This window comes from Columba livia, chromosome 1, assembly GCF_036013475.1.
Source record: "Columba livia isolate bColLiv1 breed racing homer chromosome 1, bColLiv1.pat.W.v2, whole genome shotgun sequence".
NCBI lineage: Eukaryota > Metazoa > Chordata > Aves > Columbiformes > Columbidae > Columba > Columba livia.
This window is the reverse complement of record NC_088602.1, coordinates 19,364,533-19,425,776: the sequence shown is the minus strand read 5'-3', so window position 1 is coordinate 19,425,776 and position 61,244 is coordinate 19,364,533. Positions and strand designations below refer to the sequence as shown.

Here is a 61,244-nt window from a genome sequence, read left to right as displayed (position 1 = left end):
CCCAGTGATCTGCACGGGGAGCTGTGCGGATCCACCAGAGGACTGGGATCTGACACCGGGCTGTCGCAGCCTTGCAGCACGTGTCCACAACCAACAGCCGACCCCTGCCTGACCGGGGGCTGCCCCGGTGCTCTGCGGGGCTCCTCCTGAGCAGGGCTGCTGCCTCGGTGCCTCTCCTGGCTGGCGCTGGGTTACTCCAGGGCACCGCGGCTCCAGCAAGGCCCTGGGGCTCAGCCCTTGGAGGATGAAGTTTTGGTTTCAGACCCCCAAAGGAATATCAAATCCAGAGCTGTGGGATTTCAGGGGCTGCTTTTGCACATCCAGGCCAGTGCAGGGGCCTTGGCACTGGCGGGCTCAGCACTCGAGTGATTCTTTTAAAATTGTTCCTGTAGTCTCTCCCTGCATGACCCATGTTGGGGTTAGAGATGCTCCTGGTGCTCAGGGGAACCAAGGCGTGGTGGCATCCATGAATTTTATCCCTAACCAGATTTTAAAGTTTCTGCAATAACTGCAACTTGAAGCAGCCTTCTCTGAGACAGTGCTTACGTCAAGTTTCCAACAGTAGAAGGTAACAAGACCCTTTCGTACAAATACATCTTCAGTACAATTGCAAAATGTTCCTAAGGATGTTATCTGCTGTTGTGCTGCCCTTGCTGATGTCACCTACCATGCTTTCTGGTTTCTGTTGCCAGTGTTGAGTTCTCTGGTGGGTGTCCTGCAGAGGGGCAATTGGGCAAGATGAGGTGTAATGTACCTTAGCAGCCACATTTAAAAATAGAAACCTGAACAGCAGTGATTTTTGGTGTAATGGAAGCTTTGGGCTCTTTCTCACTGCTGGTTGTCGCTTTGTTCAAGACGTAGCCGCTCTGACCGCTGTAACAGGTTGGATCAGCCCCACGCAGGTGGGACGTGAGGGTTCACACCTGCTGTTGGTGGGCAGCAGGAGCTGGTCTGGGAAGCGGTGGCAGGTCCTGCCGGTGGCTCCTGGGCACCCAGTCTGGGGATGTCACCTCCCGTGCTGCAGCAGCCGGTCTGTGCAAGCTTTGGTGGCTGGAAGTGGTCACTGTCCTCCACGCGGGTGGCCGGCGTGCCTGTGGGCAACCACAGGAGGGCTCTCGGTCACCCTGACGGATCAGGATTTCACCCCGGTGAAGGGGCTGTTGTTGAAATAGCAGATTGGTATTTACTTGTAGCTAAAGGTCTGTCTGATGTATTGTTGTAGCAGAGTTGTGTGAGGAAAGGTGCTGTGCTGCAGGGAAGGAAATGTGAACTCAGCCATGCCTGTGGATGCCAGCGTGAGAGAGCGGCGCCTGCTCTGCAGGGCAGGAAGCAGCTTGATCAACACTCACGGTGTTTTTCTTCCTTCCCCCCCTCACCTTGGTGCTATTTCCACACGTGGTGGCAGACCAGTGGCTTCTGTGCTTCTTGCAGAAGTTCATCGTGGTCTTTCCTCTGATTTCACCAGTGGGTGTCGCATTCGTGGCCACAGCAGGGTCTGGGTTTGAAGGCAGCCGGGCAGGGGCTGGCTGGGGTGCAGACACCCGGCTCTCAGGGCTCGGCTGCCCCGGCTGCGGAGGGCAGTATCGTAAACATACATACAGCTGGGGTTTTCCCAGTTCCTATGACGGCATGACTGGAGTTCTGCTGCCACTTTGCTCCCTCTGTGCGCCGAGGAGTGAGCGGAAGGCTGCCCGCCTGCCCAGCCCCTCTGGCAGTGCTGGCCCTCAACGGGGGTTGCTATCCCACCAAATTAGTTTTAAATGTCAAAAGAAAAGGGTGAAGTGAACAAATTATATTTCATTAAAAGCCTGATCCAGGTTTAGCATAGGGCAGCAGCCCATTTCCCGGCAGCACGTGGCACATGAACACTTTCCATTTTTATCATGCTGACATTTTCCTTTCTCTGAAATAATTCTATAGATGTAGCCCATGCCAACCGCGAGCAGCTCTGCTGTGTCCCGTGTGCAGAGTTTCAGCGTTAATTAAATCACTTTGTTGCAGAAGGAGCCAAGGGAAACTAATTTCTTCTTGTATGAAATAAATCGGTGAACAACCACAACGTCATCGCTCCCTGCAGCTCCTGGGCCACCTGCCTCTCCTCGGCCCTGGGGACTGTGATGAGACCCCAGACCCCGAGCGCGGGGGGTGGGTGGGGATGGGGGTCGCTGCGCTCTGTGCCCCCCAAGCCTGTTTCACTGGGGCTGAGCCCCAGCGGGTCAGTGGTTTGGGTCAAGTCTGCTCACCCCAGAGCCACCGCACCGGCAAGGACGGCAAGCAGGGCTATGAGCCCCACCACCTGAAATGAGTTTTGCTACTGCACTCAGTCTGTTATTTTGCCCCGAGGGAAAAAGAGACTTTCTACTTCCAAAATTGGCCAGACAGAAATTAATTCCAGGTTTGTGCATGCCCAAAAGCTTTGTACAGGTGGATGGAAACCAAATTCCTTCTCCCTGCCTCCCAAGCAGCGCTGGCAGGACCCCTGTGCAGATTTTGCAGTTTTCCCCTTCCCAAGGGGTGGAGGGTCGGGTCACCCAAACCTCCGCTGCAGATCCGGTTCCAGGTGCCATCGGGGATCTCTATAAGCCAACCTGGCCCGTGGAAGGAACCTGCCTGGCAACTGCCCATCGCCCACTCCTCATCCCCTGTGCTCCTGCTGCTTACGCTTCATCCCCCTCATGTAAATTAATAGTGGTGTTTCACTTCTATCATACCTACCTGCTGCTTCTGGCAAGTTCTGCTGAGGGGAAGGGGTTGGGAAAGGCCAATATAAGAAAAAAAGGTCCTTCCCGTGGTGGTGATTAAATAGTGGGACGCTGTGAACATCTGCACACCTGCCATGGGGTGCTCACACACATGTCCCAGCACCAGCTGTTGGCCATGGGGAGAGTGGGGCAGCCTGGCTCCAGACCCCAGCCCCGTCCTGCCCGGCGGGACACTGGAGAGGACAGGTCTCCTGGGTCTCCTACAAGCTGGTTCTAGGCAGGTCCTCTTCAGCCTGGAGCTTTTCCCAAGCTCTTCTTGGAGAGCCATGTGGGGTCGGACAGCAGGGCAGCAGCTCCTACCTTGGTAGCCGCAGGACCCCAAGAGGCTGCTGCCTGGTTGGGAAGGTGCAGGGAAACAGGGTCTGTGAGAAACCTGATCCATGCAGGATATTTCAGTAATTTTCAACACGTTGCTGCTTCTGCCATGCTGAGTGTCTCAGGAGTGGGTCCTGACACTGAGGAGCAGGGCGATGCTGGCGTTTACTGCGTGCACTCGTAAACATTTGTACACTGCGTGCACACTAAACATTTGTAGCCAAAGGGATAGTGCACACACTGAAGCAGAAAGTCTCTCATCCACTTCTTCAGCACAGATTGATCTCAAAGATCCTACAGGGCTGGAGGACAGTGCTTGGAGCAGCCAAAGAAACGCTTTCTCCTGCTTGGAAATGGTCTTGCAAGAAGGGTCCCTGTGTGGTTGTACAACAGCCCCTTGGTCACAACAACCCCCTGCAGCGCTACAGGCTGGGCGCAGAGTGGCTGGAGAGCAGTCAGACAGAAAGGGACCTGGGGGTGCTAATTGACAGGAAGCTCAACATGAGCCAACAGTGTGCCCAGGTGGCCAAGAAGGCCAACGGTATCCTGTCCTGTATCAAAAACAGCGTGGTCAGCAGGACAAGGGAAGTGATCCTTCCCCTGTACTCTGCATTGGTGAGGCCACACCTGGAGTATTGTGTTCAGTTCTGGGCCCCTCAGTTCAGGAAAGACATTGAAGTGCTGGAGCGGGTCCAGAGAAGAGCAACACGACTGGTGAAGGGACTTGAACATAAGACCTATGGGGAGAGGCTGAGAGAGCTGGGGTTGTTTAGTCTAGAGAAGAGGAGGCTTAGGGGTGACCTCATCACTCTCTATAACTACCTGAAGGGAAGTTATAGCCAGGTGGGGATTGGTCTCTTCTCCCAGGCAGTTAGCAATAGGACAAGGGGGCATGGGCTTAAACTCTGCCAGGGGAAATTTAGGCTGGATATTAGAAAGAAATTCTTTACAGAGAGAGTGGTCAGGCATTGGAATGGCCTGCTCAGGGAGGTAGTGGACTCACCGTCCCTGGCGGTTTTTAAACTGAGATTGGACATGGCACTTAGTGCCATAATCTAGTAAACGGACTAGAGTTGGACCAAGGGTTGGACTCGATGATCTCTGAGGTCTTTTCCAACCCAGTCGATTCTGTGATTCTGTGATTCTGTAACAGTCTCTCTGGTCACACAGTCTGCACATTAACTCTTGTGTCTTATGGCCCAAGCCTGGTGACAGCTCAGGACACGCTCTAGGGCCTGTTACCTCTCACTTCTTGCAGGGACAAACTGATGGTTGTGGTTGGGCTGCAGGTACCTGCCCAACCTGCCCTCTGCTCCTCAGCTCTTGGCATTCACAGCTCTCAGCCTTGGAGCAGCTCAGCTTCAACCCATCTCCTGCCCGCAGTTCGCTTCTGCATCTGAGGTGGGTGAACGTGGTGTTGGTTTTTGTCTTCGCTTGCCCTCAGCCGTGCCCTTGAGGGAAATGTGACTTGCAAGAAAAAACACCTGTCTTCTCCTTAACTCCTCTGGGTGGGGGGCTGCAGGTGAAGCAGAGCAGGATGGGGCCCTTGGAGGTGTGTGCAGATTCTTCAGACAGCTCTGCTCAGCATGATAAATGTAGCAGAAGCAATTTGCCCCTCTGAGACTATACTGTGAGTCCTTCCTTTACCTGCACTTTGGGGATGGAGCCTCAGCCCATTTTCTTACCTGGTGAATAACATGATGCTATGTTTTAGAAGTGTGAGGGAAAGCGTGCAGAGGATGCTTTTTCATTTCCTCCTCTACTGCAAATAGATTTCTGGATCTATCACGCAGAGATGCAATGCAAATGCTTTAGAGCTGGGATGTCAAACTCATTCTCACCGGGCGCCACATCAGCCTCATGGTTGCCTTCAAAAGGCTGAATGTAATTTTAGGAGTAGTTACATTTATGAAGTGAGGCTGATGTGGCCCCTGTGAGAATGTTTGACACCCCTGCTGTAGAGAGAGCCTTTGAGCAGCAGCCCAAAGAAACCAACAGCACTGCTGTGCGGATCTGCAACCACGGAAACCTCGCCTCAGGTCATCGGCTCGTCTCTTCTCGCTGGAGATGTGCTCATCCGCCCTGAGCCCTCCTGCTGTTTACATACACGCTCTTTGCTCAAGCTCCAAGCAGTGATTTAATGAAAAGTAGCTGTGACAATTCAAACAGTGCTTCCGGAAAAATAATGTTGTATTTCCATGCGGGGCGTGTGAAGGCTCAGCTGAGCTGAAGGCGACGGGGGCAGCTGGGCCAGCACCACCCTGCCATAGCCCAGCTGGGCTTCTGGCAATAAGGCGGCAGCCGTGCTCCGAGTCCAGCAGCAGATCAGAAAAATGCAATGTGACCACAAACCTCTACGCTCAGGGCCAAGCAGCCTCGGCAGAGCTTGCAGAGGAACCAAAACACAAAGCCCAGCAGCTCTTAGCGGTGGTGCCTGGTCTGGAGCACCCTGGGAAGCGCCTCCCACCCCTCACATTGCACACAGGCAGCTCCCACGGCTCCCGCTCCGCTGCCGGTGCGACCCGCCATGGTTCAGAGCACCCCGTGCTCAGTGCCCAGAGCAGCAGCCCGGAGGCAGCGCTGCCGTGTTTCCATGCGGCTGCTGCGCAGGGACCCACGTTTGCCCCGGTGCCTCAGCACAGTAACAGCGCGGGCTCAGGCTGCATAGGGCACAATGGCTCTGCAAACCTGCATCAAGCAACTCACCCGTGGCCACAACCGATGAAGGGCATCGCTTTTTATTTGTAGGCCAGCTGCTCATTCCAGCTGCGTTCGTGCCACCGCACGTGGCTCCTCGGCACTGGGCTGGCAGCTGCTCCTGCGTCCGCACGTGGGGAGGGAGCGGGCAGGACTGGGGGTCCCAGGGAGCCCAGCCAGGCAACGCCATTGGGCAACAGAACATCATCCAACAGCTCCGTTGATTCGGAATAGTCATTATATCACAGCTTATTGCAGCTTCTGCTGTATCTTTGCATCCATCAGATAACTATTTTCATTCTCTTCTAAATTCTGTTCTGTCTACCCCACAACATTCTGAGCTCCACCAATAATAACTGCACGATGAAAGACAAGCAGATTTGTAGCAGCAGGTGGAAGGAGAACAGGTCCCCTGGCACAGTCTCCATCCAAATCCTGCTACTGAATAACTGACATTGCTATTTAACCCCAGAGTTTTAGTCTTTTCAGTCAGTAAAATGATGGGAAAGCACCTATTAAATATTAATTACTGCATTAAAAATGAACTGATAATCTACAATAATTTCATGTGTTTGAAATCCTGTTTAAATTTACTCAGAGTGAGCACTTCTGTTGCGCAGGTAGGTAAACGAAGCTGTCTACAACTCACTGCTACCGTCTATGCTGCTCTTGAGATCATTTTGTTTTTATGAAACAAAACCAGCCCATCAACGAGGAAAATGAATCTTTATTTTCTTCTCTAAAAGCAGAATCCATGTACATTTTTTTCTGTATGGTTTAGAAGGTAGTTTTAAGATGTGAATAGTCACATCACAGAAATCATACAGAGTAACCAGTGAAGGAACAAAGAGCCAGTATGACAATTGCTTTATCAAATAGTCCAAACATTATTTTTAACGCATTTTTTTTGCTGGAGTGGACTTCAGGACAATATTAAAAATCTCATCTAGTCAACACAAGTACAGAGATAATGACGGGGAAATGAACTACACAACGCAATTATTGCTGCTGTATCTGCATTTCTGTTTCCTGGCAGCATGTTCTGTAATATGCTGGTAAAACAGTTTTTAAACATCAGTTCCATCGAGAATGTTGTTCAGATAAACAAAAAAGTAACCAACCAGCCAACCTAACTTGGTAAATGAGACTTCATCTGAGAGCGAAAGAACAAGTCAGCTTAAAAAAAGCAGTGAGGTTTTTGTTTTATAAGGTGAAGAGAAGGTTGTTACACCTTTGATGTGCTTAAACATCTCCAGAGATTTGGTTTGGAGCGTTCCCAACAGCCACAAACTGCGATCCCGGCTGAACGGCCTGTCAGCACCAGCGAGATCTCGGCTCTGAGTGGGTGCAGGCGGCTCCCCAGCTGTGCTCCAGATGTGCTCCTCAAGCCCCCGCTCCTCCCGCGCTTACACACAGGCCCGGTTTAACTCGGGTCTCCTCTAGCGCCACTGGAATCAGCGCACAGAAGTAACCTGTGCCCGAGCCGGGTCAATGTGTGAGCACTCGGAGACCGGGCCCTCCAGCGGCCATTACACCTGAGAGAGGAGATGAGAACTATTGCCATCATTTAGCTTAGAAGGTAGACAGAGGAATAAACATTGCAAGCACGGGTTGTGACAACCCTTTAAAACCTGAAAATGGAAGCTGGGACGCTATTTAAAGCATACTTGTATCTATGAACACCACACCGTATTGATGGTGCCGTTACACCCAGTGCCCCGCCAGGGAAACCCAGCGCACAGCGGGTGAGTCACACACAAACAGGCATTTCACGTGCCATTTGGTGACCAGTTTCTGATGAAACCTCAATGAAATGTATTCTAGAACATCTAAAGATGAAGTCTGAATGTCTCTGATGTTACCTAGCAAAAGGTTAGCTGGAACAATAACACGGGTGATTTGAGGGTTAGTTACATGGTTAGTCTAAACAATGTGCACATACATACTCAATTTGAACAAAATTCTTAAACTGCACTTCTCTAAAACGTACAAAGTATATAAAATGCATGATATGACATTTATAAAACCTCAGCCCTTGTATAAAAAAACAAAAGAAGGCCATAGCGTTTTTCTGTTGTTGTTTGAAGTTTAAATCTATTGGTTTTTATTCTCAGCAGTTTTAGTTCCTATGATAAATAAAAAATATAAACAGCACTCCACCACAGCCTTATAATGCAAGGAATAAATTAGCAAGAGTCACACTGTAAATCAAAATAAATAATTTCTACATTATTTTTATTTTAAAAAATGGTATCTTTAATTGCACAGTATTTTAAATTTTCAGTAGCAATGAAAAGTCAGTTGGGTATTTTTCTAAATGCTCCAGAGAGTACGAAAACATTGTGTTTCATTTTTCAAGCCTTAGACATTGCAAACACCTTGGTCAAACCATCAGCTGAAAACCGATGAATGTTTGGCAGTCTCAGCGCAGCCCGATGCTGCAGCAGCTCTCACCCAAGGCTTTTACTCCTCTGGTGCTCACCGCGCCGGGGCAAACGCCCCCAGCTTTCTGTGCCCAGTGAGGTACTCAGGGTTGCACCGACAGCTTTGATACTCTTGGAAAAGCGTCCACCACTAGCTACGACTTCCACAGCAGAAGATCAGCCAGAGCCCATAGGCTGCACGGCTGCACAAGTCCCCTTCCAGCGCTGCGCTGGCCCGCGCGACTCCTTTTTGGGGTGTCACACAACACAGCGGGCTGCCGGCTCTCCCCACAGCTATTCTGCAGCGGGGGACCGAGCTACGATTCAGACACACCACAGAAAATAAGGACACCTGAAAAGATATGATCTTACCTCGGATTATTAGCAGTAGGCTTAAACCCACTTGCCAAGTGCATGTGAGTGTGTATATATGTAGACATATACGCACACATACTTATATTAAAAAAAAAAAAAGAGACAACAAAGCTATTAATACTGTCACAGCCTGGGCATATTTACCTCAAAGTTAGGTTTAAAACTCTAAATATTGGCAACACGTTGTATACAAAACAGTCGTGGGCAGATGCCTCATGTAAATGTGCATTCAAAATACTGAGTATCTATGTACTATTACTGATATAATAGCTTGGGATTGTATCTAAAAATATGGAGTTTCTGCTAAGTATCAAAATAGCTCTCAAGTACTGAAGACAAGGGAGAGTGTTGCCCTCTTCGCGTGGTGGGACAGGTCTAACCTGAAGGTGCTTAATCCTTCACTGCAGTTGCAGCATTCAGCTGGGGAGGGATCACTGAACCACCTTCACTGTTTAAGTAACACGGGATGTTACAGTTCATTTATTTGCATCAATGCAATTGCATTGACAAATGTAGTATCTTACCAGTATCATTGCTTCATGTTTATTACTGGTGTCCTTCCTAAAGGCTGTTAAATACATAGACTGGTGTCTTCTTTGTGGAGGAGTTCACAGGCAACTCCTCATTATTATCACAGCAAAAACCAAGGAAATATCAAGGCCAATACCTTGTCCACAGCAAATCTGCTTTACCCAACATAAGAGAGTCTAAGGGGAACTAGCACATCATTGCACAACATTAAAAACCATCCGATTACTCCTTTTCTTATACTTTTAAAGCATTTTCAGTGCCTGAGCACAAAGCACAGAACCTATTACAGGAATTCTCTAGCAATCCACACACTTCCAGGGGTTCAATACTGCATTGAACCCCCCCCGGAGGCAACCAATACTGAGAGCACACAGTCCCACGCGTCTCCTCGCACCGTTTTAACACCGTGGCTGAGCCCAGACCGCTCCATGTACACAGCAGGGAGCGTTCTGATGCTCACGCGATACGGAAAAAGACCAAACGCCTCTACTACATACACATGTTTCTGTTCATGCTTAAAGGAATTCAACTTTTGGCAGAAGTAAATTCCTACATAAAAAATAAATGTAGAAACCCATTAAAAACACAAATATAATAATTGCATTATTAAAACAGCTGCATCTACACTATGGTGTAGTACTTAAGTGTAATTCAATTTCAAAAAATCTCAGTGTACAACTAAGATGAGACCCACTTCCCAGTTCAAACCTCAGCGTCAGCACTGCATCGATCTCTACATTAAAACACGCTCTACGGATGGCGACCAACCAAATCCAGGGAAAAACTGTTGCCACGGATGAAGAAGTCCTCTCCCTGAACAGCCAGACAGGACAGCGGCGCCGAGTCCCCCGGCGCTGCCGCAGGGACAGGTGACAGATCCCGCAGCACATCTGCAGCGGGACCCACATGAGCACCACCTCCCGAATCGGTTTGCTGAACATGGTTCAGATTATTGGATGTGTCTATAAGCACAATGCTCTTTAGAAGCATTTACTGTATACCCAAACCCTACTCGTTGCAACACACGGTGTCGCACAAGTAGTGAAAACGTCTTCGTATTCAAAGGTGCTTGGACATCATTTTTCAGGCAGCATTTTACCTTTATTTTAGTGAGTTCCCACTACAAAGATTTTAGAAGGAAGAAGATGCCAATACTTGCTTTTTTTTTTTCTTTTTAACGTGTGAAATTGAGACAGACACCTAAATAAATATCTACCTTTACTTGCCTAAACCTGTTCTATGCCTGAAATCTCTAATTTTTTAAATAAGGGATAAAATGTTGCCCAAAAGACTAGTTACACGTTTGTGTTTCTATTTAATCTACAAATCAAAATAGTTCTCAGTTAAAAAGATACAATTTGTATCAACAGTAAAAGGTACTTTCTGGTTCTTCAGGGCCTTACTTTAAATTCCAGCAAGCGTACCAAAATTATCAGCAGTAGTAGTGTAAGCTAGTGATTTTTTTTGTAACACTGAACATCGTTACAATGGATGAAAACCTAAAACTGTTGGCAACTATGTCACATAAATACATCTGACATCAATTGCAAAATCTATTTCTATTTTATATATATATTTATATATAAAAGCTTACGAAGTGCTAGTAAAACCCATGACTTAAAACCAGAAATATCCCTTACTAATACTAAAACAGACTTGGTTTGTCTGTTTCTAAAACTACACTATTTGTGGCAAGAATTGGGCCTACACGACGCAACAGGCCAAAAACTACTATCAGGAACACCTACGGTATCTTCTCTCCTCGCAACCCTCCCTCTCCAACCCAAACAGAATCAAAAGAAAAAGGTTTAAGTTATTATTTTGAGCTACAATATCATTACCATAGTGCAGTTAATAAATGTTGCATATCCTCAACACACAAAACCTTTTCAGGCCAGCCTTGATAAATAGCAAGAAAAATCAAACAGTATCTTAAATACAAAACTTGCATTGAGATAATTAAATTCATTTAAAAACAGGTAAATACTTTATGAAAAGCGTATTTTATGCAGTACACTTGTGCAGCAATACAAATTAAAAACACACAAAACAACTAAACGAGACCCTGCGATTTCAGGCCCCCTTCTACTGACCAGAAACACACAGAGCTGGGTAACAACACGGGAACTGAAACAGGGTGGCCTGGTTTGGGGAGGTTCTGAGAGTCTGCAGCTCCTGCTTGCTCCAAAAGGGGGCTGTAAATTCTCAGCACCTTTCAAAATCAGGCAATAAGGCTTTTACCTTGTCCATAAATTAGTAAAAAAAATATATATTTTGTTTTTCCTCTGACTGCATCTGATCTTACTGATAAACTGCATCAACAAAACATGTAACTACTTAAACAAATCAAAGAAAGCCATGAAAAGTGCCATACTGTACATTACCAATATATTGTTACCCATTTCACTGTTAACTGGTAACCTAATTATTTGTTAAAAAAAAAATGAAGTCAGTGCTGTAGTAAATCTTTGTTTCCTATAAATAGATGATTATAGCACAAAAAAGCTCACAAAAACAAACAAACAAACAAAAACATACTTACGCTGTTGTAAAAAGTTCAAAAACTTGGCTTGAAAATTGCCTGCCAGAAGTAGCAAAATCCTCTTTCTGCAGGTTGTTTTAATACCACACAGCCCAAGGACAAACATCCAGCAAGTCAAAAAACGGAAACAAAAATCCCAACAACATGTAATAAGGATAGAAAGTGCTGCATATAAACCCCTGATGCACCAAAGATTATAACCAGAGACCACAGGTTTTTCATATATATATATATATATATATGTATATATATTAATTTAAACTGGAACATTCTCCAGCTGCGAAAATAGCCATTTAAAATTTTTCAAACTAGAACACAAAACATATCTGGTACTTCTGATGCATGGGGCTATACATACAGACTCCATGATACAGTATTTCACATAAATGGATTACTATATAACCTCCTTGCCGAGAAGGAGATCCCAAATGCTATTGTAGCAAACCTCCCTCAGCGTCAGAGCTGAGCTGAAAACTACTCGACACCACAAAGATGCATCATCTCTCAATAACCCAGCTGAGATTTTTCCACCAAGATGGCTGCAGCGAGCTGCTGAGCGTCCGTCACGTGAGGGTTCTTCTTCATGACGATCCTCACAAGATCGGGGGGGAAGATGTTGCAGAGGTTAATGTAAACCTTCTCCCGGGTGTCTGGGTGCCTTGGAAGGTCTTGAGGGATTCCACAGTAAGGTACGCGCCAAGTCTGGTCCTGCTGTTCAGGTAAGCTTTGGAAGGCAAACTGCTCGTAACACGGCTGCGTGGGGTTACTGGGCAAGGAGTAGGTCTGGCGGAAGCCGTACGCATCCATCCCGTAGCTCTGCCTGTCCCAACTTCCAAGCCCATCTTGGCCAGAATAAGGCTTTCTGTGTCTTAACGGAGAATTATCATACAAACGTGAGTCTGAAATGCTGTCTATTCTCGTGGACACGAGGGCTCTCCCCAGATGCATGGTCTTTGAATGTGACGAACTCTGAGATGTAGAGTAGTCGTTCGGACAACTAGAGCGAGCACCGACTGTTGGATGCTGTAGATGCACAGCCATGTATGGAACGGGAGGTTTGTGGTGATGCTTTGGTTCTTCGTGACTATAGCTTTGCACTCGTGTGAGAGGCTCGTGGTAGCTCTGTAGGAAGGGCTGAGTGTTAAGGCGGCCATGGGGGTGCATGTGTTGGCACTTCAAGTTCTCCTCCAGCTGTGGGTCAGGCGAACTCACGTAAGAGCGGTCGCTGTAACCCACGTAGGAATCACTGCTGCCACAGCTAACGCTCCCTTCGCTGCTGCAGTCGGAAGCTACAGAGCTAATCCTATAGTCCGTGTCCAAGGAGAAGCACCTTTCAGGACTACGTGGACCAGATATACTGAGATTTGAATATGCACTCAGCATAGAGTAATACCCTGCATCCACAGGTGACTCACATTTTGGATACTGGTCATAAGGCATTGGCGTTCCGTGATTTTTGGTTGCCATCATCACTGTAGGATACTGTCCCTGTGGTCTTTGATCCTGAGGTGGGAAGTGAACTCCGGATGGAAGGCCGTTAGTTAAAGGTGCAGTACTTTGGGGTTTTGCAGCAGGGGAACATGGTATACTAACTAAAGAAGGTACAGACCTGGTTTCCAACTTGTTTTTGGTGGGAAGCTTTTCCTCCAAGTCTTGATAGACTTGAGTCCTTATACTAGGATCCGATTGCCTCTTTGGCGCAGCACGCTTCAGCTCAGAAGTGCTGTCACTTTTAGTGCTACAGGGAACGCTATTGCTTTTTACGAGTCCTCCTTCACTTGTGGTTTTGGCAGCTGTGCTTCTAGACATGGCACGAAGTTCATCAGCTACAGATCGCTGAGGCTGATTTCCTCTTTCTGGATGATAGTATTTGCATTTGTGTCCATAGGTACATTTCTTCCCTGTTAATACAAACGTAATCAGATAAAAAAGCTTCAATGAAAATCTGTTAATAATCAAACAACGGAAATGCTCCTCCTTTAAATTTTTACTGACGATTTGAAAAACCTTGCAAATGGTTTTGTGCAACACAGAGTGAGATCTAAGATCTCCTCTTATTGTGGGGAAAAAGAGGCAGTGGTAGTGTGCTGCATATAGTGCTCCAGGAATGCAAACCAACACTATCAGCCACATTTTGAGCTGAACATGACACTGTCAGGGTGTCTGTAGACACCTGCTGTCTTGGGCCAAGGAGACACACAGGCAGAAAACTTAACAGGAAAGTCCCACAGAGTCATAAGACCAGCAGGTTTCAGTTCAGTCAAGAAGGTTTTGTGCCTGTGGGGATGCTCAGCAGCTAACGTCAGCTCAATTGATTTTCTGGAAGAAAACTTAAATGTCTTATGACCAAATCACATTAGAAAAGGGCTTTCTGGAGCTTGCAGAATTTAGGTGCTGTTTCGGATCTATTCCTACAAATGGTTAATATAGTTGATCCTTTAGTTCAACTAGTAGATAGAAATATTCTCTAAATAAAATGTGAAAAAATCACTTAAGTTTCCACCATCAGCTCAGCATTTCAAACTTTCTCAGGTGAAGACTCTACCTCTGTCAAAAAGCTTTTATTTTTGGCAGTGTTAAAATAAAGCGGGAGCTTGGTCCCCAGTCCCAGCAGTACAGAAACTCAACAAATTAAACCAAATTACCATATGGACACGGTTGCTTCTTATGTTCTGGCACAATAGGCTTCTTCCTAAGAAAATTGTCCAGACTGGGACCATGGCGGCCAAGAGGATCATCAGGAGGCATAAATCTATAAAGAAAAAAAAATAAATTATGGAGGCAAACAAGCCTTTTCATATTCTTCATGCAATGACCAAGAACCTCATGCCTGTGTCCTACGCCATAACCTGCCATGCTGGTATTTTTAAGCCTGGGAACTTTGAGAGCTCTTTTGAAAGGCCACCTTTCTGCTGCAGGCACTGCCTGAGAGGTGAGTCCTGGAAACAGACTGTGTGGACACCCCTCGTCTGCTTCAGAGACCTTCAGTCCAGCTCAGCTGGCTGCTCTGTGGCAAAGCCAGGCTGCACACAACCCCTCCCCAAACCAAAGTAAGGGCAGCAATACAGGCAGCGAATTCATAAAATGCCACAACTAACTTTGCAAAACTGTGCTCATTGTGCAGGATTCTTGGATCAGTACTTAGGCACCCAAATACAAGTGCCTGCTTGGCAGAGTACTGAGTTCCTCCCAGTGCAAGAAGCCACCAGCAGTAACTGCAGCTAATCTGTATGCCAGGGTATGAAGGTACCACAGATGGATCTAAGCAGATAGCTGAACTAGAGACCTCCTGAGGTTCATTCCAAAATGAGTTTTTCTAGGACTTTAAGATTTAGGAGTCTAACCACAGGCACTCAAAAATGCTGGCTCAGTATATCAGAAGAACTGGAATATTATACCATAGCACACATCTAATATAGTATATCCATTGGCATACACCAAAAGGGGAAGAAATAGCCTAAAAAGATACAAAGACATTGTTATAAAAAAGCTCTACCAAAAGACAGAGTTCAAGTATTTTTAATCAGAAGACCAAATCTATCATCAACTATTCCTCTTGTTTTCCTACATGTACCTAATAATTTGGGTGTAAGGTAAGAAATTCATACAAGTGTTCAAACTGTCCTTTCCTCAATTATTTTAGTGGCACATATAAAGACAGAATGACTCACTTGTCATTAACAAATGAATACATCAGCAAGCGTTCATCTATGAACTTCTTCCATTCAGGCTTTTCATTAGCTAGATCCCTGTAGTTATCATTAGAAACAATGATGCCATCTGACTCAAAGGCCAACTTCACAATAAATCGGTCATCGTAGCACACCACCCTTCTCCCTTGCACCCGGCGGGATGGTGTGAACACAAGAATCTTCTCCTTTTCTAATTTACGCAAGATTTCTTGATCTACAAGGAATAGGAATCAACAGTTAGAAAAATAAAGGAAAGTAAAAGATGTTTGTTTTATCTCCAAAAACATTAGACTTGAGGAAGAAAACCCAAGCATTTAGGACTAAGCATGTCTTAAACGGTTACAGTCCAGCAGAAAGTGTCTGTTACACAGTATTTGAAGTTACAGTCGGCAGTCAATTGGCAACACTTTAAAAAAAAACAGAAAAACCCAAACCACACTGAAACCTCCTTCACCATACAATTTCTCCAAGACCATCACAGGGGACTTTGTTCATGTTGCTGTGGTTAAAAGAAACACCGCATCTCAAAATGACTGTGAAAAATTCCTCTGGTTGACAAGGGGGAGAAAGAAAAATCTTCAATCTTATGTTTCGGCAAATAGAAGGGCTATACTCTAGCACAGCCAAGCACTTCCCATAACTGAGCTCCTTGGTAAAGATAGACCCTTTTGTGGTACCCAGCAAGAAACAGACTTTTAAGTAATTCCAGGAGCTCACATTAATGGGATGAAAGTTTCTGCCCATCAAGAGAAGAGGTTACTGCTAGTACCTATAAGGACTAGAAAATCCACATTCTGTCCAAACACTCCGGCTCTTCACAAATCACCGAATCATTCTGGTTGGAAGAGACCCTCCAGATCATCGAGTTTGACCACAACCTAACTCTAGCACTAAACCATGTCCCTAGGAACCGTGTCTGTGACCCTTTCAAACACCTAATGCTAGCAGCACCCCCTAAAAAGATGCCTAATGTCATCTTATAACAAAGAAAAAATTTGTGGCGGGGTTTGTTTAATTTTATTTTACTTCCGGTAATAGTTCAGAACATATCTCTCCTTGAAGGGTTTACAGTTTTACATACAAAGTCTTAGCAAATCCAAACAGATTTATCTTTAACCCTGCAAAATAACTTTAACATTTTACCTAATTCCTTCTTATCTTACACAGTCTGTAAATCACCTATCCAAAAGCATTAGTGTGTCAAGTTCTGGGCTCCCCAGTTCAAGAAAGACAAGGAATTACTGAAGGGAGTCCAGCAGCAGGCTACAAAGATGATTAAGGGTCTAAAGCATCTTGCTTACAAGGAAAGGCTGAGAGAGCTGTGTCTGTTCAGCCTGAAGAAGAGAAGGCTGAGAGGGGATCTCATCAATGTTTATAAATATCTCAAGGGCGGGTGTCAAGAGGATGCACCAGACTCCTTTCAGTGGTGCCCAACGATAGGATAAAGAGCAATGGGCACAGACTGAAGCACAGGAGGTTCCACCTGAATATGAGGGACAACTTCTTTACTTTGAGGGTACCAGAGCACTGGAACGGGCTGCCCAGAGAGGCTGTGGAGTCTCCTTCTCTGGAGACATTCAAACCCACCTGGACACATTCCTGTGTGATCTGCTCTGGTGAACCTGCTTTAGCAGGTGGGTTGGACTAGATGAACTCCAGAGGTCTCTCCCAACCCCAACCATTCTGTGATTCTCTGTGTGGGACCTGGTGATCCTGAGGAGCTTTGAAAGATGGCCTAAAGAGGTTGGTCTGAACTAAGATTATGGATGTAGCACCAGTGCACCTAGCACTGAAGCACAGACCCCTTGTGTTGATTCTCCTAGCTGTCACTCTTCTCAGAGCAGACAAGCTACGAAAGAAAAATAAACACAAAGCTAGGCAACATCTAAAACAGCAGAAGATGGTTATGCAGTGAATATGAGTCACAGGTCTTAATAATGGTTTAGATCTCAAATTACTCAACTGTTTTGTAGCACAAGAAACTTGACAGGGAACATCTTCCGTCTAGGGAAAAAAAAAAAGACTCCAACAGGAAGAAATACATCATTAATATTACATATACGCAATATATTTGATACAAGCATTTATCTGCTTAGTAGAAGAAGCAGAAGATTTAAAATGAAATCCAGTCTTTTTGTATTCACACACCTCCACCCTGCCATGTGGTAAACAATGAATAAGAGTGTGATGGAAAGTGATTTTTTTTCCTCATTAATGAAGCATAAAAAAATTTGCCGTGTGATGATTGGCAGGTAATAATAAGAAAGACGAAGGTGTTGTTTGATTCAAGCAGCTTAGTAAGTTTGCTGATGACACAAAACTCGGGGAGCTGTTGACACTCTGGAGGGCAGAGAGGCCCTGCAGAGGGATCTGGACAAATTGGAGAACTGGACAATCACCAATCGTATGAAGTTCAACAAGAGTGAGTGCTGGATTTTGCACCTGGGACATGGCAACCCTGGTTGTACACACGGACTGGGGGATGAGACACTGGAAAGCAGCTCTGCAGAGAGGGTCCTGGGGGTTCTGGTCGATGCCAAGTTGAACATGAGCCAACAGTGCCCTGGCAGCCAAGAGGCCACCCATGTCCTGGGCGCATCCAGCACAGCATTGCCAGCCGGGCAGGGAGGTGATTGTCCCGCTCTGCTCTGCACTGGTGCAGCCTCACCTGGAGCACTGTGTGCAGTGCTGGGTGACACAGGATAAAAAGAATATAAAGGTACTGGAGAGTGTCCAGAAGAGGGACACAAAGTTAGTGAAGGGTTTGGAGGGGAAGCTTTATGAGGAGCAGCTAAAGTCACTTGGTTTGTTCAGCCTGGAGAAGAGGAGACTGAGGGGAGACCTCATTGTGGCTACAGCTTCCTCACAAGGGGAGGAGGAGGGGGAGGCGCCAAACTCTTCTCTTTAGTGACCAATGACAGAACCCGAGGAAATGGCAGGAAGATGTGCCAGGGGAGGTTCAGGTTGGACATTAGGAAGAGGTTCTTCCCCCAGAGGGTGCTGGAGCACTGGAACAGGCTTCCCAGGGAGGTGTCACAGCCCCAAGCCTGACAGTGTTCAAGAAGAGACTGGACAACACCCTCAGACACATGGTGTGAACTGTGGGGTTGTCATGTGCAGGGACAGGAGTTGGACTCCATGATCCTTGTGGGTCCCTTCCAACTCAGGGCATTCTATAATTCTATGATTCTCACAAGTACTGACAGTCTAAAACCACCTTAACATTAGTAATCTACAACTTTCTAAAAATACCAGGTGGACACATATTTCAGGTGCCTATCTCTGGAAACGGAGTATCAGCACAATGTATTCCACAAGACTGGCGGCAAACAGGAAGGACGACTCTCCAGTCTTCACACAGAATCAAGTGGTTTGATCAAGAAATAAATGTCTTCATCATTTTTTTTTTCCTAGATAAACAGGTTCAAAATGAAGATTTTCAAAAGCTATCTCACTTGTTAATAGTAATGATGAAAAGGGGAACTGTTCCTTTTCTGCCAGCATAATTCCCGTAACCCCAAGCACAGGCAGTGACTCACCGCAGGTGACGGGTGCACACGCCAGCCTGGCAGAATCTACTCACCACACACAGGACTACCCAGTGAATCACTAACTTCAAATCCCTTCACTGCTAATGCTACATAGGCATAACAGATTTAAAAAATGGCAATTACATTCTTCAAGAAATAAGCAGCAACATTAATGGAACATTTATCCGGTGAGCAGAAATGGAGGACTTGGAGAAGGCACTGCTTTCTTTTTCCTTCCTGAAGATCGCAATGAAGTTACTACACCAAATATACTTCCTATTATAGTCTTTCATTTCTAAATATTTTTTCATTTGAGTAGTAACATTTATGATGTGCCAAGTATCAAACAAAACAGCAAAGGTGGAACAGAGCTTACCTGCGATAAGAGCGTCAGGTCTCGACTGTTCTTTCCTCCATGCTGGTACAAACACTGTAACATCCTTGTGGCCTCTTTCCAAAAACCAATCTACTGCCAACTTGATTCCTCGACAAGAAAATACTTCTTTGTTCCCATGGCTGAAACACACATTAAAATTCCTTTTTATATGACTTTGCTTATTATATGACAGTAAACAGAACACAGAGAAACACGTATCCCAAAGCCACCCTCTTCACTTGCACCATGCTAAAGGCAGCTGGGAGTCAGCCTGAGCCTTGCCCGAACATTGCCATCACTTGCAAAATGGTGTGGAAGAGGGATACCACATCTGCTGAACATTTTAACACCTGTACACAGTTTCAACAAGTAAGGAAAAATATAAGCAGAGAGCATTAAAAACACTCATAACCCAACCAAAACTACAGTGTTTAACAGGCACCATGGAGATCTGATGAGGGAAGAGTTCAACGTGTTTAGGAAATGCCATGGATGAGTATGGAGCACTGGTGTGTGTGGTGGCAGGGCAAAAGACAGCAGATCCCCACTGCAGGAGCTTTGTGATGTCCCATCTGAGCAGGGAAAGAGAGAGAAGGACTCCAAGCCCAAGGGGGGGAAGGCACTCTGCAGGACAGATCAGGCAAACTGGAGAGACTGTCCAAAATCAACATGAATTTGCTTAGTACTGCACTTCAGAAGGAGAAATTAATTGTGTATTCAGCAGAAACCCATCAGACACAAGCAAAACAAAAGATGTGCATCTGTTGAGTAATAATTGTCTGAGGTAAGGCAAGAAACACAATTATGTCATTTTCTAAAGGCAGATGAATCTTCAGCCAACTTCTACATCCAGTTTCAGGCATGACATATTACAAATACACAGAGGAACTGGAAAGAATGCAAAACAAAGTCAAACAAGACCTATGGGACGAGGCTGAAGGAAGTGCATTTAGTTAATATGGAGAAAAAAGGCAGTCTGTTCAAGAAAAAAAAATCTTCAATATATAGAAGGCAATTAAAATAGAGGACAGCAATCAACCATAGGGTGTTGATGGAAAAGTTTTGGTAGCAGGGGGCTGCAGGGTCAGGGGCTGCCCCATGCTGGGCATGCTTAGGTCCAGCTGGCTCCATAGCAGAGAAGAAGGGAATGAGGGACCACCAAAGTCAGAGGAGGAGGAGGTGCCCATGAGGAGCAGGTAACACCCCAGAGACACCACGGCCTGTGGAGAAAGGGAAGAAAAGCATGACAGGAAGGAATAGCAGAGAGAAACCGCCATGTCCTAACCAAAGAAAAACCGAAGCAGGAAAAAATGATCTTTCACTAATATTGTTGGCCTTAAGGAAGGAAAAAATAAATAAAACTGCTTTGAAACAAGATATTGCCTGCTTTTCTCTGCCTCTTCCACAGGAGGAGTTGAAAGATATTTGGTAAATGAAAGTTCAGTGTGCTCTGGGGTTTTGTAAGCTGGTGGTCCTGTATTGGTACTGTGGTTCTTAAGGTTTCTGCAGGGCCCATTGGTGGCTCAGCTCATTGCCCAGCTTTGCCCACAGTGGCCTTGCTGTGCGTCCCTTGGGTAACTTCTGACTCTCATTCCTGTAAAACTGATTTGGCTGTCATTGATTCGCTTCCAGATGCAGCCCCCATAATAAACCTTGTTTGTTTGAAAAAGTTGGAATTTCTCTTTCTGTGAAGAGATCGGGAGGAAAGAAATGCTCCTCCTGTCACAGGGCAGTGTTAGATTAATGGCTGGACTTGATGATCTTGAGTGCCTCTTCCAACCAAAATGATTCTATGACCCCAACACCTGGTGCCATTCACTGCCTCTCTGAAGGGACTGTGGCACCTGCAGCCACGATGATGGGGAGGATAATTGTCTGGGTGAAGTGAGTCTGGGAAAAGGAAAGGACAGATGTTTTTCCCCCTAAGTGTTCTAATGTTTTTCTTCTCTGTTACCTATTTTCTGAATCAGTAATTAAATATTTATGTTAACCTTCCAATAGAAATCTATTCTATTCTATTCTATTCTATTCTATTCTATTCTATTCTATTCTATTCTATTCTATTCTATTCTATTCTATTCTATTCCATTCCATTCCATTCCATTCCATTCCATTCCATTCCATTCCATTCCATTCCATTCCATTCCATTCTCCTCAAGTTGAGTCTGTTTGGCAGGCAAGAGTATTGGTGAGTGATTTCTCTGTCATTAGTTTGATCCATGAGTTTTCTTCCTCCTGTTCCTCCTGTTTTCTCTCCTGTTCTGCTGGTGGAGGGAGCAAGCACTCAACTGGGTGGGTGCTCGGGTACCAGCCACAGCTGATCCACCATAGTCCCACTGAGCAAGGACAGAAAAGTCCTTGACTAGCATAAGGAACAGTAAAGCAATATGTTAAAAAAACACATTCTAACTGATCAATGGGACATTCTGCCCGTGGATTTGGTAATCTGCTCACCACACACTTTGCAAAAGAAGTCAGACGGCTCCTCTGAGGCCAGTCTGGGTACTCTGTGCCCAGGAGAAGAAGAGTGACTTCTCTGGGGTCTCTCCCAAGCCCACCACTCTATGTAGCAGAAGAAACACAGGGGCATGGCAGCAAGCCGTTATCTTTCACCAGGCTGACTCATCCTGTGTAGCACGTATGCCACAATCTGCTCTCCATAAAGGTAAAAGACAGTTCTTTCACCATGGAGTGATTTGTGGACAATATGATGACGGACAGAGACAGGGATCCTGAAAGTTTCTCCTACTTGCATGTTTTGAGGTAAATAAAAACACCAGAAAGTTATTTTAAAACTTTTTTTTCTTAGTAGTACCTACTATTTCCAGCTTTCTAAAACATAGCACTGCTGTACGTTCCTTGGTAGTCTGAGGGAGCCTGAGTAACTGTGCCATGAAAGAAGTGACATGGTAAAAGTGAGAAAAATTTTGAAACAGTGTTCAGGTTCCAGAAGCCTGTGAGGGAGGTGGTGTACACATTCACCTGTATCTAGGTGTTGAGAGAGAGTGAGTCATGGCCAACACCTCTCCCAAAGCATCGTCCTCAGCAGAGGCTGCGTTGAAGGTCACAGGGCCCCAACAAAAGAAAAAAAAAAAAAAGAAAAAAAGAAGGGGAAAAAAAGAGCCCACTACCATTATCTGTGTGTAAGTGAGGAACTGTCCTACTTCCTCTTCTAATGATGCTGGAAGACAGGACCTGAAAACATAACCGAATACCAAGATCATGCAATTGTTGCCAGCTATAATAATCAAGTTTGTAGATTTTAGCTACCACAGGGTTTTAAGTCCATCTTCATTGCCTACAGGGCTATACTAGAAACACTGGCAGGAGCAAGTCATCGATGTATCTTAATATTCTGTTTAACTATGGGAATAGCCCTCTGCAATAATACATTCCTTCTTTTGTACAGCAACATCACGTAATACACTATTACAATTACACTGTAATAACACTATAAAAAAGTACATAGCAATATTTTTTCTAGGCATTGTTTTGTATTATACAATTATTCTTATGCTTGTTTGGCTAAAAGAGTGGCATCTTTGCGTATTTCATTACTTCCCAGGAATGGGAAACCAAACCACACACTTGTATGTCACATTTAAAATGCACAAGCACACATGCATAGAAAAAACGGCCAATGGTATTTCCAGTCATGGCAAGTCTAATTACATCTCCCCTCGACAACGTAAAATCAGGACATGCAGGTGCATTCAGCATCCAGCGGGCAGCCCTAAGGCCTCCTTTGCAAAGCCTGAGATACAAGAAGTTACTGTTCCTGCTATCAGCAGGTCACATGCACCATAAACATATTGCAATCCCTTTTAAACAGTCAGGAAGGGCTTGTTCCAGATACTAAATTCCAGTGAAATCACTGTACTGTTATTACTCTAAACAACCTCCATGGTTTCAAATGGATAAAACCACTTTTCACTCCTGACAGCGAACAAGTGTTTTGTTAGACTGCAGTTTAGTTACAGTATGTTTCTTCCCATAAGTCTCAGAAATTATTTCTGGAATGAACTCCTGGCCTCTCCGAAATAAATGGACATTCTTGCCTATTGGTTTCCACCAGGCTGGAATTCAAGTCACACTTTTAAAGGCAGAGGGAGGACCAGGCAGTTCATCCTGAACGTAAATTTTAAATATACTTAAACTCTAAGAAACAGAAGTGGGAAATACATACTAGCTTTTCTGCATTGCTGAGCAACTGGATTTATAGCTTGTATAAATCCTCACATTTTTTCCACTCCTTTTCAGACACATGCCTAAGCTGGTATCTGAGTGGATACAAATTCCAAGAATTTTAAATGACTTGTGAGAAAGTCTGAAGAAGATGTGCAATTAAAATCTGTTCTTCTGTTTTGTTGTCATGCAGATTTGATGCTCTCCTTTTTGGGATCTTTGTGCTTCATCAGCTTGATTATACATCAGATGGTAAAAAGACTGAAATCATGCTTCTTCCTCTAACTTTTTCCCTTCTGATTAGTTGTAAAGAAGAGGAGAAATGTCTGTACTTCTTTGTCAAGAAACTTTCCTTTAAAAATCTCTTCCCAATTATTACAAGTATGTGAAATCTCAGAGCAGTCAGGATGACAGCTGTAGCCCTGGGTGAGATACTGGTGTACTCTGCTTTGGTTCTGCTTATGGACTACATTTAATCTACCACTGAGTTGAAGGAAGATAAAGTATATCCCTTAAAAAGTATCTATTTCATATTGTGCACAAACAATTCTTTTTATCACCACTTTTATATTTGGTCTGTTGAGGATTTTAGTTTTAAAAGGAAAAAAACCCCAACATTTCCTGAGCAAATATCAATCAATCAATCATTTTCTAGGCCATTAGAGTTAGAAGAAAGTGATAAGATACAATGAGAACATTTTCATTTTCTCCATCACCTTCCTAGTCCCCAGATGTGATTTGCAAGTTACTAACTCTCCCCTCCTCTACCCTTCCCTGGTGAGGCTGTATCTGAGTGTTGTGTCCAGTTCTGGGTTCCCCTGTTTTAGAAGGACAAGGAATTACTGGAGGGAGTCCAGCAGCGGGCTACAAAGATGATTAGGGGTCTGGAGGGATCTGGTCTCTCTTACAAGGAGAGACTGAGAGAGCTGGGTCTGTTCAGCCTGGAGAAGAGAAGGCTGAGAGGGGATCTCATCAGTGTTTATAAATATCTCCAAGGTGCGTGTCAAGAGGATGGACCAGACTCCTTTCAGTGGTGTCCAATGATAGGATGAGGGGCAACAGCTACAGACTGAAGCACAGGAATTTAGAGAGTTACCGAACTATTTTCTTCCATTGTGTTCCAGCAGGAAAACAGTGTTCAGTCCATAGCATAGAGAGATAAGGATTTCCATCCGTTATCAGATTAGTGACTCGTCAGCCTGGCAGTCTGGTTTTGTCACTAGTCTTAATTTTTTAATAGAAGCTCCACTGATTTCCTAATCACAGTAATAATTTGTCCCAAAGCATTTCTCAGTAACCTGGCCCTTCTATCAGCTCTGCATTTTTTCCTTATATATACATTTTGGTGTTGACACTAAACGAATGAAACAGATCCCAAATGTGCGGTTGTTTGGGGTTTTTTTGTTATTATTATTGTTTCTTTTTTCATCTTCCCATTAGCTGATGAGAAATCACTCCGGTGCTTTGAGGTCTTTGAAGGAAAAAAAGCCCTGGAAGCTGTAACACCTTTCAAAATGTCTTTTGTCCGTAGGGCTTCCAAGGGCAGGGCACACTACGGAGAGCAGCAAGCACGATCACCAGCCAGACACGTACGTGGGTGTCTGACTGAGCACTAGTCACGCACTTGGTAGTCAGAGGGCAAAAAAGGCAAAGAGAAGTTATATTCAAATCTGCCAGTGACAAGTTCCTATCCACGTGATCGTGACTTGTTGGAAAAATATTTTATCTATTCCTTAAAGTGACTTCTCAAATTAACGTAAGAAACAAGTCAGGCTGCGAGGAAAATGCTATGTTAGACTGCCCATGCCTCTGAAAGATGAACATCTGAATCAAGACACCAAGGTATCATCACTTCTATCCAGCTCAGCAACCCACTCGCTGAGAAGAGGCTAATCCAGCTTAATTGTTAATTGTATTGTTACACGTGCGATTAAATTGCCAGATGAAAACTATGCCTGGCATAGATGAGACAAATCAAACCATCCTCTGGTTGACCCTTCAGGGAGTGATTTGCAGTTGTGGAAAAACTGTGTAGACATGGTATCAGCAAACCTTACAACCCTGTTCCAGTCCAAAGAAGAGTGAGAGTCCCTTGTTACAAGGAGTCACATGGAAAACACAAGGGGTAATGGGTGCAAGATACTCCTGCGGAGATTCCAATTAGACTCAAGAGGAAAAATTTTTACAATGAGAACAAACAGCCATTGGAATAATCTCCCCAGGGAAGTGGTAGGTTCCCCAACATCGGACACTTGTAAGATCTGTCTGGACAGGGGGCTGGGTCATCTTGTCTAGACTGTGCTTTTGTCAAGAAAGGCTGGACCAGGTGATCTTTGAGATGCCTTCCAAGCTGGTATTCCAAGATTCTGTCACTATGATTCTTTCACTACGGCCAAATGACCTGCCTCATGGTTAACACAGGGGTACAAGACTCAGTTGCCTAAGCAGAGGTGCAAAGGTGTCTAATGCTGGTTTAGGCCCCTTTGGGTATCTCACACTTCCTCCAGCTGAATACTGCTCCTGAACAGTACTGGGGTTTCTGTCACGTCTGTCAGACCTGCATATATGTTTCTAATGCCACCAAGCACCTAGAACATTCACAGATAGCTGGACAGCTGAGCACGAAAGCTGTAAGAAAACTGTAAAATACCTGTTTTAAATGGGAGTGCATTTAACTAAAAAACAGAACTCCCAAACCAGCATTGTCCTCTGACAAGTAAGTATGCAATGGTTATCTCACAGTGTGTTTCCCGTTGCACAATGAAGTACCATCAAGCACTATTTAAACATACAGGCCAAGGTTTTCCAAAGGGGGAAGCTGAAGTGCATCACCTCCATGTACTGGGAATCCTAAGGGTAAAGTTTTCAGAAGAATGTAATTGCTCAAAACAAGATTTATTTATTCCAACCTGCAAACCCAGAAGGCACATGATCAAAACGCTTCAGTTCTTTTGCCTTTATCATCTAAAAGTGGTTGTCTAAAAATTATAATACAGCAAATAAAATAACCATTTATTTGCTTATCAGTGTTGTCTTCATGTTGCTCTCTCTGTAAGCACAGCAGACTGTTGCCTATATGTTTTCAACACAGAATTTTATGTACATTTTCATAAAACTTGAAACTAATTCTTTTCGCTGTTAGCAGTCTGAAGGCACCCAGGTTCAGCCAGTGAAAACTAACAAAAATTTTCCCACTGTCTTTGTAACTAAGAACTCTGTTTCTTATTCCTTACTTCTTGTTTTTAAAAGTCTGTCTTTGATTACAGTAAAGGGAAGAAACACAGCAATAACCAATTTTAGGCAATTTTAGCATCCCAACCTTATCCTTTTTAAGGACAAGCAAAGGAAAAGGACGGTGAAAATATCGAAGAGCTGATAATCTGCTGTTGCTAGATCACTTTCTTTCACCTGCCTCAGTTATGGAAAGGGAAAATTTACAGTAGCTTAAATCTCATCACACAGAACTACTATTGACTGAAATGTCCTACCTGTCTAGTATCTATGCTGTGAAGTTTACATTAGAGTGCATTGTTGTAGCAGTGGACAAATGATGTTCTGACTCATGAGGGCTAGGGTTCTAAATGAAGATTTTGCATTACAGCATTATCATCTACATGCAAAAAGCCCCACCTTATGATGCAGAGTTAGAGCTACACAGTTCTCTGGAAAGCCAACAGAGGTCACCGCTCAGGTATGACATGAGGAAATCCTGTGTCCTGTCCCTCAGTCCAGCCCCACTCTTGGCTGTGGGAAATGTCTACCAAGAGCTCCACCGCTGCTCTAGGGCATTCTTCAATTTGCTGCTCAGCTCTGATGTTAAGTTTACACACACACACAAATTAGTCTCACCTGTAAGAGCACTCTAACAAAAGACTTCAGGTGTGTTAGGCTTAAATGCATAGTCATCTTTCCTCTTCTGGAAAAGGAATAAGTCAATACCATGAAAACCAGAATAATGAAAGAACAAGACCAGATTTGAAGCATCCCGTAGAAACTAAATGGCGATTCTTCAAATCCTAGCCTGTAAAAGCCACCTATTTGCTATTCAGTTAAAAGTGTGAGTTTGCTTTGTTTTTAAAACTTTAACCAATTTGTACTCTTTAGCCAATATTGGATCTTTAAACTTGAAATACATGAGATGCATATGATCAACTGTTTTCAGCTTAAGGCACAAATGACATGCAACACTGCCTCAAGGTATAAGAAAAGCTTTCCAAGGATTAGCAAAAGCCAGAGGTTGGTTGTGGTTTTTTTTAACTACAGTTTGCTGAAGCAGCTTGTCTGGAGCAGGAGTAGTCACCAGCCTAGATCACCATACTCTGGCTCTGGCTGGCCTGAATAAGTTATTCCAGCCCAAGCCTTGCTCTGAGCTGCCCTCAAGGAACTCACAAATCCACCCATCATCAGTGGCCATTTCCCGTTAGCAACTCCAAAGTGAACTCATTGGCCACAGCTTCGGAAAGCAAAGAGGAAAGAACAGACTGTGACAACTTATAGTTTAGTTACTCATAACAGGACCCTGGACATTTAGATACAGAAATTCACCTGCAGAAATTCAGACAATCTTGTTCAAATTTCTCTATCTCCCCTACTGCTTTGAACATTGTTCTTTCATGTGTAAAAGCTGAAATCTTTAAGTATTTAAAGTGCTTATTTACTATTACATATTTTCTTGAAGGGGAAGGGACAGACCCTGCTGGTAAACAACTGGTTTGCACAGCTGGTGTCAGCAACACGGAGTCAGTCATCTTTTACAAACATGGGACCAGCTCTCATAATCAAGGACTAATTTCTAGGTAAAGGTGGGATCCACTCGACCAAGCAGAACAAAAGCACCTTTACCAACTGGCTGACCAAAAGCAGGGCAAAAGTATCTTTGCCAATAGTCTGGCCAACACAGCAATGCATGAGCAATCCTGGAAGTTTCTGGAGTGCCTCGATGACAATTTCTTAACATGGGTGACTGAGGACCCAATGAGGGAACCTGCTGGACCGCTTACTTACAAACAAAGAACAACTGTGAAGGTCAGGTGCAGCCTTGGCTGCAGTGACCATGAGTGGTGGAATCCAGGATCCTGTGAAGAAGAACCAAGGCAAAAAGCAGAATCACAGCCTCAGACTTCAGGAGAGCAGACTCTGGCCTGTTCAGGAGAATCCCAATATGATATGACCCTGGATAGAAGAGAGAACTGGTTCATTTTCAAGGATCACCTCTGCCAAGATCAAGATTGGTCCACTCTGATGTGCAGGAAGTTAGGCAAAGGTGACAGAGCAAGACTTTTCCTCAGCAGAAATTAGGAAACATCAAACTGGGACATTCCCAAGCTGCTGGGCCCTGATGGGATGCTCACAAACATGCTGAGGGAGTTGGCTTATGACACTGCAAGATCATTCTCAGTAATCTCTGAAAGACTACAGTGACTGGGGACCAGAAGAGAGCAAATATTCTGTCTGTTTTCAAGGCAGGCACAAGAAAGATAACTTAGAGAACTACAGGCTGGTCAGCTTCACCTTGATCCCTGTAGAGGTAATAGAAGCCCTGAGGAGAAGGACTTGGGGATGTTGGTTGATGAGAAGATCAACATGAGCCAGCAACATGAGCCTGCAGGCCAGAAATTCAACTGTATCCTGGGCTACAGCAAAGGAAGCATGACCAGGAGGTCGAGGGTGGTGATTCTGCCTCTCTACTCCACTCTCATGAGAATCCACCTGCAGTACTTGCATTCTGCTCTGGGGCCTCCAACAGGAGAAGAACATGGACCTGCTGGAGAGGGTCCAGAGGAGGACCACAAAGATAATCAGAGGGCTGGGGCACCTCTCCTGTGAAGAGAGGCTGAGACAGTTGGGCTTGTTCAGCCTGGAGAACAGAAGGCTCCAGGGAGACCTTATAGCAGCCTTCCAGTACCTAAAAGGAGCCTACAAGAAAGCCAAAGAGGGATTTCTTACAAGGGCATGTAGTGATAAGACAAGGGGTAACGGCTTTAAATTGAAAAAACAGTAGATTTAGATTAGATATAAGGAATAAATTATTTACCATGAGGGTGGTGAGGCACTGGAACGGGCTGCCCAGAGAAGCTGTAGATGCCTTATCCTTGGGAGTGTTCAAGGCCAGGCTGGATGGGGCTTTGAGCAACCTGGTCTAGTGCAAGGTGTCCCTGCTCATGGCAGGGGGGTTGAAACTAGATGATCTTTAAGGTCCCTTCCAACTCGATGTCCCTTCCAACCATTCGATGATGCTATGAGCCCTTTCCTTACAAATTATGTAGACTGAGTGAAGACAATTTGGAACAGTCAGCATGGATTTATGAAGGGGAAATACAGCTGACCAACCCCACAGTCTTCTATGGTGAGATGACTGGCTCAGTGGATTAGGAGAGCAGTGGATGCTGTTTATGGTGGCTTTAGCAAAGCTTTTGACACTGTCTCTTATAACATCTTCACTGACAAACTAATGAAGTATGGGCATCATAAGAGGACACAGAGGTGGACTGAAATGTGGCTGAACTGCTCCCCTCTAAGGATTATGATTAAGTAGCATACAGCCCACCTGGAGGACAATCAGTACTGGTGTATCCCAGGGACTGATACTGGGGAAAGCATCGCTTAACATCTTCATCAATGACAATGGGACAGAGCACACCCATGGCAAGTTTGCAGAGGACGCATGACTGGGAGGAGCACAGCAGGTGGGTGTACTGCCATTCAGAGGGAACCTGGCAGGGCAGAGACATGTGCCAGCAGGTACCTAACACGTTCAACAGGGGGAAATGTCAATCCTGCACCTGGGGAGGACTCGCATCAGGCATCAGTACAGGCTGGGGTCAAACACCTGAAGAGCGACTCTGAATATAAGGACCTTGGGGTTCTGGTGAACACCAAGCTAACCATGAGCCAGTAACGTGCATTTGCAGTACAGGAGGCCAATGGCCTCCCGGGCTGCATTAGGAAAAGTGTTGCTAGAAGGTCAAGGGAGGTGATCTTTCTTTCCCCTCTGCTCAGCCTTTGTGAGACACATTTGGAGTGCTAAGTTCAGTTTGGGCTCCCCAATATAAAACAAACATGGACAATACTGGAGAGAGTCCAGTGAAGGACAGCAGAGTAAATCAAGGGACAGGAGCACCTGTCATACAAGAAGAGGCCAAGAGAGCCAGGACTGGAGAAGGCTCAGGGGAATCATATCCATGTGCATAAATAACCGATGGGAGGGAATAAGGAGGACAGAGACTGACTTCTCACTGGTGTCCAGTCAGAGGACAAGAGGCAACGGGCACAAACTGGAATACAAGAAATGTTTAAAAATAAAAAAAAGTTTTTTACAGCAAGGACATTCCAACATTGGCCCAGAAAACATGTCAAGTCTCCATCCTTGGAGACATATGAAACCCAGCTTGACATGGCCTTGAATTGACACTGTTCTGTGCAGCAGACTGGACTAGAAGATCTCCAGAGGTCCCTTTCAAACGGAATGATTCTGTGATTAAATTTGGTAGAAAACAAGTAAAGACCTGTTAATTTAATTATTGGATACAGAAGGTTGTTATATTAATAGATTTAATCTAAGACCCTTTAGCATGCATAACATGTATTCATGTCTGTCTCGTTTTATGTAGGTGGTCAAGAAACTAAATTGAGCATAGGAAGGCAGGTCCTAAATATTTATGCTAATAGCTTAATAAACATTATGGAAAAGTGACTGAGCTACTTCTGGAACGTGTTCAGCGCAGTTTGTGGGAGAAGTCCACCCACCAAATCCAAACTGTGGTAACTAGCTAACATACAACTGTTTTGGATTTATCTAAAATACAACCCAAGCCCATTTCTCTGGGTAACTTCTTGGTTGAGTACCAGAATAGTATTTGTTCCAACTGGACATACTTCCTTTACAGATTAAATTGCACAAAAAAGATTAGGAATGACACATCAGGTAGAAAGAACTCACAGGAATACCTCATTTACAAAAAAGTAATATCCTTGCTCTACTGGGTAACACATCTGCTTGAGAAAATAGAAACTCATATTGGCATAAATAAAAGCCACATTTAAATTTCATTTTTAAAAGCCTCATTTAAAGGTAAATGACTTGATCAGGAACTAAAAAAAAAAACACCTTGGGTCTTTAGCCCTGAAATGTCTTGCACAAACTTTCATTACTAAGCTAATAAAAACCACATCTATCAAGTCATCAGAAAACTAAAACCGACCTTCTAAACCATGGTGCTAGTCATCAGATAATCCTTATGAGTTATCCAATTAGTTACTAATCAATTTGTCATTTATACAGCCATCAAAAAATATCTCTCAGCACGTGTCTGCCATTTCCTTCTCCCCCTAATTACCGATGAAGCACGAAACTCCTGCCCCCCGCCCCCCCGCCAAGTTTCTTGCTCTGCACCTGGGGCCAGGATGAGTGAACGCTGTAGGCAAATGTTATCCGTGGGCGTGTAAGTGAAAGTCTAAAGCATAGTAATCTCAGGAATTAATGGCAATAAAACCTAACTCCAAATCTGATAACCAAGGCTAATTTTACCAACAGACAAATTATCACAGAACAGCCTACCAAGGCGAAGTATAACTTAGGCCACTTAATTCTAAATCGCTACTTTATAATCTTAAGAAATCTTACATTTTCTCCAACCTCCTGTATGTAAATGGATACACCAATTGCCCATAGCAATGGTGCCTACCAAAAATTAATTAAGTACTAGACTGGCAGTGGGAAGGAGAGATGTGACAGCTGCCTACAAAAGGAGACCGGCATTACCCCATGGTTGTTCTAACAGTGAGTAAAACCACCAAACTCTTGCAGACCTCTAGCCTGATCACACGATTGGCATACTGCATGGTTGATGAACACGCTTGCGAGACAACCTGCTCTCAGTTTTGGGTAATTATAGTGAGCATCAGTGCTTGAATGGGACAAGGTCATTCTGTTTCCATTTAAATATAAAAGCAAAAGCTTCATGGTCACATACCTCATTGCAACGTTGCTGCCATCAATAACTATTGGCCTCAGGTTGTCACCGTCCTCCGTCACATCCTGCTGCAGCGGAGACTCTGATCTCTGAGACTCTATGGAAGACGCTTCACGCATTACACTAGTGTTAGCATTAGTTACAGTCTGATCAGTCTCAGTTTTATTCCCAAGTTTGACAAGTTCTCCCAAAATATCATTTATTAAAGCATCAGTACCAAGTTTATTCAGTACAAGTTGAACCTGCTCTTCAGAGTAACCCAACTTAAGTGCAAACTCCAGTTTGGTTTGATATTCTTTCACCACATCAGGGGCCTTTTTGACTTCCTTAGGTACTATCTGAGCCTCTTCTATCTTAAAGTCTTGGAAGATTTCATTTCTTTTTAGTATATGAGGCCCTAAGCAAGGAGATCGGCACAGCTGTCGGTGAGTCTTAGGTAATAAATGTGATTCTGATGCAGAACTATTCAGTCTCTCTGAATCATTATCAGAATTTGTGCTTTCTTCAGAGTCACAGCTGGAGCTTCCAGAAGTCTCTTCAGATGCCTCCTTGTCTACATCCTCTTTCCTAGAATTAACCTTATCCATCGTTGGCTTCTCCGCCACTGACCAAGGTACAATTGCATTTACTTGTGTGCCAGTGCTCCCCACATAAAGGTGGCCTAAGTCACGCCCCAGATGATCCTTCAAGCCCATGAAGCTGCTGCATGTACTTGACTCCACTTTGCTGTTTTGCTTGTATTCCTGAATATAAAGTGTCCCGTATTCCTAAAGAGAGGAAAAAAAACAAACATTGCAACTGGTTACACATATTACTTGTTTCGTATTTCCTTGCTGCTTTCTCAGAACTGCATTTATTCTCTCCCAGCAGAGAATTTTTTTAACATGGAAAGCTTCTTTTGGAAAAACTTTTCCTAAAGAATATACATAGCTAAGCAGATGAACAACTGATCATCTGTCTTCCGACTGTATCTAGTGCTCTTACTTGAACATTTCTAGAAATGGGTTTATGAAGGAACAGGAAGCCAAACACTGCAAGTTTACCTGCTGTAATGCAAAGACCAAAGCCTTGTCACAATTTAAAGGAAACAAGATGTTTCTTCTATCTTAAACCAGTATTGAAACAACAACAAAAAATGCAGATGTAAAATACAAGTACTAGAAAAACTTTTTAAACTAAAATCTCTGTTGAACAGAAATAAACTAGCAGAGTACTAGATTATCTGGCTTATTAGTTAAATATAAGACAACATAACACATCAATTAGTAACAGAAAACATTATTAAATAAAAACATATTGGTCCTAAAACCCACTATCAGTTCACTGAATACACTCAAACTATTTCTGAATTCCCTTACAGAGTGATAATTAAGTCAAGAAAGACTAACTGCACTCACCAGAGTGCTGCATTACTAACACATACAGCATTTAGAGACAGGAATTGATGTAGTGGCCAATAAAGCCAATGGAAGTCTTTGCACTGATTGCAACAGACCATTCATCAAGCCAACAAGGTAATAAAATTAAAAGCTGATTTCAATGCTCAGAGTAGATTTGTGCAAGCTTTTTGCCGAATCAGAACTAAATATATAGATAGAAGTCATGTAGGAAGAATGGAAGAAGAAAAGTTGCAGTTTTCTGAACTTCATACACTTGCCACATCGGTTTTTCTGGAGGAATTTTGCATAACAGTATTTATACAGAAGTTTGCTACCCATTTCATCACAAAGATTACTTTCGCAATCTACATTTAAAAGAAGATTGCTACATCTTTATTTTGTTATTTTAAACAGGAATCTCTGCTAATTGCTTCAATAAAGTAAAAGATAAATTATTTCTCACAGATAAAAACAGACCATATGGACCAATTGTACTGCAAGGTTACAATGAAAAAGAATAATTTACATTAAGGAAAGGCTATGAAACAAAGAGTTCTTTCACACTTCCATCTTGCAAGGCAGAACATAAATGTAAGATACAGAGGCAAAGGATTTCACTTGAAATTGACAGATACATTACAGACACAAATTTCATCAAGGAGGATATACTGAGAAAAAAACATGATGTCAAACAGAAACTCTTGATCATTACTAATACAAATTACAGGTATGTCTTGCAAACAGCCAAAATTTCTGACAGCAAATACATTAACTCTCCCTTCCGTTTACAGGTCAGCATTTAAGAGTGACTCAGTATTTTTAAAATAACGTGTACTTTACCCTCCTTGGGGTAAAATTTTGAGAATGCACACAAAAGAATTCATCCAGGTTTAAGACTAGAGAGAACAAAGCAAAGAATCCAATCTGTGGTTTAGTAAAAGCAGACTCAATGGGCACTGAGTGCCAAGCATCACCACTGTGGTGGAGCTTTTCGGTTACGGGGCAAAAACCCCTTACTTTACCTAAGCTTTTCTAGTTAAAATAAATAAATGAAAATATATAACCACCGTTTCACCTCCAACACCTTAATCCAGGCAAGACTGATATGAAAGAAAATAGTCAAGTTCCATTTAGATACGATCTTGTTAGAAGGCAGCAGGGCTGTAATACTCTCTAGCAGTGTAACAAGGAATATTACTTTCTCTTCACTTGAAGCTTTAGGATTTCAAGCAACACCATGGATTAAACACAATGAGAATTTAGGAAATTAGCCTTTTCACACAGTGATTTATTAACTAACGTAATGCACTCAATGCCACAGTGCTAGTAACAAATCACAACAATATCCCAATAAAAGGATACAGTTAAAAAACCCAACACTGTGGCCCTCACAGAACTGACACCCAAAAAAAAGGAAAATCTCTCAAACAAGAAACCCCTATTGGAAGCGAGGCTGCTTAGCAACAGCCTGTAGTTGCTAGGATGCGCTCCTTTAACATACCATCATGAATACTGGCACAGCAAAAGAATAATTTGGTATGAACAAAAGCCCATGAAAGAGAGCGGGACTTAAGTGTGTCTGGTTTCCCCTTGGAGAACAATGCAGCTGCCAAACCGATCTGGAAGCCCCGACATTATTGTTCCACCAACCCCACAATCTGCTCTGACTCAACGAAGTCTAGTTAATGGGCAACACTTTTAAGCTGGACTGAAAAGTTGAGCTGGCTCATGTACCGCTGCTGCAGAATACAGGGAGATAATGGGTCACTGCCTAAATCCATGTACTGTGAAATGTCATTTTAGTATTGAACTAAAAGTAGAGTGAGGTTTTTTTTGGAAGGGGGGACGAGGAGGTTGCATATTAACAGCATGGAATAAACAAAGCCTGAAGTGCACAGATCAGAAAGAGGATTTTTTTTTTTTGTCAGTTAAAATAATACTTAAGTCATTCTCCAATCGCTTCTTCCTTGAAGTTTAAGTGCTTTACAGCAACTACAATCATAAGAGCCTCCAGTGGGATTCAAAGAAGTCACTAGCATATGAATGCATCAGAAGACCTGGCATTATATGAAACGTACTCTAGATGATTTGCACATCAACTGCCTATGAAAAATGACCATAAACTGAGCTTTGTCCATTGTTGGGAATGTATACATAATCAGCCTCACATCTATCTGCTTTACGTCTCCTGTCAATCTCCATCTTGCTCTAGTATACAATGGCTTCTTTCGCACAGAACTCTACTGTTTTTCAGAAACTGTTTAAAGTGAGTAATATGAGCAGCAGCTTTAAAATCTGCCACAGACAGTATACAGTCATCATACTATTGCTTCAAAAGTGTAGTTAAAATTATGTTTATACAGTAAATCCAATGCTAAAGATTCTAAAATAGTTTTGCATAAGCAGTTCCCTATTCCTGGCATTTGGTCTAAACCCTGCACACAAACTATTTCTTTTCAGCCAAATTTTTACAACGTCTGTGAACTTTGTACACCGTGTTTGTGGTCAGCAGCACATTTCTCTTAGAAATGCTAGACTTCGGAGGTCCCAACATGATGTCCTTTATCAGATTCATTGATTAGAACCACGCAAATCAGATGTCCCTGTTGAGCACTGCTTTGGTTAGTCCTGATTTGGTTAGTAAAGAGTAACATGCCAGACAGTCTATGTGAATGAATGTGTATTCCAAATAAACACTAGTGTACCTATATATAGGACAATGAAGCTCATGAAAAACACAAAAGGTCACGTTTATCCAAGGAGTAACGTCAGATAAGAAGAACTCTTTGCGCTTTATTTGCAAAGAACTCTCATTATGCACATATGGCTTTAAAGTATGCTTAATGATGCAACACAATATAGCTATGAAAAATATCTGCTATCAATTCTGACTCAACTGAGAAACAAATGAACAAACAAAAATCAGCCAAAAAATTCTTGTCAAGAAAGTTTTAAACTTTTGGCTACGCTCACCACAGCTGAGTAACAGAACTTCTATTTATAAATAAGTTAATAAAATGAGTAACTCTCAATTTACACACATTTATGATAATGTCAGCTTTAAACTACAACCTTTTTAAAACTACAATATCTACAGAACTTACACTAGGTTCACTGTTAAAGGCTTAAATTACTGTATTACTGAGTCAAAGACATTTATCAAGTGTAACTGTAATACTCCAAATGAGCACTGTGCTACTACACTGTAGAAGTGTAATCTTTTCACATTTCTTAGAAGTCTCCACCATTTTCCACTAACCATTAACAACAATCAGCTCATTAACTGACCTTCACACAAAACACAAATATTTCTGGAAGGGATGCACACAAGTAGATCACCTAATCTTTTAATGTGTATTCAGAATATCTTCCACTTAGACGTGAGCATAAGAAAAGCAGTTTAATGCAAATTTAGTTTACACAGGAAAATAACAAGAGTAAATGGGCATGTCATGTGGCACAGTATAACAGAAATCATGTATTCTCAAAAGACTGTCGAAAGTTTCTGAACATACATTCTACAGTGAAATAGTTCAGCATGTTTTCACACTGGCAGGCTTTTTCTAAGTCTTCTAAACACAAAATGGAAAATATTGAAATCCCAGTTTGTTGAAACACTGTCATTACTTGTCACAAACAGGATAGAGAGCTGATCAGAAAAGAAAAAAAATGCATGTATCAGTTATCCAAATGATAAAGATACTGCAACAATGCAAATAAAATAATGAATATGTAATAAATACCTACTGCTGTAGTTTCTATGTATTTAATTACCATTGTATTTCAGTGTGTGCTGTTGTCTGCATCATTCTATCCAACAAAGGAAGGATGTCCCATTGAACAGATTGGTTAATGCTCTGGGGCAACAGATGTCTACTGGAACTGCAGGAGACCAGCAACTGGTGGCCTGCCCATCTTCTGAAAACTTTCAATAGACTCATGCATATGTTCACACAATAGGGCATGTGGTAGAAATGCAAACCTCTTTTTAACCCTTTTATATGCTCCCTTTCCCTCCCAGCTGATATATGAAAGTCTTTGGGGTTTTTTTGGTGTTTTTTTTTTGTTTGTTTGTTTTTTTCTTTACAGGATCCTTGGAACACAGGCTCATGGAGTATATAGTGCTTGTTCTTCAGCCTCACATCTGAACTCGAAATATAAAACAAAACAGATTAGAAACTTTATAAAAATAGCCAGGCTAGATCTAAGATGCTTACAAATAGCTTTCAAAGCACAAAACCTTCGACTGGAACCTGTTCTCATCTGAGAGCATCCTAATGCTCTATCTCGCACTACAGTATCTTCAGGTAGCCCACAATGAAGCTCCTCCTGTTTTCACAAACACAGGAAATTTCATCCATTGTATGTTATAATAGCAAAGTTGTTTGATTGTTTTTTTCTTACAGGTTTTTTCTACCAGCAAAAAACTAAAGTAAATAACAGCTTATTTGGGGAGGGAAAAGAAAAAAAAAAGGGTAAATACCTATAACTTAAAGTTGAAACCTCCCCTTCCCCCAGGGGGCTAGAGGAGAATTGGTTCCATTCATGGCTACTGCCTACCATTTTCAAATTCTTGGAAACACCATTACTGATGCTTTTGAAAGTTCCTTAATACAAAACGCTGGGTGAGATCATCGGTCTTTAATACACTTGGTCTCCAGACATAACTATTTTTCTTTCCCTCTTTTTCCAAGAGAGACCCAAAGTGTGCCAGTCTCAGCTGACACACACACTAGCTACGTTGTCTGAATGCAAACTGATGCGCTGAAACACCAGAAAGGTGAAACGTCCCGTTTCTGCAGAGAAGCCCCTATACTTACGTTCGCTGGAAAACACACAGACATTGGTTTCCTGTAGCTGTTCCAGAAGCAACTCCTTAACGCGATTTCAGCTGCAGACTTCAGGCAAGCAAGCAGAACAATGACTGGCCGAACAGATGGACCCGCGATGTCTTTGCTTAACCTACTCCTGCGCGGCCGCGGAGCCAATCACGACCCGCAGCGCCCACAATTAGTTGGCCGGGCAGATGCGAGGCAACCTCCCACCCACCCTGCGTCAGGTTCGGAGCTGTCTCAGATAAGCAAGTTGATGTCATTCTCGGGGTCTGCCCCGGGCAGCATGTGTATTAACGAGGGGTGTGCAGCAACAATAGGCCATACAAAAGAGACTAGCAGGCAGCTGCTGTACGAGAGCCAGAGTCATTAGGGAGCAGGCTGCCAACAAGAAACACCTGGCTTGGGCAGACTTCAGCTTCTCCTCATTGTTTCTAATTCATGAAACAAAGAAAGGAATTATTTTATAGTAGTAAAAGTTGCGAGTTCCTCTTAAAATATCTCAGTCGTATGGAATATAATCCCTTCTATTATGGAAACAAAAAGTTCTTTGTAAGGAAAAATATTAAAGAGAAATAAATCTATCAGTAGCTGTTTGTATTTCCCTTTTCCTTTTTGCAAAATTACTCATATTGGTACAAAGTGCAAGGAGGTATGAAACGAGCCCACACTAAACACTGAAATGTATTCAGAAGCTGCTTTCTGAATTTCCTGACACTTTTGTACATCAGTCAATAAATGTAATAAACTTGCATTTGCACACAACTCTAACAGAGATCTTGTGGGTGATTTCAAAGGAAGGTGAAACGGACTAAACTAAAACCATGTGATATTAATATGTGGAATAATGGATATTTTTAAGCAGTGGCATTGAAACACTAGGGCACTTGATAGAGAGGAACTATGAATCACTCTTTTGTTCTGGAGTCACTCATATTTTTTTGCAACAGAACTTCTTTCCCTTTTATTTCACAGACCTGTTCTAGATGCCAAGATCTTCTGTCTCTTTGCAACAATGAAATATTTGAACACAGGTCAGGAGCTAAGCCATTGCCAGCTTTTTATTGGTTTTATTTTTATCGAAGTAAGCCACATGGAAACACAAACTCCAGTCCATCCTTCCTCTCACTGCCCAACATTTCCAATATCACCAAGCCCTGCAACACTCATATTTAGTAATCTAACAATAGAAAGGTTTGATGCTTAATAAAAAAGGTGGAGACATGTGGACTTTCAAACAAAAAGCTGCCATTGCTGCTAACCTCACTGAAGACAGCTCAGCGTAACTAAGGAGGGGATTCTACATTTGCAATTGTTCCTCTGAATGACTACTAGAAAAGTGGATTTACTCAACTTCAGCATCATTACTGAAAGCAATACTAAGAACCACAGAGGCAGCTGTCCTCCTCTGCTTGGGAGGACAGGCTATCTGCTGGGAAACATCCACTGTGATTTAGAAGAAGGAAAGAATTAGAATAGGTTTGTTAGAAAAGTTGTGAGTAATTTCCCAAGCTTTATGTGGATATTATAGTGATTCAATACAGTAAATGAAAGCCCATACCACCATGTTATTACATTGATGTATTTATGATGTGCCCAGACACTAAGCTGCAAAGCAGAAACCCCAACTGCAGTTTGTCTGCACTTTCCCTTGAACACTCCCAAGAACAACTACTAACACTGCTATTTTGGAGCTTTTAAGTTGGAGGCAGGAGGAGGCTCCTCACTAATTTCTGCCACTGTGAACACAAAGAGTGAGAGAAAGCTACCCACGAGCACAGTGGGACGCCTGATCTCCAGCACCGGATTAAGCCTCTTTGCAAACAGCGAATAAAAGTAGTGATCTGAAAAAGCTAATCAGTCCCTGCTGTGGTATTTAGACTACCCCAGTTGCTGGTATTGGATAATGTTAAGCATATTAAAACTTCTGTAGGCAAAATATGAAGCCAGTCCAGCTCAACTATGTCCAAGAATTGCCATGAAACACAAGCAGGGTCACCTGGCTAGTTGTTAGACGAATATCTCCCTGATTAGAGCCAGGCACTGCTCTTGCAATACCAGAAATGCTTCTTTTGGCAGAGGACATGTACGATACCCTTTATGTACATCTGTAACAAACTGAGAACTCCATAGCACAGAACTGGTATACTTACAAGCACAACCAGGGCAAGTGTATTTATCTGGCCTAAAAATCAGCCTTAAAAATGAGGTTGTAAGACGTTTACTTGCAAAGACCTGTCTCCTCAATGTCAATAGGAATACTCCCACCCCCAGCAACTCAGCATGCTCCCAAGTATGTGTCTTGAGGGAACCAGGTCTAAACTTTAGTTGCAGATTATTGTTCATGCTAACCCCATCCTGCAGCCCTGTGACCAAAGTCAGAACACACAGAATCTCAAAATTTACATTATATTGATTAATTTACAGAAAATATTCTAGCAAGCTGTAGATGCATGAATTAAGATGACATTTTCTCAGTCAACTTTGTGTACAATGTCAGTTACTTAAACCAGCTGCCTGTTCTGGAAGCATTTTCTCAGTTCTTCCCTGAAAGAAGCTGGGCTGTCCAAGGTTTACAAGGTGCCAGACTGTCCTATTAAATCATGCTTGTGATGACAGAATAGCATTCATACACAATGCTTCCTAACGGGAATGATGAGGTCAACAAAAAAAAAAAAACCATAGTAAGAAACGCTGTGGCTCTCCTATCTTATCTGTGAGAGGCTGTAACAGCATCACAAGAAGTTGGGCAGCACGAACAGACAAAGCAATTTCTACTTTTTGTGTTAAAACCTCTAAATCCAGTAATCTGACTAATTAAGCAGTCGCCTATTACCGTATCTAAAATACAAGGAGTAAGTTAAATCAAGTCACCAAACTACAGCAAAAGTAATAGCTCTTCAAGTTCTTGGTATTGAAATATCGGTAAGCTATAAACGCCTATTTTTGTGGCTCCTAGAGTTTGGACGTCGTATACATCCTTCGCTCCCTAATACCACTTGATTAAACAGCAGGGCAGCACAAAATCATGAACTGGATGTAGGTGACGGGCTCAGGGACTCCATGGCGGAAGATTTCCAAAGGGCACCCAGCAAAGCGATCGGATGCTGCTGACAGGGACCAGGGTGAACCTCTTGGCTGGGTGAGGGGTGGGAAGGAGAGGGTCCCCTCCCACTCGCTGCCCAGTTTGGTATGAGAAGCACGCATGGGAGGAGCAGAGAGAGGGAAGGAGGGAGAGCTGGAGCAGCTGGGAAATTCAGACAGCATAGGCTGAAGATATTAGGGATGTGCTACTATAAAAAACAACAACAAACCAAAAAACACTTAAAAAGCTGCTAGTTCTTGCCAACTCCTGTTGTTTCAAACACATTGAAAACAAAGCCTTATTTAAAAAGAAATTATTTCATGCAAGCATACAAAGTGGTCATTCTGTAACTAAAGTGGTATTATTGCAGCAATTAGAAAGACAACTTGCCCCATTAATGTATTTCATTATCTTTGATTGCAGAACTTTATGCTAAGCCTCCAGTAATAAATGATACTTTTGCAAGAATACACTGCACAAGTTAATCAATCACATACCATTGCATTTATGAATTAGAAATAAAACTTGTATGTTACAGACAAAACCCATTACTGTGCCATTGAAAAATATCCTACATATACTGTTGGACTTGGGAGCTGCAAGGAAGGTGCTTATCTTTAAAATTATGATGTGGTAATAAAACAAATTCTTCTTTTCCAGTTAGTATGTTAAGAGATGCAAAGTATCTTAAGTATAACACTTTGAAAGAAGTTTACTTAGTTTTGAGGAATGGTAAGTGGTGCTATAGACTGTGTTTACACACAGCCATAAAAACAAAAAAACCACCACAACTCTACAGGCACGCAGAGGAGTGAACTGTATCACCAGTAAAAAGTGCCCCGAGTTCAGAAAAACAACTGAAATTATGATAAAGATGAGTAATGCTCTGCCTAGAGAACACCTAGACTTAAAAAAAAATAATATATATATATATAGGTCAGTTGCATTTTTAAATGCAGTGTAGTTTCTCTGTAGAAAAATATGCACTTTCAAAAACATTAAAACAAAGCAGCAATGAGTTGTTTCACTTTTGGAAAGAAGACTCAGCTGTCTATTGTTATCCTTAAAGTTTAAAAAAGCAGGGATGCATTCTCCAGCAGGCCATCATCTCAAAAGAGAGTTAGAAGGTCTCCAGTTTCTACTATAATCCAGTTAGATCATGAATACTGACTGTATGCAAGCCTTGAGGAAACTGTTTTTACATTGATCATGACGTCCTCTGTTTTGAAGAGGAAAAAACCTAAGTTTTACCATGACATAGCAATTATTTTTTTTGCTGATCAGGAGTATAAACAGCTCTGGCCTTTGCGTGCCTGTGGGTAGACAAAGACCACAGCCACGAGCTGTTTGTCATGAGATGACGTGGTGCTCACCTGAGGAGCCCGACAGGCTCCAGCCAAACCAGCCACCACGCAGGCAGCGCAAAGCAGTGCCTGCGACAGCAAAGACTCCCACATCACCCGCCAGCACCGCAGTGAGGAGTTACTCTTCAAATGAAACCCATTTTCTGAAGCAAAGACTAATTTTGAAAGTAAGTAGTATCAGGGAAATGTCTTCCTTTACTAGCGACATAAATAATTTGATCATTTCCGTGGTTTGGCTGGTTAAGGTTCAATTTTTCCACTATGCCTGTGTCTGTAGGGGTAGATCCTTTCACTCCCTGCTACGATACAGCCACATGGAAGAACTACTCCCATCTTTCTTTAGTACTGTGGCCTCAGGTACCATTTCCTGTCTGTAAAAAAAAAAATTACTTAAAAATGCAAATATAAGGGAAAAATACAACAGCTGCCATTAGCACTGAGAGGTAGGCCTAACAGTCTTTTTAGCTTTCTTTAAAACTGCACTTTAATCAAATATCTTGTATTTGTTTCTGCCCTATCAGGGGATGAGGGAACCTAAAACATCTTAAGGTATTAAGAAAATTTCCTAGATTAAAAATAATAATTAAAAAAAAAAATCTTCTGCCACTGTTTTTCAAATTTCAGTGTACACACAGCAAAGGGTCTATCCTATTTTTACACAGTTTGCCAAAGGAACCCAAGAAAATCCAAGTGGCAGTTCAGCTACTTAGATTCTAGAGCTTCAAACTCTACCAGAAGGTTTTCAGGAGTCTGCAAGCCAGAAAATGCTGAAAACCCCTGCCGTACACTGAGGTGGCTGTCACGCAACTGCTCCCACCAATGCCAGGGCGGCGTGGAACACACTGCCGATTTCTGCAACAAATGGGGAACACTGCTGCTTTAAAGATTATCACTGGAGGGCACTCTGTTGAATTTCTTTCTTGATTTTATTATTTATGAATTAAAGCTGAGACACTGAGATACAAAGCACACGAGAAACAAACAAAAAGCGTTTCCAGTGATACATGTTAGATTTGATCTCTTCCCACTTCCAGAATGAGTCACGCTGTCTGGATGCTTTCTGAGCACGAAAATTTGAACTGTCTAATTAACTTTCCCTGTGACAATATTGGGTGGCCAGACAATGCCTACAACTGTACAAAGCGTAAGCTGTCATGCTTAGCAAAGTACTTTTATTCAAATTTGTTCTGTCAGAAGAAAATCCTCTAACAAAACTAACATGGTTATGTGGAAAAAAAAAAAGTATTCTCTTTATTTAAATACAAATTTAAGAGACTTAGCTAGTCAACCTAACATCTTTCATCTGTGTCACAGACTATTATTAAGAGTCTGAAAGGCTTGTCAGAGGAAAATAGGCCTCTCAAACTGTCTAGTGACATGGCCAGGTTGTGTTTCAGGTCATGCTGCTGGCAACAGAGCTCCATAATCTCCGGGGTTCCTGGACAGACTTCAAGGTGTTGGTTGGACTCTGCGTCGCCCTAAATGGCTTCACAGGGTTATGCTTATTTGAGAGACAATTCCTGTGCCTGTACCACACGACTGCAGTTGTCATTTTGGACTGGAGCCTTCTGCGAGAGAGCTGCCAGCAGCGGATTTTCTGCAAGACTTTCAGCCTTGCCATTTACTCTCTACCAGAATGAAAGAGCCAGAGAATACGTTAAGGTCCAATTTTTGAGCCAGATTGAGTAAGTTAAGAATCAGAGAAGACAGAGACGGTTACACAGTTTGTCAAGACACACTTAGTATATAATTATTTCTCACTTTCTGGGAAAGCTTATAATAGACCTGACAAGTAGCAACAATAGCCAGATCTTACAGAAAGTGGGTTACTGTAGCTGTAAATCCAAGTTCAAAAATAAATAGAAAGAAAATAGCTGCACAGAAGTCTGGCTACCTGTCAATTAGGTATGGCGCTTCTTCAGATTTCCTGGATCCCAGAACTCAGAAGAAACTACCAGGAAGACCCCACACTGAACTACATACACCAGGCTTTGAAATCCTAGTAATTTATACACTAATAAACCAGTTTGCCCACTTCTGTTTAAGAACATAATATATCGAAAGGAGACAAACCATCTGTTAGTGATTTAATGTAATTTTTGTAGGTCTTCAGAGTCTCACAATAATTTCATTCTGAGCTCAGAAGTTTGCAACTTTAAAAGTAGAAATTAATACTGCAGACCAAATTTCCTTATGTTTAGCCTCCACTTTATGAATCTTTTCTCTTACCTTCACCCCCCCTCTTTTTTTTTTTTTTTTAAGTTGGAAAGCCAGGTAGATTTTAGACTTGTGAAGACCTGCACAGATTCCTTCATTAAGTTTAATATTTGAGCCCTTTCTGGCCCCCAGAGCTCACATTTTGTTTTTCGGAGTCCCACCTTGTCCTGAAGTTAGATCTGACAATGACAGATGCAAATGGGAAGACTTCATTCAGAACTGGTGATGCTACTAACGTTTAGAATTAAATAATCTAGTTTGGAAGTGATCTCCAGAGGTCAGCTAGTCCAACAAACTCCCACTCAACTTTAGTAGGATGCTCAGTGCCTTTTCCAGGTCAACTTCTGAGCACTCCAAGGCTGGAAATTCCACAAACTTTCAAGGCACCTGTCCCAGTGTTGAAGTATCCTCATGGTGCCATTTTCATTCATTTCCAGCCAAAATTTCTCCACTGTAACTTGTGACTACTGTCTTTTGTCCTTTTGCTGCAATACTTCTGTCTTCTCTATAGCCTCACATTATGCAGCTGAAGAGAGCAATAAGATCCCCCTTAGTCTTCTCTTAGTAAGGTTGAACCAATTCAGCTCTCCCAGTCTCTCCTTGTATGTGATGTGCTTCAGTCCCCCAATCACCCTGGTAGCTGTCGACTGGACTTGCTCCAGTAAAGTCAGTGCCTTCTGTGCTTGGAAACCAAAACAGGACACAGTGCTCCAAATGCAATCTCATCAGTGCCAAAAGAGAGGCAAATGATCACTCCGCTTGATCTGCTGGCTATGCTCTTGCTAATACAGCCTATTTGGTCTCATTACCTATTTTTGCAACCTCATCTTGCACTTAACAAGGGATGAAGCTTCACTTTCCACAAAATCATTCCATCTCAGTGGATGAAATAAACTCTACTTACAATGCCCGCTGGAGGCATCTGTTTTTAGTCTGCCTGCTCCAAGCGTTTTCTCTCCAGAGCTCCCCCAGGCATACCGACAAATGCATCCACGCTGCAGCTGAACAATTCAAACTGCTCATGGAACTATGTGAAGCACAGCAAGAAAGATCAGTATTAAGGTGATGATGCTTGTTTTCACACTAAATGAGTTTGTTATCTGAGGTCCCTCTTGTGACAACTGTACACATAAAGAGGTAACTGATTTGTAACAACAGCCTGAAATTTAGGAAGATGTCCCACAGGAACTACAGATTGCTACCACAGCCTCACAAAACTTTTGAGCTGCCAGTTCTATAAAACAACTCAGATGAAAGATCATCACCAAATACTGAATAAAACCTTTTGGAGAGACAAGGCATGTAACCAACACAGTTAAACTTAGCAAAGTGAAAGATCAATTATTCTGAGTCTTGAAAAAGACTGGCTGTGTAATTCCACAATGCAAACACATGCTAAATGTCTCTGAAGATCCATAGTTTAATTTCACATAACTCATCAGGCAAGGGTGGTTTACCAAGTTCCATTTATAACACAAGAGATGATCATTCAGAGAATGTAGAGAGCTCACAAGAAACTAAGTCGAAACTTTGGATGAGTCTATGTAATAAGGTCAAACTCCAGCTAGTGAGTACCACCTAAATATATTTATGAGCCACACAGTCTTTTGCTGGAACCAGATGAAAGTCACATCAATGTATGCATGATACCAGATGTTATCTTCTTCCACACAATAGCTAAAATAAAAAGCTATTAACAGACAAGCAAAGAGGTGGCTGAGGAAACAACAGCTGAAGCAGAAAACTCTGATTTTAATCTTTCAGCTGTAAGCACAGGCTGTAGCTCAGCAACAACTTCAAGAAACCCAGACCGTAATCCCAACAGTGACAGTTCCAGAAACACTAATGAGTCAAACTCACAGCTCAGCAAGAGCGGCAAAAGCCCAGTTGGCAGCCCAGCAAGAATAGCAGCAGCAATCCCAGAAGCAGCTGCTATAGAGACTTGTGAACCCAGGTGCACAGCCCTGGGCACTTGTACAACACAGCCCTTCCCCAGCCAGAACAAACCATTTCCAGAGGTGTATCTGGCATTACAAATAGTATGTATTGGAATTACTGCTGAAGGAGAAATCGTCTGAGGTTTTCAAATCAGTTTAATGTTTTAAGGTGGAAAGGCCTTAAGAGATGTTGCTGCAAAATACGAGGCTCTCAGATCTTCCACTTAGGTAACATGGAGATCTCCATGAAAGGGTTGATGGTACTTTTTACAGGAGAAATGTCTCTCAGCAAAGATGAGGCCATGCATTAATGCTGGAAATATCAGATAACTCAGTGATTCAAACATTAGCTTTACAGATGACGAAGGACTGAAAAGATCTGTCAAGAGTCAGGGCACCAACTATAATAGAATGGTGACGCGAAAAAGCATAGAGATGAGGATTTATAGTTACCAGCTACTTATGTTAACAGTTTGCAGAACAAAAGGAGACTAGGAAAGTAACTTCTGTTAAAGGAAATAATACAATCTGTCCCTCTTCCAGCTAATCACTGCCAAACCACCAAGTTTCATTAGTCTTAAGATAAAAGGTTGAAGTCACAGCACAATAGAAATTTTCAGTTCATCGGAAAACTTCAAAGTTTGATGGGACTGATTCACTGATTTCGCAACTTAACACATTACTTTTTACAGCTCATAGGGGAGGATGGTTCACAGAAATGGTCATTCAGGAACTATCATGACAGTTTTTGTAAATTAGTAAAGGACTCACGGATTTAAGACTCTTCCCAGCCTCTGAGCTTTACCTACTTGCAGCAAGCAGACTGCTCTTCAGGTATTTGCAATAACCTTCATCACATTTACTGCTGAACACCTCCAGGTTCACTGACTTCTCCATCTCTGGCACTCCCCTTCAGCTTTCAACCACCTCCCAAGACATTCCTTCCATACCAAAAGAAATTACTGTATTTCTTCCATTGGGAGGACTATTAACCTCCATTAAACTCTCCTTCACTCCCAAATACTGAACGTCTTGGTTAGTCTCTCCCTCCTCTCTCTCTACTCTTTTCTCAAAATGTCAGCTTCCTGTTAAGTAAAATCCCTCATCCTGGACATAGCTTTAGTTTCCTCACTATCCACTCTCAAGAAAGCTATACTTGTAACAAATAATATATTTTAAATACTTCGTATAATCTTGCAAAAGTTTTATGCAAAGGATCTATTTATCCTGAAAGAACTCAGAACCAAAACACTTTGGTCTAAAACAGAGATACTGTGAGCTGTAAATGTGAGCACATAGGTGCTTTCTACATTTAAAGGACAGCAGATCCTAGGGTGGTCTAGCATTCTCTTCTGTATCTATCTACCATACACACGCACACACACATGGACATATACATACATAAACAGACATCTCCCCTCCCAGGGATGAGGATGACACACAACCAATTTTGAAGTGTTATCCTGATATCATAAATCAAGCAAATACAACCTTAAAATGCCCAGGCAGTCAGGATAGTGTGGTGTGTGCTGGGAGGTGAGCCTGGAACAATGACAAATCTTGCAGTTGCAGAGGGTGAGCTTCATTACTCCTCAGGGCAAACTGAAAAGGTCTTGTCTGGACCTTTCCAGTCGGGATAGCATAAGTACAAGTTCGAAAATTAAAGTACTGTTTCAAAACATACTCCCTCTGAAGCTATGATTCAAGAATGAATGGAGCTTTAGTTTACCAAAAAGCTAAAATAACTCCATAACTGGGGAATATAATATCCTTGGAGAATGGGAAAGTCAGTGTCAAGCCCAGCATTTCATACTAAGCAAAATACAATTTGAATTTTTGGGAGTGCAAGCTCAGCCTTTTACCCAAGTAATGTGATCTCCCCTGAAATAATCAACCCTGATGGGTGAAAGAGAAATGCCTAGTTCAACTACGCAGAAAGCCCCAAGGTTATGAAAACCTTCCTCAGTTTCTGCTCATCACGAAACAACACAGTAAGGAACATACTTTTTGACAGAGCCTCAAACTGTCACACAAAAACATTTAAAGATGCAGAGCTTTAAAGTGAAAAATATCCATAGATTGTTTTTCTCCTCTAACTCTGGAAAGCTGCCTATTCCACATGACATGCAGAGGAAAAATATGGTGAAAGAGAGAAAAAGAAACAATTAGAAAAAAAAGAAGAAAGGGGGAGTGGAGAGAGGGACAAGGGGAGAGAAATGCCTCATAACTCTACCAAGAAGGCAATTATAAGCAGATTACAATTGATTTTCTATCTATGTGCTAACTGGAAATGACTACAGCTTGAGATCAGGAGGTAAGAAAAATGACTCTGCTTCTTGTCACACTATCTCACCTCTGTTTTTGTTATATTCTACCTTTAACATACAATTTAGTAACTAAACTGAAGTGTCACTTCTCTCAAGCATAAAAAAACGGGTTTGTTCAATTAATGGGTTTCTTCCTTCAAATATATAGTAGAAGTAGTACATTTATTGTAAATATCTAACAATCTTTAAGACAGGAGGCATTTTAAACACAACTATACATAATAACAGATATAAAGCATCACTGTACAATAACTGTGTGAGGACAAAAGCATTTCAGTCTCTTCACAGAAACAACTTACTGCAGTCTTTGTACAACAGCTGTTTCTTATGATACCTCAGATATAGTTTCCAGTACCACAAGACACAAAAACGAAGTGTAACCATCTTAATCACTAATCAGGCCGCTGGCTAGCTGCCATGGCAACAAACACTGCAGAAACCACCGAACAACCAAATCTCTCTTGAGTAACTTTAAAAAGCCCCTCATCCATGTTAGTTACATGTTACATGTGGGAGACAGAAAAAGAAGTGGAATAATATTTATAGAACAGGAAAAAGAGGAGTTAACACGTCACACATTTTCTAACCTTCCTCTTAGTTACTATAACCCCCCAGCCCCTTTCTTACTACTGTCACTTTCTTTCAAGTACTTCAGTTTTTAAGAATTTAAAATACAGACTACAAAGAGATCCCTGACTGGAAGCTTAGGCTAGCAAAATTCAGAGTAGGATCTTACTTAAAAAATAAAAGCGCAACTAGTGAAAACCTACACAGACTTTAAGTGTTCAACAGCAGATTTCTTTTTAAGTACTGGTTCAAGCCCGATGTTACAGATCTGATGCAGAAAATACCAAACAAGATTTAATGACTTCTGTAATGAAAGAAGTCAAACTAAACCACACACCTCCTTCCTACTGAACATGGAGTTGCATAGCCACAGTCATTTCTGAGTACAACAAACACTGACCTGAGCCAAGCAAGTTCCTCTTTTCACTTCACACTGACTTTAAATTGTCTGTTTCCAGCTCACTTAAAGAGTATTTTCAACTGCATGTAGGATGTATAAGACCTCACAGAAGAAAACCTCATACAGTTTTTGACTTACCTACGTAAAATCGAACAGTAAATAGTTTCATCAACTATCAAAATGAATCCCCAATCTTTTCAAGTTTCATTGACTCCAAGCCTAGCTTTTCTTCAAAAGAATAAAACAGCTCTGGAATACCAATAACGTTTGTAAAGGCTGGCACAACCCAGAGAAGCAGCAGTGAAATCACTCCAGTGGACTGTTGCTCAGCTCAGCAGTCAGCCTGAACTGCACAGTCTACACAGATGAGTCAAGCCTGGATAATCCCTTCATGCTCTGTCAGGTTGAGTGTATGGGGTTTGTTTTTAAATTGCATACCTTCAATAAACTCGACTTCTCTTTGCATTTATATTGTGAGATGACATTTTTTAAAGAATGTTTTATCTGCAGATGCCTAAAAACATTACCACTGGAGTTCTATCAGGACCTTATAAATAATAACTGCCTTTTTAAAAGGATCACAAATAGTAATGGTAATTATAAGACCACTGACTGCTGCCCTATGGAAGTTTAGCGTAGTAGTAAAGGTGTAACAACCTTGTTGGACTAAAAGAATAAATATGGCAAGGTTTGTGGAGAGATTAAATATTTTGAATTGGTTCAACTACCTTCTTTAGGGGAAAAAAAAGTTTTTGAATTCTGAAGACTAATTGGTCCAATTCATAAAAAAGAAGGTAGGAAGAATATACAAAGCCCTTTCCCTATTTCTCTAAAATTGTTGTTTTGTGTTTTATACTAACATAACAAATTCTCTTTAAAACTATATGCTCAGATTTTGATTCATTCACTACAGTACACTTTGTTGAGGTGTAACCTAAGCCTGGAGCATCACCGGATAGAAAATTTAGCTAATTAAGATTTATCTAATACAGTACTGGCAGAAGTGTTATTGTGAACTCAGTCGTTTGCTATGTGGGCACAGGCTAAGTGGTCAGGAGATGTGGAAGACAAATTACCCCACCACTTTGAAAACCCAGACATACTTGAATGGTTTATTTTCTTTTCAGATCAAAAGACTGTACTACTGCTATCTTAAGTATGCTGTTAATTCCGTAATCCTAAGAGCCACAATTATGAATGATGTCTCTGCTCTGCAAACACAGACGGAGAGGACAAGACACAGTAAACAAGACATTTCAATACATCTGCTGTTAAAGAAGTGTGGTCTGCTGTTCAGTGGGACGAGTTTACTTAAGCCAACTTTCAGCAACACCATCGCATGAGGGCTATTTGGCCCTGACAAAGTTGGCAAAGCAGGGTCAGGCACAGGAGAGCCAGACACAACCAGGATGGGCTGCAGAAGGTGCTGTACAAACACAGCACAGCGGTTTCCTCCCCCGGGGGCATCATAAAATAACGTCACCGCTCCACAAATACAACCGTACATGCCCGGCATTACTCAGACATGCCTGCAGAATTAGGTCCAAAACACACAGGTGAATGAAAATTATTTTTTAAGAGAAATTGCAACTTAAAAGCCACCGCTGGATCTGAGAATGGTTCCACCAAAGCTTTTAGAGGTTTTTGCCTGTTACGGTTTGGTTAAATAGAGCAAGACAATTTATACAGCCGGTTCTCTCACCCAAAGTGCAGAGAATAAATCTCCACTGTTCTCACCGAATTATTAAAAACTCCCTCCAAAACCCAAAAGTTAGAAACAGGGGAAGGGCAGGGTAGGCAGAGTACCTGAAATAACTTTTAAATTCCTTCTCAGACTCCCGGTACCGGTGGGTATGCGTGTCCCCCGGGACCGCCGTCGCTCCCAAAGCCGCGGCGGGACCAGCACCGGGGGCAGCGCAGCGGGGTCGGCCCGGCGCTGCGGTGACACACGGCCGCTCCCGCCGGGGTCGGCAGCGACGAGGTCGAGGAAAACTTTCCGCAAGGACGGGGCCCACCGAGGGGCCGGCCGCGGGGCCTGCCGGGGCACGGGGCGGCCGGCGCCGGCCTGCCGGCCCCCCGGGGTGGCGGGACGGAGGGGCCGGGCTGTCGCCTACCTCCCCGGGAAGCACCGAGCGGCGGCGGCTCCTCCGCGCCGCGGCCTCCGCCGCCCGAGCGACCTCCGCCGGGCGACCTCGGGGAGGCGCCGGGGGCAGGGCCGGCGCCGCGGCCCCGTGTTGACAAACGCGCCGGCTCAGCCCCGGCAATGGGCGGCGCCGGGGCGGGAGCGCGGAGCGGGGCAGCCGCCGCTGGCCACCGTACGGCCCCCGCCGCCATCGCCGCGGGCCGCCGCGCACCCCGCCTCGCCCCGCCCGGAGCCCCCGGAACCCCCGCGCCGCCCCCAGCCACCCACCTGCAGCCTGCCGGCAGCCGCATGCCGTGAAGAGGGCGGCCCGCCCCACCGCTGCGGGCGGGAGGAGCGGCGGCAAGGTCGCCCTCCCTTCGCCCGCCGCCGCGCCGCCTCCTGCCGCCCGCCTCATGCCCGCGGCGCTGCGCGGCGCTCCGCGGGGCCCTGCAGCCAGCCCGCCGGGCTCCCGTCGCCGCCCGCCCCTCCGCCTCCCGTCGCGCCGCTGTGAGGCCGGGCCGGGGCGGGCAGAGCCGGGGCGGGCGGGCGGCACCTGCTGCCGGGGCGCGACGAAAGCTGACAGGGGACCAGCACCGGGGGCAGCGCAGCAGGGTCGGTTCGGCGCGCCCCGGAGCGCGGCCCCGCCCCGTGAGGGCCCGGTCCGGCCCGGCCCTCGCAGCGGCCTGCGGTGATGGGCGGCCGAGGGACACGGGCCACCCGCCGGGTAGTGGATTCCCGCCCGGGAGTGAAGGCCGCCGTAGTGCCACCCTCCCGAAACACCGAGACCTTACCGGCTGGGCTAGAGGGCGGGCACCGCGCTGGAGCGGCCCGGCCTGGGCGAAGGGTCCTCCCTGCCTGGCACGGGTCCTGCTGCCATCTGAGAGAATCTCCTGTGCCTATGGACAGTCACTGTTCAAGTCTCCCCAAGCCTCGATGTCCCTGTAGATGGAGAAAGGGAGGTCGTCGGAAAGCATTTTGCCGAGGATCACAAACTCAGTCTGTGGCGGAGTTGGTAGAAACCTTAATTTCTGTCCCATGTTCTAATTATGAGACGATTCCTCCCACCCCGCAGTTACTTCTGTGCAGATGAAGTAATGGAGCTCTTCACCATCCCACCCTGCCTTCTGTGCTGCTGCCGGGGCGGCACAGCGCCAGGCGGCTGGTTGGAAGAGATGAATGAAACTCTGGTGTTGTGATTACGGCTCGTGAGCTGAGTGAGCGTATCGTATACAAGATATGACATACAGCTATTGCTACTCACAGACTGGAAGATTGTATATATAATTGTTATTCACCCCTGTTCTACTACTGAAGTTTATAAAAGACTCTTCCAGTACCCAGCAGAAAATGAGCTAAATTTCTTAAGTTTTGCGTCTAATCTACAAAATCCAACACAGAAATACAAGACTGAAGGCCTACTCTGTAGGGTTTACTTTTCCAATAAGAAGTGATAGATTTTCTTGGGCAGAAGATTGTAGAGGAACAGGGCTATGCTGTTTTCCTGTATATGTTTCAATAAACCTTCCCTCTTAGAGCTGACATAGTCTGTAAGTGCAACAGCATGATTTTGTTTGTTCAACTCATCCAGTATGAGGTCTGTTGAATTCCCCGGTGTATCTCACCCACATCTTAGACATGAGTTTGGAGGGCTCAGCTCATCGTGCAAGAGGCTGGCTCTCTCCTCTGGTTAGTTACCTAGATGTGCAAAAGGAGTTTGAGACTAGTTTCCTCAGTCCCAGACGTGGTGATGCTGTTTCAGAAATGTTAAAGTGGTGTCCAAATGTGACTATGAATATTAATTCAATAGAGAAACTCGGTGAAAACAAGACTAAAGAATTAGACACTTGAACTGCTACTTTGCTGCTTATTATAGAAGCCTTTGCCAGTGACTGAGGAGTGTATGAGTCAGTTAAAAGCACTGCAGTGCTGGAGAAAATGATTCTCAATTATCAGAATAAGAGGGAACAGAATAATGTGGAGTGGAATTGGTTTTGAAACTGCTTAAAGTCACAAGGGAGTTTCACATTAACTTTTTTTCTTTAGTATACAAGAGTTCATGGTGGGATTGTCTGAAGGATCTTTTTGACCTCATCTCCTGTTTAGAAGAGATTGTGTTTCTGTAAACCTACAGTACCTGTGTAATTGGTTAAAATGTGCTAGTCATAAGCACAAGTTAAGTCTGCTTAAATGTGAGATTTACTCAAAGTGAAGTGAGCTGCTTGATGTCACTGCATTGCTCATTGGCAAAACCTCATTTCCTCTCTATTACCTTAGGAAGCAAGTTACTTCCCTTTTAAAACAGAGATAGGGGAGTCAGAATCCGGGATTTTTCTGTCCCGTGACCATAAACCTCAAATACAACAGTAGTACCTTGGAAGGGAGGGCCGTAAGTGTTAAAAAACTTTCTCTGAGTAGGACGGTCAGGGCTGGGGATTCATTCAGCTCCAGCACTTCCCACATCTCCTCCTGGGTTTTGTTTCCCGTTCTACGTCCACAGTCTTGCCCACACCACTGTTCTTCAGGTTTTGCCGAAACTCAGGATATCCGTAGCTTCTTTGGGACTTTCACACATTGCAAAACACTTTCCTGGTCAGCAAATGGAGGAAAAAGTTGTTAATGAATGCAAATTCACTCATGGGATTAATCAGTACTTAAAAGCAAGAAAAGGGAAAAGAGGACCAGCTGCCTCATCCTGAAACCAAAACCTCTTTTGTTTCTAGAACCTGTATTTGAATAACTACAATGTAACAATACAGAATAACAGAAGTTTATAAAGAATACTTTTTTCTATAGAACTGGCCTCCTCTATGTGTTCTGATTTTCTTCCTCTCATCTTTATGAATCACTGTCAAGTCAGAATTGCTGTAGCAGCTTTGCATGTTACCTCTTTTTTTTTTTTTTTAATTAAAGAACTGCACCTTCATATTTTCAAAATTTCTTTACTGTCTCAATTATGCTGTGCATTTAACCTGCCATTTTTGCTCTCCCCATAGAAGCTACAGCTGTTTACCATGACTTGGATATTTTCTGCCTGTGACACAGAGAATGCCTCTTCTGTTTCCACAGTTGTCCAGCGAGCTGGCCAGTGTGTGTAGCTGAGCCTGCTCCTCGCTCTCTTGGCTGGGAAACCTGCGTTTTGTGCCTCCATTCACAGCAGCCCACTTCTCAGGTAACCCCTGCCCCAAACTCTCTAGATCAGGGTTGTTCTTGAGATTATCAGATGTGCCAGAGTAGATAACTGATTCTGGCAGGATGTCATCACTGTTAATGTCTGTTGTGTTTGTCTACTTAAATAACTGCTGCTTTACTTGAGGATCCTAAACAGTAAGTTTACTTCTTGCTGGCTTTCTGCTTCAGCCTTGAGTACCTTCTGAAGGTAGACCTTTCCCTTCTTCACTTAACCACAGTTATAATCTTATCCCAAACTGGCATCCTTGAAATGTCCAGGTGATTTGACAGCTCTTTCTTTAGCCTCTGCCTGGCATTACTTTCCCTTTTCAGGTCACCACATTTTGTCCAGTAACTTTTTAATCTCAGAATCTCGTGGTGCTTCTGCCGTTATTTACGTAGAAAAGCCTACATACTTTATATGACAAATCTGCTATGACAATGTACATTTTGTTAATATAATGTTACCACAGCAACTGAGTCATGCAAAAATGTACTGTTACATTGTTTGGTACTGTACCTTGATATTCTGATAAAAAGCTGGGGCAACATCATCTGAATAGAGCTGCTATGGATCTGGGGCTTAGCTAGGTGCCTACAGAGTAGGCATCAACAGCTGTTGTCAAAATGGGTCTGCCAGGTAGGATCCTCTAGGACACTAGCTACTCCTACATTTATACAGTCCTAAAATTATATTCAGCCCTTTGAAGGCATCTGCAAGGCTGATGTGGTCCCCGGTGAAAATGAGTTTGACACCCCTACTCTAGAACCTAAATACAGCTCTGTTCAGTTCTGGGAAGAATTGCAGGCACGTTGAAGGAGGGGATTAGGATGTTGACAAATACAAAACTGATCTAGAACACATAAGGCACAGCTTGGTGGGGACAACAGCAAGCTGCTAAGTCTAGGCAGGTAGAAAAAATTGCACAAATTCAGGAAAATGAACAACTGGTGGAAAAGAAATCTTCCAGAAAGGAACCTGGAGTCTACTGTAAGTCACAAGCTGAATATGAATCAGCAAAGTGTTTTCATGGCAAAAACAGTAAATATCCCGGGAAGATGTATGTGTGGGAAGCAGTCTGTAGGCTCTGTGCAGTGTTGGTAGGACACCAGCGAATGGGCTAATTTTGTGCACGATAGCTCAAGAAGTATGTGAACCAACAGGAGACAGGGCAGGTGGCTACAAGAATGAGCAGAAGACAGGAAGATTAAAGGAGCTGGATTTGTTCAGGCTAAAGAAGGCAAAAGAAAGACCTGCTAAGAGTCTTCATATACTTAAAGGCAGTTGCAAAGAAACAGGGAATAATCTGTTCTTTGTAGGTAGGGTAGGATGTAATGGACTTAAATTGCATCAAGGAGAAAAAGCTTTTTTAATGGTAACATTAGTGAGGCACAGCTTTATATTACAGAGGGTGTAATAGTGTCTCCATTACTGGATGTCTTTAAGTATGTACTGGACAAATAGTGCTATTGATCTGTCATTGGAATTGGAGGATGGACTCGGTGACTAATCAAGGTCCATTCCAGACCTATTTTTCTGTGATTAGATACAATCTGAGGCTTCACATTAATCATCGTTCCTTTATCTAGTCCCGTTGTACGTTCTGTTTTCAAGTAGGATCTCCTGTCATTCTTGTGTTCTTTGGAGGACAAAAACATTTCTCTGAGTGTGACCAAAGCCTTTCTCATTTTCTTGGCAGCCCACAGTGGACACAGACTGGTGAGTTGTACTACAATGAGCTCTGAGGTATCTATGATAATTTCATGTGAGTCAAACATGAAATAAGAATTACTTCAATAACTGTTGTCTGCCTCTTCAAACACATTGCACATAAACCCTACATAATGTTAGCATAAATCTGAGATTATTTAGACACATACTAGATAAAATTAATTCATGAAATGTTTTTTTATTCCAGACCTATCTCATGCATACAATCCTAGATTCTCCAGTCTTCACTGCTAGGGGCCCATAGAAATGTTTAGTGTGAACTGTACTATGTTACTTGTTTTCTAGGCATGATTTGCTTTTGCAAAGTCTTGTATATTTTAAAAAAAGTAGTTTAACATTCATTTATACATAAATAGGTTATACCAAGAATAGCTGTTTACTTAGCAGATCTAATCAACAGACAGCATGTCTGATACGTTTACTATTTTTCTGACCATGTTATCTAGTCTAATTAGATAGTACGTCTTTCTATGAACTTTTATTGTTATAAGCTTTTATCATCATGCCTATGAGAGCAGACTTATGCACATTATAGGAACCCTAGAATAAAAAAGCTATTGCAATAATTGCCAATGCTGAATATATTACCTGCAGGGCTTTTAAAGACAATGTCCATCAGGAGTTTAAACCTACCTTTTTTTCCTTTTCAGGACAACTTTGGTAAATTGTATAGTCATCCTTGCAGAGAATGAGGACTTTCTTCTACTGATTTCTTGTTAAAGATTAATAGTGTGTTTTTCTATAAAAAAACATGTATTGCCCATGCACCTGTGCTGATCAACATATTCATAGGTGATGTGGAAGAAGAGATGGGGAGTAAAGTGGCAAAATTTTGTGATAATACTGGGTTTCTCAGGGTCATAGAAATGAAAATCCAACCATGAAGAACTATTGACCTCATGTGAGGCAAAGGATGTTGGAATTGTAATAAAAATTCTGTGTTCTGTATAAAATGTCAGTAAAATATATGTGTGTATATATATATATATATATAAAGGAAAGAATAGAAAACAGAAAGCATCATTGTGTCTCTGTACAGGTTTATGGTCCTCTAGTTTTTGAATGCTGCAAGCAGCTCTTGCCTTCATATCTGAAAAGAGATGCAGCAGAACTAGAAAAGAGTGATGTGGATGACCAGGGATATGGGACAGCTTCTCCATGAGCTGTAGCTGATAGACAGACTCTTCAGCCTGAAAAGAAACCAGCCAAGAGAGGGTATGAGAGGGATCTGTAAACCACGGATGACACAAAAGCCATGAACAGATGAACTGTCTCTCTTAATATAGGAGTTAGGGAGCATCAGATAAAATTGTCAGCTGTCACATTTCAGAGAGACAAAAGGAGAAATTCCCCGAAACTCTCAATGTTTTCAGAAAGCAAGTGGATGTGTTTGTGGAATAAAAACCCACCTAGAGCTGTTAAACACCAAGGTGCAGAGTTCTCTTTTTCAGCAAGTCCCTAAGACAGCCACAAGCTCCAGGTTCCAGCCCTACTGGAGCCTTTATACATATGTTTATTATAGTTCCTGTGTTTGGCAGAGGACGTGTTCAGCTGGCCGCTGTTGCAGAGCGGTGCTGGGCTGGACTGAGATGCATGTCCCAGTGTGAGCATTCTGACTTTTTTGTTTATGAGCCTGCTCACTGAGGAAGCTCTGAAACCCTTTGAGTTGGCTGGGGCTGTGCTTCTGCAACCTTGCAGCACTGCAGGAGACACTTACCCTGGGAAGTGATCAAAAGAATAAGCAGGAGGCAGAAATCTGCCTTTGATAAGTCAGAGCTTTTTTTTTGAGTAAAAAAAAAAAAACCAACAAAAACCCAATTGCCTCCTTCATCCATGGAAACAGACAAGTGTGGACAGATGCCTGACTCCATTATCACCTTCTCCTTCACCATGAAAATGCCAAGCAAAGTCCTAAAGGCACTCTGAGGCCACAAAATGGGTCAATAATGCTGGGGGTGGGGGGAGCAGTGAAGAAATTCCCTTGCTGTGCTTGCTGGAGAGTGAATCAAGCAGATGCAAACATACTTTCTGCAGCTGGGAGACGTCACTTGGGGGATCCCTGAAGTGGGTCAGGGCAGAGGTCGTGCTCGCTGTTTTCAAAATTTCCAGAGCATCAGCAAGAAGGAGAGTTATCCACTGTCAGCACATCCAGAGGTATGATTGAGAACTACCAGGGGAATCTTCTTCCCAGCAGCACACAGGAAAGCAAGAGTTTGATGTTTGAAAAAGTCTGACTGACAGAAATATTGAACAGGCTTTCACTCAGCAGGATGCGCACGTGTTGGCTTCTGGAGACCAGGGGGGACAGAAATCACCTCGAGCAGCAGCTTCTTGGAGAACTGGGTGATACTGTTTAGCCAGCAAGTGAAGATTAGTGCTGAAGGATTCATCATACCTACAGTCCCCTTTAGGCTGGCGAGAGCACTGTGAGAAGGTGGTGGAGAAATAAATGGTAGCATAAGAAAAAGAATTTTTAGAAGGGTCTTTGTTACCCCATATATTCATCTGTTGCTACTGTCATGTTGCTTTTTAATGAATAAGGAAGGGAAGGATATGGGAGTGTAAAATGCCTTCATCCCATTTATTTACTATGGAGTGTTTGTATTTTGAAGCAACGAGAATTCAAACAAGTAGTTGCTACAACATTTCAAATTTTCAGTCAAAAACCTTGAAACATTGAACATTTTTAGATTCATAAATATTACAGAATTTTCACTAAGTAAAATAATTTGTGTTTACATCCTTAGTTGGGTTTTTTGATTCCTTGCTGAGGAAGAGTTTTTCACTCTGAAATTTCCTTTAGTTTATCTTTAAATATTTTAAATGCCAAAAATTAAATTGAAAGAGCACTTGTGTGATAATTTTCAGATACTCAAATGTTGAGTCTAGACAACTTATTTTCTTCACAGCTGGCAAAAATTGGCAGAGCAGTACAGAGGAACAAGCTCTTTTCTGTCCTTCTGCAGCCAGTGTGGCTCTTGGTTGTCATCTGCTGTTTCACATGACAGTATTTTTTATTATAAGTTTTATAGCTCAGTGCTGTGGGTAGCTGGTGCTTTTGTAAGGTGAAGTGATACCATTTTGTTTCCTTCATTTTAGTAGAGTCTGATCTTACTGACGCAATAAAAGAATCAATGCTTGTGCTTTCTTTCCTGGAGGGGAGACGTATTTAGTATATAGTTCTGCTTCATAATGGCTCAGAAGTCAACGTAACAGTTACCAGAAATGAACAGAATGGCTTTTGATTGCAGTGAGAATTCGTTTTTTTCAGGAACTGTGCAATTTGGCCAAAAGCTGCTAACTACATGCTACCATTTTCTTAGTGGTTTTGCATATCATTAATGAGAAAGCAGTAATATCTTCTCTCCTACTGGTTCCTGTTCTTTATACTTCATCTCCTGGGAGAAGACAATCTCTACTTTATTCCTTCTATTTGTATAATTTTTCTGCCACCTTTTTTTGAACAAAGCCCTGAGAGCAAACAAGCATTAAATTGTCTCAGCTAAATGCCTAATTGTATTTGAGATAGCAATAACATGATAGCTGGGACTGAACATTCATGTTCTCAGATTTTGGTTCACTTTGATTTCCTTTCCAATTTTTGAACCAACAGAGCAGTTTGCAGTGGATATACTTTAGTAATGAGGCAAAAGTGACTTTTTACAATCACTTTTTAATCTGCTCCAGTCTTGAAGCCTCTTGGGGCCTATAGAA

General features: G+C 43.0%; 1 protein-coding gene and 1 long non-coding RNA gene across 6 annotated transcripts; one reads left to right on the top strand and one right to left on the bottom strand.

The window, feature by feature from the left end:
• Positions 1-6,483: 6,483 nt before the first annotated feature.
• On the bottom strand, positions 6,484-53,248 carry ZC3H12C (zinc finger CCCH-type containing 12C). Of its 3 annotated transcripts, none has more exons than XM_065049109.1 (6): positions 52,919-53,248; positions 32,401-33,167; positions 19,244-19,383; positions 15,317-15,551; positions 14,291-14,397; positions 6,484-13,546 (listed from the first exon to the last, which is right to left on the bottom strand). In XM_065049109.1, exons 2-6 carry the CDS (start codon positions 33,093-33,095, stop codon positions 12,150-12,152), a joined length of 2,574 nt encoding a protein of 857 aa, XP_064905181.1. In that variant the 5' UTR covers positions 33,096-33,167; positions 52,919-53,248; the 3' UTR covers positions 6,484-12,149. The 3 variants fall into 3 exon arrangements, with proteins under 3 accessions (XP_064905181.1, XP_021141955.1, XP_021141954.1); XM_021286280.2 differs by lacking the exon at positions 52,919-53,248 and adding an exon at positions 52,315-52,674; XM_021286279.2 differs by lacking the exon at positions 52,919-53,248 and adding an exon at positions 38,600-52,163.
• An 89-nt stretch (positions 53,249-53,337) lies between these two features.
• Positions 53,338-60,112, top strand: LOC110358064 (uncharacterized). Of its 3 annotated transcripts, none has more exons than XR_002412156.2 (3): positions 53,338-55,799; positions 57,499-57,564; positions 58,181-60,112. It is a non-coding gene; the product is annotated as an uncharacterized LOC110358064 (long non-coding RNA). The 3 variants fall into 3 exon arrangements; XR_002412153.2 differs by having other exon boundaries at positions 57,499-57,545; positions 58,181-60,111; XR_002412154.2 differs by having other exon boundaries at positions 57,499-57,518; positions 58,181-60,109.
• The last annotated feature ends 1,132 nt before the right edge of the window (positions 60,113-61,244 follow it).

Bases quoted from the DNA above. Each gene is read 5' to 3' on its own strand.
- ZC3H12C (XM_021286279.2), bottom strand. From the start codon at position 38,623: ATGTCTGTGTGTTTTCCAGCGAAC. The intron at 33,168-38,599 runs GTAAGTATAGGG...TCCTCTCTTTAG, and splicing joins CTGTGTGTTTTCCAGCGAAC to GAATACGGGACACTTTATAT. The intron at 13,547-14,290 runs GTAATTTGGTTT...TTGTATTAACAG, and splicing joins GAAGCAACCGTGTCCATATG to GGAAGAAATGTACCTATGGA.